At 41.9% G+C, this 72,089-nt stretch overlaps 2 protein-coding genes across 3 annotated transcripts; one reads left to right on the forward strand and one right to left on the reverse strand.

Moving 5' to 3' along the window:
• The first annotated feature begins 693 nt into the window (after nt 1-693).
• papss2.L (bifunctional 3'-phosphoadenosine 5'-phosphosulfate synthase 2-like) lies at nt 694-40,420 on the forward strand. Of its 2 annotated transcripts, XM_041570177.1 has the most exons (13): nt 694-849; nt 16,712-16,829; nt 17,864-18,099; nt 18,471-18,609; nt 23,722-23,840; nt 24,007-24,120; nt 24,735-24,846; nt 25,772-25,804; nt 28,346-28,551; nt 28,880-29,015; nt 33,110-33,378; nt 37,098-37,327; nt 40,209-40,420. In XM_041570177.1, the coding sequence occupies exons 1-13, from the start codon at nt 838-840 to the stop codon at nt 40,348-40,350; spliced, it is 1,866 nt and encodes a 621-aa protein (XP_041426111.1). In that variant the 5' UTR covers nt 694-837; the 3' UTR covers nt 40,351-40,420. The 2 variants fall into 2 exon arrangements, with proteins under 2 accessions (XP_041426111.1, XP_041426112.1); XM_041570178.1 differs by lacking the exon at nt 25,772-25,804.
• An 18,367-nt stretch (nt 40,421-58,787) lies between these two features.
• On the reverse strand, nt 58,788-72,073 carry atad1.L (ATPase family, AAA domain containing 1 L homeolog). Its single transcript, NM_001095199.1, is given in 10 exon segments — nt 58,788-59,109; nt 61,375-61,508; nt 62,022-62,072; nt 63,395-63,484; nt 63,581-63,687; nt 64,886-65,086; nt 66,488-66,608; nt 68,569-68,667; nt 69,998-70,162; nt 72,022-72,073. Coding segments are annotated over 9 exon segments (1,083 nt in total). The 5' UTR covers nt 70,160-70,162; nt 72,022-72,073; the 3' UTR covers nt 58,788-58,991.
• Between the last annotated feature and the right edge of the window lie 16 nt (nt 72,074-72,089).

Consider the following 72,089-nt stretch of genomic DNA (forward strand, 5'->3'; position numbering starts at 1 on the left):
CTCTCTCTCTCTAGTCTCCCTGCACTCTGCACCCTCCCTGTACTCTCCCTGCACTCTCTCTCTAGTCTCCCTGTACTCTCTCTGCACTCTCCCCCTGTACTCTCTCTGCACTCTCTCTCTCTAGTCTCCCTGCACTCTCTCTGTACTCTCTCTATACTCTCTCTGCACTCTCCCCCTGTACTCTCTCTGCACTCTCTCTCTCTCGTCTCCCTGCACTCTGCACCCTCCCTGTACTCTCCCTGCACTCTCTCTCTAGTCTCCCTGCACTCTCTCTGTACTCTCTCTGCACTCTCCCCCTGTACTCTCTCTGCACTCTCTCTCTCTAGTCTCCCTGCACTCTGCACCCTCCCTGTACTCTCCCTGCACTCTCTCTGTAGTCGCTCTGCACTCTCCCTGTACTCTCTCTCTGTAGTCTCTATCTCTGTAGTCTCCCTGCGTCTGATCCGGACATAATAAGAATGTTAATGTAAGTGGATAGAATTATATATTTATATAAACATGAGACTTGGCCACTCCCCTGAGTGCTGAGTTCATTGATGGCTGAGTTGGGAGGGGGCACAGGAATGTGGAAGGAGGGGAGAGAGTGAGAGGAGGGGGGGGGGTTAATGAGTAAAAGAGAAGGAAGTATATTGGGGCACTCCCCCTGCACAATCCCAGCTGTGGGTCCCCCTGCCCCGAGCTCTGAAGGGTTAATGAGAGGAGGGACTTGGCCTGCGAAGGGGCGGGTCCGGGGACTTTGCTACGTGTCTCCAGCCTATAACAGCGCCTGCAGCCGCCGGGTCTGAACTCACTTAGCTCTGCTCTAGCGCTGCCTCCTGCCTCTCTCATCGTCCCAGCATGTCCCAAACGGTAGGAAAATTGCATTTGCTCACTGTTCTACAGATTGTCACACTGATCTACAGCCCGTCTCACTATTCTAGAGCCTTTCTTGCCGTTCTACAGCCTGTCTCACTATTCTACTGCCGGTCTCACTATTCTAGAGCCTTTCTCGCTGTTCTACAGCCTGTCTCACTATTCTAGAGCCTGTCTAATTATTCTAGAGCCTTTCTTGCTGTTCTACAGCCTGTCTCACTATTCTACTGCCTGTCTCGCTATTTTAGAGCCTGTCTCACTATTCTAGAGCCTTTCTCACTGTTCTACAGCTGGTCTCACTATTCTAGAGCCTGTCTCACCATTCTACAGCCTTTCTTGCTGTTCTACAGCCTGTCTCACTATTCTAGAGCATTTTCACTGTTCTATAGCCGGTCTCACTATTCTAGAGCCCGTCTAACTATTCTACAGCCTTTCTTGCTGTTCTACAGCCTGTCTCACTGTTCTACAGCTGGTCTCACTATTCTAGAGCCTTTCTCACTGTTCTACAGCCCGTCTCACTATTCTAGAGCCCGTCTAACTATTCTAAAGCCTTTCTTGCTGTTCTACAGCATGTCTCACTATTCTACAGCCGTTCTTACTATTCTAGAGCCTGTCTCACTATTCTAGAGCTTTTATTGCTGTTCTACAGCCTCTCTCACTATTCTAGAGCCTTTTGCACAGTTCTACAGCCTGTCTCACTATTCTAGAGCCTTTCTCAGAGTTCTGCAGCCTGCCTCACTGCTCTACAGTCTGTGTCCCTGCTCTACAGCCTGACTCCCTATTCTAGAGCCTGTCTCACTGTTCTAGAGCCTTTCTCACTGTTCTAGAGCTTTTCTCAATATTCTAGAGCCTATCTCACTATTCTACAGCCTGTCTCACTCACTGCTGCCTATTAACCGCTTGAATTGGTCCCAGGACTCCCCGTGGCGGTGCCATCCTCCTGGTATAGTGGCAGAGACTTACCAGGGCTGCGGGGCTGACTGGTGTCACTTTTGGGGGGAAGTCCAATTTCCATGAAAATTTAAATAGTGATCCTAGAACAAGGGACATCACCTTTAACTATAACCACATTTAGTTTGTGCTTTTAACATAAAGGGTTAATGTATATAACACTTGCACTATACCTGTCTCATTACAGGGTTAAAACCATTACAAAGTTCCCCATCAAAGGGGCGGTTAGAATGTATCATTGAGAAGCACTTTCCATACAGAATAGCTTCATCTTTTCATTCTGTTATCTGCTAATGTTTTAAAGAGATATTTCAAATCATTCTGTATTACACAGCAATGGTCAACTTTTTAACATTATTGAACTTAAACTCCCAGCAGCCCTGAGTGCCAATAGGGAGACGCAGCACCAGTAAGAGCTGTACGAATGAATGGGCATTATCTTATCAGTAGAATTATTTATTCCACGTGACTTGGTGTAATACTGTAGGGTGTACAGCAGATGTCCTAGCAGATGTATTAGAGCTCACTCAACTAATAGATTCCAGTACAAACAAAATCTAACAAAATAACTGCCTTTTGCACAAATCCTGCATGTAGAGAGACATGATGTCTGGTGAGTTTAATAGAGTGAGCTCTAATACATCTTCTAGGCAAAAGGAGCCCCCCTATAAGATATATTGGATCTAACTGTCAGTGAATATCTAACACCCAACTGCCGCATGAAGAGAGAATGAAGAGAAACAGATGCTGAGAGAGGAATAGTGAAGATAAACTTGATTATTTCAAAAACGATGCAGAATTTTGAATTAATTGTATTTAGAAAGTTACTTATTTCAGTAAGCTAATATTAAATTTTCGTTTTCGTGATAGTTCCCCTTTGAGTAGAGATGGGCCCCCTTGACTAGACGTCTCCATTGTCATGTTCTTATGCTTTATTGTTAAAGGGGTTGTTTATCTTTAAATTAACTGTTAGTATGATGAAGAGCGTGAGATTCTGAGACAATTTGCAATTGGTTTTCATTTTTTTATTATTTGTGGTTTTTGAGTTGGTTATTTCGCTTTTTAGCTCTCCAGTTTGATCTGATTGCTAGGGACCAAATTCCCCTAGCAACCATGCATTGATTTGAATAAGAGACTGGAATATGAATAGCAGAGGCCTGAATAGAAAGAGGAGTAATAAAAAGTAGCGATAACAACACATTTGTAGCCTTACAGAGTATTTGATTTTTAGACAGGGTCAGTGACCCTCCCGTTTAAAAGCTGGAAGAAAAGGCCAAAAAAATTAAAAACAAAACAAAATAAATAATGAAGACCAATTGAAAAGTGCCTTATAAGTAGCCATTGTATAACATTCTAAAAGGTAAATCACTCCTTTTAAGGCAGTGGCACACGGAAAGATTTGCCACCTGCAATTTTTTATATGCGGCTGCGGGCGACAAACCTCTCGAAAATGCCCCCCCCATTACTAGTAAATGAAATCGCTGGCGGTATGTCCAACTTAATCGTCCGGAGGCAACTTTAGCGAAAAGTTGGGCATATCGCCAGCGATTTCATTTACTAGTAATGGAGGGGCATTTTCGGGAGGTTTGTCGCATATAAAAAAATGCAGCTGCCTTAAAAGGAGTGATTCACCTTTTAGTATGTTATAAAATGGCTAATTATAAGCAACTTTTCAATTGGCCTTCATTATTTATTTTGTATTTTTTTTTTTTAATTATTTGCCCTTTTCTTCCAGCTTTCCCTATGAGGGAACCAAACTGATCTCCCATTTATCAGATAAGCAAAGAAATATGTAACAGTCCCTGTAAGTGGCTCTCCAGCTGTAGCCGAACTGTTCATAGGGGGTGCAGCAAATTGTAGTTGAACTACAACTAATAAAGCTACAGCTTGGACTTTACTTTTTTATGTCTGGGGCATTGCTGCGTCCATCCCTGACTATAATCCCTACTACTTGACTTGCTTTACGTCTAAGCTCAATGATTATCCCACAGTATAAATATATATATAAATGTGTGTGTATGAAGAGCATCAAGTTTCCTAAATCATTTCCTGGTCTAACTGAACAATAAATACAGATTAGAAGTCAGTGATGGGGACAAACCCTTCCGCGCTGCTGAATGTTTAGTCCCTAATTTCCAGTTCCTCCTGCCAATGTTTAAAGGGAATGTCAACCCAAAAATGTAATAGAAAACATAATTTTCAGCAACTTTGCAATATACATTCATTACAAAATGTCTATGGATTTTAAGTTATTTGTATATATATATATATATATATATATATATATATATATATATATATATATATATATATATATATATATATATATATATATTGAATACAGTGTTTGTCCCTTTCTATTCTCTGCACTGATGGTTCTGACTGTTGATACAATGTAATACAAGGCGGCTGATTAACAGAGCTGGCTTTGCTGCTGGGGGACTAAGACTTTTGCAACATGGTTTAAAAAGTAACAACCAGGAGTTAAGTGAATGTTGCTTTCTGTAGCAATTGTTTTTATAAATTACTTTAAAAGAGCTGAAAGTTTTTAATGCGTGTATATTGGAAAGTTGCTTAGAATGATGCTTTCTTTTATTAGGCAAATTTTTATTTTGGGGTTGACTTGCCCTTACGGGAAGCAAATAATTAAATATTTGTACAATCCAATCAGTTTATTTGCTTTCCAATTGCCGGGATCCCAAACAGTGATGATTAAATGGTAATATGACCTCCAGCTTCTCATGACATTAGGGAAGGCAGTGCCTTTAATGAAATATTTGCTCATTGGAGTCTGTGCAGTTCTGGGTCTGTGTGATACATACAGGGTAATGTAGTCTGCCCAGGTCTTATAATTCATACAAATTAATTACGGTATATGTTTTAATTTAAACAGCAATTACTGCCTGCTGATTGGTTGCTATGGGTTACTAGACCAGTAGCGTTCAGCTTGGGTGCAGTTAGATGTCCCGCTGGTGCGATCAAGGATCAAAGAGTCGGCGCTGCTTGGAATTCAGTGGTTGCCACTTTAATAAAGATACGACTCAGCAGTTGTTGTATCGGCAGAGTGCTACCCACTAGAGGCAAATGCCAATTGCTGGAATGTAAAAAAAAAAAAAAGATTTCTGGGAGTTCCTGCCTCCAACAATGCTTTGTGGTGTCACGGAGACCCTGCTGCACTGTAAGCTGCAAATTTATCATGTACTGTCTCTTTAAAACTTCGACTTCGACCATTCGCCATCTAAAACCTGCCGAATTGCTGTTTTAACCTATGGGGGACCCAATAGAACCTACTTGGAGTCAATTGGTGGACTTTGAAAAATTGACGTTTTTTGGGGCAAATCCTTTGATTCGAATAGAATGCGCCAAAACTTTGATCCAGACAATCCGAACACAGCTTAATCATCCAAAGTTAAAAACTGCGATTTTTTTAAAGAAATTTCGATTGGTCTTTTTTTATTCACATTTCGAGCTTTAAAAAAAAACTCCCATCACCTCGAAATTCAACCCTTGATAAATCTGCCCCTAAAAATACCTTTACATAAATAACACCTGGTAACCTAAAGAGCCAAAATTTAAATCAGAATTTTGTCTCTTCTCTTGCACTAGTAATGCAACTCCCCCCTCCCCCCTTGAATCACTCCATTGCCTTTATTCACTCCATAATATATATATATATATATATATATATATAATATATATATATATATATATATATATATATATATATATAATATATATATATATATATATATATATATATATATATATATATATATATATATATATAATATATATATATATATATATATATATAATATATATATATATATATATATGTATAATATATATATATATGTATGTATGTATGTATGTATGTATGTATGTATGTATGTGTATATATATATATATATATATAATTTCCACTGAAAAAAGGTGCACACCAGGATTTTTCAGTTTAAAACTCCATATTTATTAAATAGATTTAAAACAGGAACCGGCCAACGTTTCGGTCTTTTTCTAAGACCTTTATCAAGATCCTGATAAAGGTCTTAGAAAAAGACCGAAGGTCTTAAAAATCAAATATGGTTTATTAAAAAAAAGGACTAACATTTCGGCCTTTCTCAAAGTACAGATAGGTACACAATGAAAGCTATAAATACCCAAGATGGCGGGAAAGGTTAATTGGCTGACATCATCATCATCAGTGGCGTAACTAGATGTTACTGGGCCCCACAGCAAATTAATTTTAGGGCCCCAAACATATCCAGAGGTTGTCCCGTTTTACCAAAATGTATTGAAATTGTATATGAATTAGAGCCTCATGGGGCCCCCTATACCTCCTGGGCCCCCTGCAGCCGCAGGGTCTGCTTCCTCTGTAGTTACTCCCCTGATCATCATCATCATCACTATGCGTCAAGTACTGAAGTTTTTAAGATCCACATATAAAACACATTAAAATTCACCCAAAAGGGTTAACTGCAAAAAATACAAATGCAATGAATCCTGTGGCCGTATTTCTTCCCAGTCTGCAATGAAGCTAGGGCGGGACCTCTTTATTCTCTCCAGAATTCATTTTGCTGGAATTATGTGAAATAATGTTGCATTGTGGATAAAAAAAATACATGGTGCGTATGAGTTGGACAAAATTACATTTATGAGTTTAGATTCAGAGGCCTAGGTGCTTTGCCTGAGCTTTCAGGTGGCGGATTCAGTATTCCGGAATTATAAAGGGCAGGGTTGTGTTGGGAAAGCATCAAATGCGTCAGGCTGCTTATAATGCACTTAATTAATTGCTAACATTTGCTCTTACTGTTCTGGTCTCAGGGCACCATCTTATAAATCAAATAGAAAGTCAATATGTACAGCAGCCTGCAATTGTTTGAGCTCAGTGTAACCGTCCCGCTCTATAAAGTCTACTGATACAGGTGATTTACAAGTCCTGATAAAGAGCTGCTCAGTTTTACAGCCATGGGTGGGGGTCAGACTGGTACACCCCTCCTCTGCTCCAGAAGATTCCCCCTCTAGGAACTAAAGACTTGTGCAGAAGTATCGAGTGGCATTATGAGGGTACCGGTTGGGTGCAGGTCTTTCAATGGTCAGGAGCAGGTTAAGGTTTTGCGGGTTAGGGTTGGGTGCAGTTGAGTTTTTCCTGGCCTGTCTTACCCAACTGCTGCCCAAGTTCTTCTGTCTATTTCTAATCATTTCAACCCAAGGCCCATTTGTATGGCTCTGCTGTAGAACTGACTGTACAATTCTGTAATAAGAATAGCGGTAGAACTTGAGGTGGTCCCAGTGGTAGTCTGGGAAAAGAGCCAATATTTCAATATTTCAAGGAGTCTGGCAATAATGTATCTTGTGATTCCAAGAAAAAAAAGTAATCCTGTCCAGCTGCGGCATCTCACGATCCAAGTTCCATGCCGTGTGCCTCCTACATCCAGAATGACTGCAACATAATTCTAATGACTACCTTGCACTTTCAGCTCATCTTCATAATGAAGTGGGGATATGGTTTATTGGCTCAGTTGGGAGATGCCAATGGTGATTTCATGCTGTGGCTCAATGTGGTGGGAGATAATTTGCTGTTGCCCCATAGGAGGCTGGAAGGTTGATGCCCCCCATTTTGACCAGGTGATTGGACTAGATGGGTTGACATCACTTGGTCAGTTGTGATGTAACAAGAAGTTGCTGGATAAACTGTAACTGTATTCAGAGAAGGAAATCTTGGTCCTCAGTCAACTCCATCGACGGTAGAAATCTCGTTATTTTCTCACATTGAGGTGTAGGCGATATCGGGCTAATCCAATCGTGGGTCCTAGGTCCCAACGATTGGATCACAATGGAGGCAATACGGGCGGTCGGATCGCAGGACCACATCAACAAACAGATGCTGCTATGATCTAACTGGTTTTTTTACCCTGTCCGATCGACATATGGTCGACTTTCGGCCAGATATTGATCGTGGAAGTCCATCAGAGGGCCTCACACATGGGCCAGTAAACTGCCGACTTGGTCTGTCGGCAGCTTTTATCAGCCCATGTATGAGCGCCTTAAGATTCTGATCTGCAAAGATCTGTGTGACACCCGTAACATTATATTGGATTGGTGATTGGGAGAAGTATTTCCCTCAGGACCACAGAACACTTAATGCTGTTTAAAATGACAATGAAAACATAGAAAATCCCCAAGGGGCACTTTCATTTGATGGAAATTGAACCACAGCACCTCTCTCATTCACACGAGCAGGGACAAATTTCCCTTGTTGGGTCCCTAGCACTGGGGATTGGCACACGGGAAACGTAAAAAGATCTTCTGCTCTTGCCCAGTGCTTCAAACCTTTACAGATGTGGCTGGGTGGCATGTCATCCCAATATACTGTCCCCCTAAGCCTTTGTGGCTCTCACAACTCCAGGCCTGGCCACTGGCCCCTTAGCTCATAACAAGGTTACAGATATATAGAAACATTGGGGTAACAGTCACCCTGCTATAGTTCCAGGGGTACCCAGGGTACAAATAAGCACTCACCCCAAATCTCCCCTAACTGGCCTTCAGACTGGGCCCCCTTAGCTCATAACAAGGTTACAGATATATAGAAACATTGGGGTAACAGTCACCCTGCTATAGTTCCAGGGGTACCCAGGGTACAAATAATCACTCACCTCAAATCTCCCCCTAACTGACCTTCAGACTGGGCCCCCTTAGCTCATAACAAGGTTACAGATATATAGAAACATTGGGGTAACAGTCACCCTGCTATAGTTCCAGGGGTACCCAGGGTACAAATAAGCACTCACCCCAAATCTCCCCTAACTGGCCTTCAGACTGGGCCCCCTTATCTCATAACAAGGTTACAGATATATAGAAACATTGGGGTAACAGTCACCCTGCTATAGTTCCAGGGGTACCCAGGGTACAAATAATCACTCACCTCAAATCTCCCCCTAACTGACCTTCAGACTGGGCCCCCTTAGCTCATAACAAGGTTACAGATATATAGAAACATTGGGGTGTCACCCTGCTATAGTTCCAGGGGTACCCAGGGTACAAATAAGCACTCACCCCAAATCTCCCCCTAACTGACCTTCAGACTGGGCCCCCTTAGCTCATAACAAGGTTACAGATATATAGAAACATTGGGGTGTCACCCTGCTATAGTTCCAGGGGTACCCAGGGTACAAATAAGCACTCACCCCAAATCTCCCCCTAACTGACCTTCAGACTGGGCCCCCTTAGCTCATAACAAGGTTACAGATATATAGAAACATTGGGGTGTCACCCTGCTATAGTTCCAGGGGTACCCAGGGTACAAATAAGCACTCACCCCAAATCTCCCCCTAACTGGCCTTCAGACTGGGCCCCCTTAGCTCATAACAAGGTTACAGATATATAGAAACATTGGGGTAACAGTCACCCTGCTATAGTTCCAGGGGTACCCAGGGTACAAATAATCACTCACCCCAAATCTTCCCCTAACTGAGCTTCAGACTGGGCCCCCTTAGCTCATAACAAGGTTACAGATATATAGAAACATTGGGGTGTCACCCTGCTATAGTTCCAGGGGTACCCAGGGTACAAATAAGCACTCACCCCAAATCTCCCCCTAACTGACCTTCAGACTGGGCCCCCTTAGCTCATAACAAGGTTACAGATATATAGAAACATTGGGGTGTCACCCTGCTATAGTTCCAGGGGTACCCAGGGTACAAATAAGCACTATTTACATTTCAATAGGAATCCTGATTGAGTGAATACTTATAACCTGGTGAGTTGAATGAACGTCTCTTTAGACAGAGGGCACATTGTATTCACATTATAAAACGTTACCTTAAGTCACATGAACCTTTCCCCGGTGCTGCAGGAGTCAGTGAATGTCTCAGTGTGAATAGTGACTTTGTGGTCTGAGATACAGAAGCCAATGGAAACTTATGGAGACACTGTTACTCTGTATTGTGAAGAAGTGTTGATACTACTGTATATACATTTAGAATCATTCATATTCCCCTGTGTTCATTTGTAACCGGCTCCTGCAGAAGAGAAATTATGATTTATGAGCCAACGTGAGTAATGAAAGATATGAAATATCACTTTGTAACTGACACTCACATGAGCCGGAATTACCCACAGATCTGGGGAGATTGGAAATGTTACATTTTATACAAAGGAGATAAGAGTAGCACAGTCATACAGCAATCAGCCAATGGGAGTCAGCTAAAAGGGGTTGTTCACCTTTAAATTAACTGTTACTATGATGTAGAGAGGGATATTCTGAGACAATTTGCAATTGGTTTTCATTTTCTATTATTTGTGGTTTTTGACTTATTTAGCAGTTTGAAATTTCAGCCATCTGGTTGCTATGGTTTTATCCTAGCAACAATGCATTGATTTGAATAAGAGACTGGAATAGGAATAGGAGATGCCTGAATAGAAAGATGAGTAATAAAAAGTAGCAATAACAATACATGTGTAGCCTTACAGAGCATTTGTTTTTTAAGATGGAGTCAGTGACCCCCCCCATTTAAAAGCTGGAAAGAGTCAGATAAAAAAAGGCAAATAATTAAAAAAAAACTGTAAAAAAAGAGAAAATTAAAGTTAATTGAAAAGTGGCTTAGAATGAACCATTCTATAACATACTAAAAGTTAATTTAAAGGTGAAGTACCCCCTTTAATACAGGGCCAGCTGTAAATTGGGGAGGGGGCAAAATACTAGTAATTGCCCCGTGTGCCACTGCCCGTCAAAAGTCTTATGTTTATACCTGAAAATAACTGTAAAAGAGCAGCATTTTGGGGCCAGTGTCTCGTTTCTATTACACTTCTTGCCTAAAAATCTCTTTTTCTTTAAAAAAAAATAAATCTCTGAGTTGTTCAATAGACAGGAGACTCCATTGACTTCATTAAGGCAGAGAAATGAAGCCGTGGCAGGAAAAGCAACAAGCAAGGGGCCCATTGATAACGGCTGGCGGGGGGCCAAGGGAGGAGCAGCTGAAAGGGCCCTTTTGTATGGGGGGCTGCAGCGTTAACCTGAGACTGATCCCCATGCAGCAAAATTCCCCCCATCAAGCGGCTCAAATTCAATGAGTCAGTGTCCATGGAAACAGCAATGGCTGTGTGTCTGTCGGTCTGTGTGTGTCTGTTTGTCTGTTTGTGTGTCTGTGTGTCTGTGTCTGTCTGTGTGTCTGTTTTTCTGTGTCTGTCTGTGTGTGTCTGTGTCTGTTTGTGTGTCTGTTTGTCTGTGTGTCTGTTTGTCTGTGTGTCTGTGTGTCTGTTTGTCTGTGTGTCTGTGTGTCTGTTTGTGTGTCTGTCTGTGTGTCTGTTTGTGTGTCTGTTTGTGTGTCTGTTTTTCTGTGTCTGTCTGTGTGTCTGTGTGTCTGTCTGTGTGTCTGTTTGTGTGTCTGTTTGTGTGTCTGTTTGTCTGTGTGTGTCTGTCTGTTTGTGTGCCTGTGTGTCTGTGTGTCTGTGTGTCTGTGTGTCTTTTTGTCTGTGTGTCTGTTTGTCTGTGTGTCTGTGTGTCTGTGTGTCTGGGGGGGGGGGCAGGCATAGATTGGACTCATATGTTCCATTCACAAATGCAAAAGCTTAAAGGAGAACTTAACCAACCTCTTAAAGAGAGACCCTAATAGCTCCCATACTCCCCAAATAGCCCACTACTGGAAAAAGTGCTGCAGAAAATCGCACAAACCTCTCCATGCAGAGTAGCGCAACGGCGCTCACGGCGCCATCTTCAGTATCTTCAGATATGTTCGTTAAAGTAGAACTAAATCCTAACTAAAGAAGTAGCTAGAAATGTTGTACATGATGTTTTGTGCTTCTGTACCAGCCCAAGGCAACCACAGCCCTTTAGCAGTAAAGATCTGTGTCTCCAAAGATGCCCCAGTAGCTCCCCATCTTCTTTTCTGCTGATTCACTGATTCACATGCTCTGTGCTGCTGTCACTTACTGAGCTTAGGGAGCCACTCACAATATACAGTACACATAGAATAGAAATGTCACAATATAAGGCTGATTAGTAATTAATACACATAATTACTACATGGCAGCACAGAAACCAGTGCAATTAGCATCAGAATTTAATAATCAGCAAACCTGTAGCATCAGCTTATATTACAGCCAGGGAAGCTCATTTTCTGCTGGATAATTAGTGACGAGCCCTAAGCTTAGCTTCTCAACAGCCAATCAGAGCCCACTGAGCATGTGAGTGTCACAGACACTTTCCAAGATGGTGACCCCCTGTGACAAGTTTGAAGTCCTGGATCATTGCTGCTATTGACAAGCTCAAACTTTAGCCTCGTGCAATAAGTTCACTATATAAAATAGGACATTTTTAGCCACATTCATTTTTAGGGTTTAGTTCTCATCTAAAGCACAACCGGCTGTTTTACCCATGTGCAGTTGGAGCCAGTCTGATGCGCTGGAAATCTCTGTAGACGGCGGAAGGGAAGAAGAGCATCCGAAGATGACGCCTGTGAGCTCCACTGCGCTACTGTGTATGGAGATGTTTGTGCAACTTTCTGCAACTTTCTGGGCTATGCGGGGAGGAAGCTGGGATGGGGACTAGTAGATGAGGACTGTCTCTTAGGGGCTGGTTTAGTTCTCCAGTAACACCAAAAAATAAAAGCATTTTAAAGTAATTAAAATATCACATAGGGTTGCCCTGCACTGGTTTTTGCTTCAGACAGACTACTATAGTTTATATAAAGAAGCTGTTGTGTAGCCATGGTCGCAGCCATTCAAGCACAGGATACACAGTAGATAACAGATAAGTACTACTATAGTTTATATAAACAAGCTGCTGTGTAGCCATGGGGGCAGCCATTCAAGCACAGGATACACAGTAGATAACAGATAAGTACTACTATAGTTTATATAAACAAGCTGCTGTGTAGCCATGGGGGCAGCCATTCAAGCACAGGATACACAGTAGATAACAGATAAGTACTACTATAGTTTATATAAAGAAGCTGCTGTGTAGCCATGGGGGCAGCCATTCAAGCACAGGATACACAGTAGATAACAGATAAGTACTACTATAGTTTATATAAACAAGCTGCTGTGTGGCCATGGGGGCAGCCATTCAAGCACAGGATACACAGTAGATAACAGATAAGTACTACTATAGTTTATATAAACAAGCTGCTGTGTAGCCATGGGGGCAGCCATTCAAGCACAGGATACACAGTAGATAACAGATAAGTACTACTATAGTTTATATAAACAAGCTGCTGTGTAGCCATGGGGGCAGCCATTCAAGCACAGGATACACAGTAGATAACAGATAAGTACTACTATAGTTTATATAAAGAAGCTGCTGTGTAGCCATGGGGGCAGCCATTCAAGCACAGGATACACAGTAGATAACAGATAAGTACTACTATAGTTTATAGTTGGTGTAAAGTTGGGTAATAGGGTAATAAATAGGGAAATAAAGCAGCTGAGCTATTAAATGTATAGCTCACTAATTCCCTTGCTTGTAAATAAGGATGGTGTAATACTTGACAGGACAGACGTAAGCAGAGTAAGAAAGAATAACAATATGATTCTGGCACAGGGCAGGGCCCGACTGGTTCTAATTAACCCAATGTTCCTGGCTGGGGGACAGCACTGTGCATGGAAACTGGGAACCAGTAATAGGACACAGTATTATGTTATAATGGGAATAACCACCCAGGGAGTCACTACCTTCTCCTCAACTATAACCCCCTGACATCTGCAGTTAAAGGGGTTGTTCACCGTATATTCTGAGACAATTTGTAATTGGTTTTCATTTTTTATTATTTGTGGTTTTTGACTTATTTAGCTTTTTATTCAACAACTCTCCAGGTTGCAATTTCAGCCATCTGGTTGCTATTGTCCAAATTGTCCAGGAGACTGGAATATGAATAGGAGAGGGTCTGAATCAAAAGACGAGCAATAAAAAGTCACAGTAACAATAAATGTATAGCCTTACAGAGCGTGTGTTTTTTTTAAATGGGGTTAGTGACCCCCATTTGAAGAGGAAGAAGAAGACAAGTAATTAAAAAACTATAAAAAAAAAAATAATGAAGACCAATTAGAATTGGGCATTCTATAACTTACGAAAAGTTTACTTAAAGGTGAAGCACCCCAATAATATTTAGTATGTTGTAGACACGACGTCTCCTGGGGGACCCAGGATCTACTGGGCCCACACCACCCCCCAGCCGCAACCTCCTTCCAGCCCCTTGCGCTTACCTATTGCTTCAAGGGGCAGCGACCGGGACCAGGGAGGGAGGGAAAGTGTCAGTGTTTCAAGTAGGGATCGAGTCTGAGCGGGTGGGGTCCACAAAGCCGGGTTTTTTCCTAGCCCAGTCGGACCCTGCGTAGACATCAGTATTCTCTGACAATTTGCAGTTAGTCAGTATCTTCTGACTTTTGTGCTTTTTTAGAAATTTCTACTTTTTTTGTTCATTGACTCTAAAAGTCTTTCAGAGGCCGCCTGACACTAACCCAGGGGCCACACAGTCTTGACTGGGGTAAAGCATTTGGATAATAAATTTCCTCGGGGGAAGGGAGGAAAATCTTTTACTGAATGGGGGGACCAATCAGAAGGAACCAAAACTGTTCTGGACCAATGAGAATTTAAAGCTTTTCTGTTTGCTAATTGTTCTGCTCAGATAACTGACAGCTCGTGCCTCCAAGTGCCAGCTTGTTTTTTTTTCGTTTTCTCAGTTTATACTAACGAGTATTTGGCAATGGTTAAAGCGCGACCCTTTCCTGGACTGATTTATACGGCTCATTGCAATAACTGATGGATCCTCAAACCCCCTCCCCATCAGCAACGTTGGCTTAATTGTACACTCAGGATGCAGCCTGGATGGAAAAATAAACATTTGGTGCCTTTGCTTCCTACAGCCAAAAAGGCTCAATGATTTAGCTCCGAACACAAGGGACCCCCCATCCCATTTCCCAGTAACAAAGGGTCTCGGGGAGTTCATGCAGTTCTGCAGTTAATTTAGCAGGGATATAGGGAGTTATTGCAACACGCCTGGACTCACTGGCTCACTGGCTAACAACGACCAAATGATGAAGCGGCTGAGCCAAACTGTTCCAGTTGGCCCTGGTTTGGGGTCTTAAAGGAACAGTTCAGTGTAAAAATAAAAACTGGGTAAATAGATAGACTGTGCAAAATTAAAAAAAAATTTATCTAATATAGTTAGTTAGCCAAAAATGTAATGTATAAAGGCTGGAGTGAGTGGATGTGTAACATAATAGCCAGAACACTACTTACTGCTTTTCAGCTCTCTAACTCTGAGTTAGTCAGTGACTATAAGGGAACCCACATGGGACATAACTGTTCAGTGAGTTTGTAATTGATCCTCAGCATTCAGCTCAGATTCAAAAGCAACAGTTATGTCCCATGTGCCCCCCCCCTCAAGTCACTGATTGGTTACTGCCTGGTAACCAATCAGTGGAAACCAAGTGAGCTGCAAAGCAGGAAGTAGTGTTCTGGCTATTATGTTACACATCCAGTCACTCCAGCCTTTATACATTACATTTTTGGCTAACTAACTATATTAGAAACATTTTTTATTTTGCACAGCCTATCTATTTACCCAGTTTTTATTTTTATACTGAACAATTCCTTTAAGACAATGGGGCTCATATATGATCAGAATCAGCAGTACACTTACTGGCAGGTCAATATGGGACCCAGTGACTAGTTACACCACTGCTCTCATTACTGCAGGTTGGGCCCAGGCTGGGCCTCTTGCCTTCAGCTGCCCTTGTACTTTTCTTTTTATGACATCAGGTCGGTGAACATGGTGCCATTGACTTTATGGTCAGTGCTTCAGAGATGCCCTGATAAGTCCATCATTTATTCCAGGTACCAACGCTGCTCCTCCCCTACCAAGGTTAAAGGGAACAATAAAGGTTTCTGTAAGGCAATGGCCATTAGATGGTCCCCTGGGGAGATGTTTTAGAAGCACATTATTGATATAATAAAGTAGAACACTGGGACTGATGCTGTTGAACCACCCTGAATTCTGACATCCCATAAAGAAATGCAGCTAATAATTCAAAGAACGCCATATGCACATACTTTCCCTTTAAACAGGTTCTGCTACTGAAATCCTTCCACTGATCTCGCTAGTTATAGTGGAAACTCCGGCTCTATGGAATTCACAAGTTAAGAGTATCAAGGAAAGGTTGCACAACTCACAAATTCCCCCACGGTCCTCTCCAACTGTGTCACACATCTCACCTTCCTTGTGCCCTTAGGACGTATTACATTCCTCCTACTCACAGGAGGAACTACTACTCTTAACCTCTCACACACGACCCTTTGTGTTAATATCAGTGCATAGCAGAGATGCCATGTAGTTTGCCTGCCCTCATTCTCCATAGACATGTAGGGTTCGGTCAGTTTGCTGTTCCTTCACTAGGGTTTAACTGACCCTCATAATGAAAATGTGAAGTTTAAGAACAAAGAAAGAGATGCCGGGTACTATCTGCCATTATAGTAATTCCCATCCACGTGTATAACTATGCACCAAAGGAGTGATCTGAATTCCACAATAACTTCTAAACATTCCATATACATTTCCTATACAGTTGCTTCACATGTTTAGTGACTCATGAGATCAATGAACTCTTAAAAGTGACGATTCAAAGATCAACTTCAACTTTGCCGTATACATATATTTAAATATTCACTGGCACTTCCCACCTTGACATGTGGATTCCTGTACCTGTAACTTGCCGTGCCTGGAAGGCTTCTCTCACAGCAGAACTATTCACAGGTTTACGACCTTCTTTGAATAAGAATAAATCAGTCTACTTTCTTTAAATGTTTGCAGTGTGTAGCAGTACATAGGACAGGTCTACTCCCGGTGATATCTCAGTATAGTTTATTGTAAGTGTTGTGTCACTAACACAACGATTCCTTCTCTTTCCCTAGGGCCACATATTGCGATCCACGAATGTGGTTTACCAGTCGCACCATGTCACCAGGAGTAAAAGAGGGCAAGTCGTGGGCACCAGAGGGGGCTTTCGTGGCTGCACCGTGTGGCTGACAGGTAGGACATTTCTACCATTCAATCAAAGTTGAATTCTTGGGTTGTCCATCAGCCGTCTCAGCCTTTCAAATTGTTTACTGACAGGGAATTCTGGGACTCTAACTTCAGGGTTTTTATATTGAAGTTATACTGACAACCCTTAACTCAGTGATCCCCAACCAGTGGCTCATGAGTAACATGTTGCACACCAACCCCTTGGATGTTTCTCTCAGTGGCCTCAAAGCAGGCACTTAATTTTGAATTCCAGGCTTGGAGGCAAGTTTTGGTTGTATAAAAACCAGGTTCGCTGCCAAACAGAGTCTCCTGTAGGCTTCCAGTCCACGTAGAGTCTACCAGTAGTCAATCACAAACCTTAATTAGCATTCTATTAACTTTTTTCATGCTTGTGTTGCTCCCCAACTCTTTTTTTCCATTTTAATGTTGCTTATGTGGAGAAAAAGTTGGGGATCCCTGCCTTAACTAGTCCCAATACTAAATTTCTGGCAGAAAATGGACCCCTCTGATGGCTTCCTCAATCAATATTGTCAGGGTTGGTCAGATATTGATAGTAAAGTAAAAAAAAACAAAAGGGACCTTTATGTGGTCAGATGTTTTGCCAGAGGGATGAAGTTGACTTGGTCCACCACTTGATTTTGATATCAAAGTTATACTGAGAACCCTTAACTAGTCCCAATACTAAATTTCTGGCAGAAAATTGACCCCCTGATGGCTTCCTCAATCAATATTGTCAGGGCTGGCCAGATATTGATACTAAAGTCCAAAAAAAACCCAAAAAAGACTGGACAGATGTTTTGCCAGAGGGATGACGTTGACTTGGTCTACTACTCCGTACAGCAATGGTGCAAGTATATTGCTGGGTATTCTCGGATTTCAACCAGTAGGATCTTCCCTACTGGGATACCCAAGGTTATAAGCTTCCTATTTGAGCCCTAAATGATGTGATCCGTTAAAATTTGTGAGCCATTGTCTTTTTGTAGTTGTGGGCCCAAGTAACTTTTTATTTATTTTAATGATTCTCTTTTCCACCATCACAGGTCTCTCTGGTGCAGGTAAGACGACCCTAGGCTTTGCTTTGGAAGAGTACCTCGTCACTCATGCCATCCCCTGCTACTCTCTCGATGGAGACAACATTCGTCATGGGCTGAACAAAAACCTGGGCTTCTCCTCAGCTGACCGAGAAGAAAATATCCGCCGTATTGCTGAGGTTGCCAAGCTATTTGCAGACGCTGGTCTGGTCTGTATCACCAGCTTCATCTCACCCTACACCAAGGTAATTTACTGGGTCAGGAACTGCAAGGAAAGATCCTAAGTTTCCCTTGGAAGACCAACCTACGATCAGGGCTCCCCTATATACAGTGTATATATATATATATATATATATATATATATATATATATATATATATATATATATATCTATCTATATATATATATATATATATATATATTGGCGGCACACTTCATTTTAGGAAAGAATAGCAATTTATACAAAAAATGATTTCCCTGCTTCCACTTCAGGGTACTGCAGTGCATTGAAGTTATCCTAAATTTAGATTGAGGTTTACTACAAATGAATTTGAAGGTTAACTTATAAACATGTATGTAAGGGTAACATTACGTTATTTTATTCTGATTATAACAGGATCGTGAGGAAGCGAGGAAAGTTCACCAATCTGCCGGCCTCCCATTTTTTGAGATCTTTGTTGATGCCCCACTGGATATCTGTGAAAGTCGAGATGTTAAGGGTTTGTACAAGAAGGCCAGAGCAGGAGAAATTAAGGGTGCGTATATGGGTGTCCAAATAATTTCTTATTTAGATGTTATTCTGGATAATTTATTTATTTATATGAAGACACGTGTGCATGGCAGAATAAATACAGTGCCAATTCCATGTAAAATACCCCAGAACATATGCAAGAATAAATACAGTGCCAATTCCTATGTGTGCCCAGCAAGATAAATACAGAGCCAATTCCATGTAAAATAACCCAGAATACATGACAGAATGAATACAGTGCCAGTTATATGTATAATACCCCAGAACATACAACAGGATAAATACAGTGCCAATTCCATGTATAATACCCCAGAACACACAGCAGGATAAATACAGAGCCAATTCCATGTATAATACCCCAGAACACACAGCAGGATAAATACAGTGCCAATTCCATGTATAATACCCCAGAACACACAGCAGGATAAATACAGTGCCAATCCCATGTATAATACCCCAGAACACACAGCAGATAAATACAGGACCAATTCCATGTATAATACCCCAGAACACACAGCAGATAAATACAGTGCCAATTCCATGTATAATACCCCAGAACACACAGCAGGATAAATACAGGGCCAATTCCATGTATAATACCCCAGAACACACAGCAGATAAATACAGAGCCAATTCCATGTATAATACCCCAGAACACACAGCAGATAAATACAGTGCCAATTCCATGTATAATACCCCAGAACACACAGCAGATAAATACAGGACCAATTCCATGTATAATACCCCAGAACACACAGCAGATAAATACAGAGCCAATTCCATGTATAATACCCCAGAACACACAGCAGATAAATACAGTGCCAATTCCATGTATAATACCCCAGAACACACAGCAGGATAAATACAGGGCCAATTCCATGTATAATACCCCAGAACACACAGCAGATAAATACAGAGCCAATTCCATGTATAATACCCCAGAACACACAGCAGATAAATACAGTGCCAATTCCATGTATAATACCCCAGAACACACAGCAGATAAATACAGGACCAATTCCATGTATAATACCCCAGAACACACAGCAGATAAATACAGAGCCAATTCCATGTATAATACCCCAGAACACACAGCAGATAAATACAGTGCCAATTCCATGTATAATACCCCAGAACACACAGCAGGATAAATACAGTGCCAATTCCATGTATAATACCCCAGAACACACAACAGGATAAATACAGTGCCAATTCCATGTATAATACCCCAGAACACACAGCAGGATAAATACAGAGCCAATTCCATGTATAATACCCCAGAACACACAGCAGGATAAATACAGTGCCAATTCCATGTATAATACCCCAGAACACACAGCAGGATAAATACAGTGCCAATCCCATGTATAATACCCCAGAACACACAGCAGATAAATACAGGACCAATTCCATGTATAATACCCCAGAACACACAGCAGATAAATACAGTGCCAATTCCATGTATAATACCCCAGAACACACAGCAGGATAAATACAGGGCCAATTCCATGTATAATACCCCAGAACACACAGCAGATAAATACAGAGCCAATTCCATGTATAATACCCCAGAACACACAGCAGATAAATACAGTGCCAATTCCATGTATAATACCCCAGAACACACAGCAGATAAATACAGGACCAATTCCATGTATAATACCCCAGAACACACAGCAGATAAATACAGAGCCAATTCCATGTATAATACCCCAGAACACACAGCAGATAAATACAGTGCCAATTCCATGTATAATACCCCAGAACACACAGCAGGATAAATACAGGGCCAATTCCATGTATAATACCCCAGAACACACAGCAGATAAATACAGAGCCAATTCCATGTATAATACCCCAGAACACACAGCAGATAAATACAGTGCCAATTCCATGTATAATACCCCAGAACACACAGCAGATAAATACAGGACCAATTCCATGTATAATACCCCAGAACACACAGCAGATAAATACAGAGCCAATTCCATGTATAATACCCCAGAACACACAGCAGGATAAATACAGTGCCAATTCCATGTATAATACCCCAGAACACACAGCAGGATAAATACAGTGCCAATTCCATGTATAATACCCCAGAACACACAGCAGGATAAATACAGTGCCAATTCCATGTATAATACCCAAGAACACACAGCAGGATAAATACAGTGCCAATTCCATGTATAATACCCCAGAACACACAGCAGGATAAATACAGTGCCAAATCCATGTATAATACCCCATAACACACAGCAGGATAAATACAGAGCCAATTCCATGTATAATACCCCAGAACACACAGCAGGATAAATACAGAGCCAATTCCATGTATAATACCCCAGAACACACAACAGGATAAATACAGTGCTAATTCCATGTATAATACCCCAGAACACACAACAGGATAATTACAGTGCCAATTCCATGTATAATACCCCAGAACACACAGCAGGATAAATACAGAGCCAATTCCATGTATAATACCCCAGAACACACAACAGGATAAATACAGTGCTAATTCCATGTATAATACCCCAGAACACACAACAGGATAAATACAGTGCCAATCCCATGTATAATACCCCAGAACACACAGCAGGATAAATACAGAGCCAATTCCATGTATAATACCCCAGAACACACAGCAGGATAAATACAGTGTCAATTCCATGTATAATACCTCAGAACACACAGCAGGATAAATACAGTGTCAATTCCATGTATAATACCCCAGAACACACAGCAGGATAAATACAGTGTCAATTCCATGTATAATACCCCAGAACACACAGCAGGATAAATACAGTGTCAATTCCATGTATAATACCCCAGAACACATGGCAGATAAATACAGTGCCAATTCCATGTATAATACCCCAGAACACACAGCAGGATAAATACAGTGCCAATTCCATGTATAATACCCCAGAACACACAGCAGGATAAATACAGTGCCAATTCCATGTATAATACCCCAGAACACACAGCAGGATAAATACAGTGTCAATTCCATGTATAATACCCCAGAACACACAGCAGGATAAATACAGTGCCAATTCCATGTATAATACCCCAGAACACACAGCAGGATAAATACAGTGTCAATTCCATGTATAATACCCCAGAACACACAGCAGGATAAATACAGTGCCAATTCCATGTATAATACCCCAGAACACACAGCAGGATAAATACAGGGCCAATTCCATGTATAATACCCCAGAACACACAGCAGGATAAATACAGTGCCAATTCCATGTATAATACCCCAGAACACACAGCAGATAAATACAGGGCCCAATTCCATGTATAATACCCCAGAACACACAGCAGGATAAATACAGTGCCAATTCCATGTATAATACCCCAGAACACACAGCAGGATAAATACAGTGCCAATTCCATGTATAATACCCCAGAACACACAGCAGGATAAATACAGTGCCAATTCCATGTATAATACCCCAGAACACACAGCAGATAAATACAGTGTCAATTCCATGTATAATACCCCAGAACACACAGCAGGATAAATACAGTGCCAATTCCATGTATAATACCCCAGAACACACAGCAGGATAAATACAGTGCCAATTCCATGTATAATACCCCAGAACACACAGCAGATAAATACAGTGCCAATTCCATGTATAATACCCCAGAACACACAGCAGGATAAATACAGTGCCAATTCCATGTATAATACCCCAGAACACACAGTAGGATAAATACAGTGCCAATTCCATGTATAATACCCCAGAACACACAGCAGGATAAATACAGTGCCAATTCCATGTATAATACCCCAGAACACACAGTAGGATAAATACAGAGCCAATTCCATGTATAATATCCCAGAACACACAGCAGATAAATACAGTGTCAATTCCATGTATAATACCCCAGAACACACAGCAGATAAATACAGTGCCAATTCCATGTATAATACCCCAAACACACAGGCAGGATAAATACAGTGCCAATTCCATGTATAATACCCCAGAACACACAGCAGATAAATACAGTGCCAATTCCATGTATAATACCCCAGAACACACAGCAGGATAAATACAGTGCCAATTCCATGTATAATACCCAGAACACACAGCAGGATAAATACAGTGCCAATTCCATTATAATACCCCAGAACACACAGCAGGATAAATACAGTGCCAATTCCATGTATAATACCCCAGAACACACAGCAGGATAAATACAGTGCCAATTCCATGTATAATACCCCAGAACACACAGCAGATAAATACAGTGCCAATTCCATGTATAATACCCCAGAACACACAGCAGGATAAATACAGTGCCAATTCCATGTATAATACCCCAGAACACACAGCAGGATAAATACAGTGCTAATTCCATGTATAATACCCCAGAACACACAGCAGATAAATACAGTGCCAATTCCATGTATAATACCCCAGAACACACAGCAGATAAATACAGTGCCAATTCCATGTATAATACCCCAGAACACACAGCAGATAAATACAGTGCCAATTCCATGTATAATACCCCAGAACACACAGTAGGATAAATACAGTGCCAACTCCATGTATAATGCCCCAGAACACACAGCAGATAAATACAGTGCCAATTCCATGTATAATACTCCAGAACACACAGCAGATAAATACAGTGCTAATTCCATGTATAATACCCCAGAACACACAGCAGATAAATACAGAGCCAATTCCATGTATAATATCCCAGAACACACAGCAGATAAATACAGTGTCAATTCCATGTATAATACCCCAGAACACACAGCAGATAAATACAGTGCCAATTCCATGTATAATACCCCAGAACACACAGCAGGATAAATACAGTGCCAATTCCATGGATAATATCCCAGAACACACAGTAGGATAAATACAGTGCCAATTTCATATATAATAATCCAGAAAGCATGTCAGAATGAATGCAGTGCCTTTTCTATACTGTATATAATACCTCTCTCTTGCTCCCAATCCCCTAAACCCTGCCCCACACCTTGAGCACAATGGTCACTCCTGTATAGGAACAATTAGGTTGAGCACCTTGCCTAGACCCTCCATCACTGACTCTCCCTTTGTAACTTGTTTCCATGCAGGATTCACAGGAATTGACTCTGGATATGAGAAGCCCGAGGCTCCTGAACTTGTGTTGAAAACTAACGTCCACTCTGTGAATGATTGTATCCAGCAGATTGTGGAGCTGTTGCAGGAACAGGTAAGGAAAGGCATCTGCTGGTTATCCATTAAAACTTGATTTCAGAATTCCAATGAATCATGTCGCCTAACTTATTTTATTTTTCTGTTGTTTTTTCTTCTTTATTTTGCAAATAATTACATTTGATTTTCAACATGTACTGACTTATCACTGCATTACTTCCCAGGCGATTGTCCCGTCGGGAGCTACAAACGAAGTCCATGAACTGTTTGTTCCAGAAAACAAGTTGGATGAGGTGAAGCGGGAAGCTGAGACTTTGCCGTCAATAGGGATCAATAAGGTACCGGCCATTGTGTATTTATTGTTCTATTGTTAGAGGGTAGTGTTGCAATACAATTATTTATTCAAATTCTGGGGAAAATACCGGAAAGTGAACTTTTGTGCTTCCGTGATGGGGCAGTGTGCTTTATGGTTCCTGGAGTGGCTGCTGGATTCCTGGTGTCTCTTGTGCCCAACATTCAGAGAACAGAGTCACAAGGGTCATGGATTCAGAAGATTCAAGGGTTCTACTGCTTAAGGCAATGTCACAAAGATTTTTTTTAGCAGCACAGGAGTGGCAAGTATCCATCAAAGCTTTATATCCATCACTGTTCCTCAATTCCTACCTGGCTTTCAACAGGCACAAGGGATGGTGAAGAACCCCATATGGAATTGTTTCCAGTTTTCTTCTCAAAGACTTGCCCCATTGTGGTCTATAAATTGAGCTACAATTCTCACTTTTTGGTTTAAACGAGAAGGCCTATAAGGGAGATCAGAAGTGGTGTGGGGTGGAGCCAGTTGCACCAAAGTCAACCCACCATGTTGGTTCAGGCTAACAGCAGAAACTGAGTGTAACTTCTCAATGAGTTGGCCCTTTTGTGTTCTTGCTAAATCATCTCACCCTCTTCTTGCCAGGTTGACCTCGAGTGGGTGCAAGTTCTTAGCGAAGGCTGGGCCACTCCTCTCAAGGGCTTCATGCGCGAGAGGGAATATCTACAGGTTCTTCACTTCGACATTCTCTTAGATGGTAATGATATTTCCTTTCTTCTATCGTATATGGGTGTGATGATCTCTAGACCAGTGATCCCCAACCAGTAGCTCGCGAGCAACATGTTGCTCCCAGTGGCCTCAAAGCAGGTGTTTATTTTTGAATTCCAGGCTTGGAGGCAAGTTTTGGATGTATAAAAACCAGGAACACAGCCAAACAGAGCATCAATGTAGGTTGACAATCCACGTAAGGGCTTCTAAAGGGCCAATCACAGCACTTATTTGGCAGCCCAAGAACATTTTTCATGCTGGTGTTGCTCCCCAACTCCTTTTACTTCTGAATGTTGCTCAAAGGTTCAAATTGTTAGGGATCCCTGGTCTAGACCATAGTTTATTGTCACAAAAATTGGGGTTTATCCAAGACACAACAATGAGGATCAAGTTTGCCTACATCACTATAATAAAACCCCAGCCTTTACAGCTGCTAGATGGATCTATACAGTTACGGAGAAGAGTAACTGCCACCACTTGTCATGTCCCTCAAAATATTGTGCCAACATAATTGATTGCTTTAGCGTTATTGTAAGAACAGAGCTACTTGGGGTCCAGAACTAGAAGGAAATAACTGGCCTCCTATGCCTTGTAGAACAATATTAAATATTGATTCTAAAGGTTTCAAATGGGGCTTCATGGCTTGATGGCTCTTCTCCTGATAAGCCCTATAGTCAACGATTACCATAACTTGTATTATTTCTCCCTAAAGTCAAAAAGTCCCACCACCATCCTGGGTGCTTGGGCCCAGCCAAAGCTGGATCAGACTTACAGGTCCTATTTCTAAACCAGTAGTGATATAATGTGGTTAGAACATTGATTTTTGTTATATTGACCACCTACCTATATATATAATATCACCTATAAAATGTAAGTGTTCACCTTGTGATGTATCAAACTGCCCTTCTCTTTAGACCGGAACCATAACTCATACGGCAAGTTCAATGGTGAGTTCACTCTGCCTATGGGGCAGTTTTACTAAATCACATTCAGGTGAACGGACCCGGTTCTTTACGGGGTCGGTATCTCCTGAATGCAGCGAGTGTCTTGCACTTGTGGAGGAACAATTCAACTGTGAACGATTCATTTTGCACTAGAAATGTGATAAAAAAATGCTTTATAACTCCCACAAGTGTAACACACTCATTTGTGCGTCTGAAACGATAATAAAAATAACAAAAATAAAATCTATTGTTATTGAAGAATAGCAAAAAACAGTGAATTTGTAATTATAAATTCCTCGATCAGACGAAGGAGGGTTCAGGGGTGGTGTCAATCCGCATGCTAATGAATAAGACCCAAAAATTATTCATATTTTTGAAACTTTTAAAGATTTTAATACATTAGAATTTTTTTTATTAAGCTGATTATAAGAAACTCACCACCCCTGAACCTTCATCGTAAAGGGAACATATTCCCTGTTTATAAATAGAGATAATCTTGTGTTTGTTTTAACTTGGACAAATAGAAGAGAAGGAGGGCAGGGATTATTATTATATACACGTTCATCCCTTCTCTGTAATAAACAACTGCACCTCCGCATTGGACAGACAGTGTAACTGGTACTGAGAGGAAGCAATATGGCAGCTTCAGCTGTATGAAAGCAAATAATCAGAGAAAGAATGAGCCGTAATATCCTCCAACTTTCCTGTTTGTTTAAGAAAATAAGATGCAAGGTATCCCCTATCTATAAATGAATTAATTAAGATAAGGCTATTTGCCTGTGTGTGTTAAAGGAGGCCATTAATTAAAGATCATCATCATCTCCCTTTGTATAATGGAAAAATAAATTAATCACTTGATATTATCTTTACAAATATTAGTGGCGTGCTAACTTATGTACCCATTGTCACTACTCTAACTATAGCTACTGCTCTTCTATTATACCCACTGTTACTATAGGTACTACTCTGCTATTATACCCACTGTTACTATAGGTACTGCTCTGCCACTATACCCACTGTTACTATAGGTACTACTCTGCTATTATACCCACTGTTACTATAGGTACTACTCTGCTATTATACCCACTGTTACTATAGGTACTGCTCTGCCACTATACCCACTGTTACTATAGGTACTACTCTGCTATTATACCCACTGTTACTATAGGTACTACTCTGCTTTTATATCCACTGTTAGTGTAGGTAATGCTCTGCCACTATGCCCACTGTTACTATAGGTACTACTCTGCTATTATACCCACTGTTACTAAAGGTACTACTCTGCTAATATACCTACTGTTACTATGGGTACTACTCTGATAGTATACCTACTGTTACTATGGGTACTGCTCTACTACTACTATACCCACTGTTACTATAGGTACTACTCTGGTATTATACCCACTGTTACTATAGGTACTGCTCTGCTATTATCCCCACTTTTACTATAGGTACAACTCTGCTGTTATACCCACTGTTACTGTTGGTACTGCTCTGTTGTTATTCCCACTCTTACAACACATGCTGCTCTACTATTATCCCCACTTTTACTCAAGGTACTACTGCGATTATACCCACACTTACTATAGGCACTGCTCTTCTGTTATCCCCGCCATCTACTTTACTATATGTCTCCTATGCTGTTATCCTATGTTATTATGCCCACTGTTATTATAGCTGCTGCTCTGCTATTATCACTATTGTTGGTATAGGTTCTGCTCTGTTGTTATCCATCTATCCACTGTTACTATAGGTGCTACTTTGCTGATATCCCAAATCTTACTATAGGTGTTGCTATTTTATTATCCCTATTGCTACTATAGGTGTTCATCTGCTGTTATCCCTACTCTTACTATAGGTGTAGCTATGTTATTATCCCCACTACTACTATAGCTACTGCTTTGCTCTTATCCCCACTGCTACTATAGGTGCAGCTGATAATTTCAAGTGATCAATTTCAAGTGGCAACATCTGAATAATACAAGGCCCAGTAATTAATGATTTATTATGAAATCTTTCCATGTATTTATTACCTTGATGTTTGATATCTGCGCAGGTATAAGAATCACGAGGATGTGACGACCCCGGGTCGCTATCCAAGTTCCCAGTGTCAATAGAAAGTCCTTTGATAGTTGCCCAAGGCACAGAATGACCGATGGGTTCAGCTAAGCACAAGTCAGGGTCATAATGAGCCGTCCCTAGAGTATGGCTGCTGCTACTCATTATACACGTTAGCTTTAAAGGGGAAATCAACCTAGTATTTGTAGAAAATAACAATGTGATAATGATAACACCTTTTTTCCTTTTATTTTTTCTCTGTACCTATGCATTCTGCCTCTCTGTATATTGTGTATATATAAAGAACTTGAGCCTATCGTATTAACTCTTAGCGCCCCCTCCCAGTAAGGCCCCCCAAGTCTGCAGCTCCATTGTTGGCACAACCAAAAACCTTATATCTCTATATGCAGAGTTGCTCTACATTTCCTTATCCCTCTATGTACCCACTGGTGCCCTTTGAGGGTAACGACTGGTTTGCGTTGGCAGGAGGAACCATCAATATGAGTATCCCCATTGTGTTACCCGTCTCCACCGAGGACAAGGAGCGACTGGCCGATGCTGAATCGATTGCGCTCAAATATCAGGGCAAGAATGTGGCGATTCTGCGCAACCCAGAATTCTTTGAACACAGAAAGGAGGAGAGGTGCGCCCGAGTTTGGGGTACCACTTGTGCAAAGCACCCCCATATAAAGGTAATTTACTGATCCCTATCAACCCTTAAAGGGCCAGTAACACCAAAATCTGATTATAGATCATATCTGGCAGATGGAATGTTAACTTACTGCATAACTTACACTCATAACCTTTGTGCAAGTATATGCCTTTAATTCTTCCTGGTGCCCTTCTACCTTATATGCACCCCCAGCTGAGCTAAAACAGCTCCTAGGCTCCTAGTGCTTTGGGGTTTCCTATCTTCTTCTCACACCACCTTTTCAGGCCTCCCATGTCCCCCACACCCTCAGTAGCCTAATTAAATGACATTACACCACTGGCTGTAACCAACATATATATCTGTTTCAGATGATACTGGAGAGTGGTGATTGGCTTGTTGGTGGAGAACTAGAAGTCCTGGAGAGAATCAGATGGGGAGATGGTTTGGATCAGTACCGACTCACTCCTCTGGAATTAAAGCAGAGAGCAAAGGACATGAATGCAGGTAAACCAGAATAAATTAGTACTGCACAGCCCATAGCTCTTTAGGCACCATCTCTCCCTACTATACCTGCGATCCCACAGTCACACTCCCTTCCCAGAGACTATTATCCACTGTTACTATAGGCACCATCTCTCCCTACTATACCTGCTATCCCACAGTCACACTCCCTTCCCAGAGACTATTATCCCACTGTTACTATAGACACCATCTCTCCCTACTATACCTGCTATCCCACAGTCACACTCCCTTCCCAGAGACTATTATCCACTGTTACTATAGACACCATCTCTCCCTACTATACCTGCTATCCCACAGTCACACTCCCTTCCCAGAGACTATTATCCACTGTTACTATAGGCACCATCTCTCCCTACTATACCTGCTATCTCACAGTCACACTCCCTTCCCAGAGACTATTATCCACTGTTACTATAGACACCATCTCTCCCTACTATACCTGCTATCCCACAGTCACACTCCCTTCCCAGAGACTATTATCCCACTGTTACTATAGGCACCATCTCTCCCTACTTTACCTGCTATCCCACAGTCACACTCCCTTCCCAGAGACTATTATCCACTGTTACTATAGGCACCATCTCTCCCTACTATACCTGCTATCCCACAGTCACACTCCCTTCCAGAGACTATTATCCCACTGTTACTATAGGCACCATCTCTCCCTACTATACCTGCTATCCCACAGTCACACTCCCTTCCCAGAGACTATTATCCCACTGTTACTATAGGCACCATCTCTCACTACTATACCTGCTATCCCACAGTCACACTCCCTTCCCAGAGACTATTATCCACTGTTACTATAGGCACCATCTCTCCCTACTATACCTGCTATCCCTCAGTCACACTCCCTTCCCAGAGACTATTATCCACTGTTACTATAGGCACCATCTCTCCCTACTATACCTGCTATCCCACAGTCACACTCCCTTCCCAGAGGACTATATCCACTGTTACTATAGGCACCATCTCTCCCTACTATACCTGCTATCCCACAGTCACACTCCCTTCCCAGAGACTATTATCCACTGTTACTATAGACACCATCTCTCCCTACTATACCTGCTATCCCACAGTCACACTCCCTTCCCAGAGACTATTATCCACTGTTACTATAGGCACCATCTCTCCCTACTATACCTGCTATCCCACAGTCACACTCCCTTCCCAGAGACTATTATCCACTGTTACTATAGACACCATCTCTCCCTACTATACCTGCTATCCCACAGTCACACTCCCTTCCCAGAGACTATTATCCCACTGTTACTATAGGCACCATCTCTCCCTACTTTACCTGCTATCCCACAGTCACACTCCCTTCCCAGAGACTATTATCCACTGTTACTATAGGCACCATCTCTCCCTACTATACCTGCTATCCCACAGTCACACTCCCTTCCCAGAGACTATTATCCCACTGTTACTATAGGCACCATCTCTCCCTACTATACCTGCTATCCCACAGTCACACTCCCTTCCCAGAGACTATTATCCCACTGTTACTATAGGCACCATCTCTCACTACTATACCTGCTATCCCACAGTCACACTCCCTTCCCAGAGACTATTATCCACTGTTACTATAGGCACCATCTCTCCCTACTATACCTGCTATCCCTCAGTCACACTCCCTTCCCAGAGACTATTATCCACTGTTACTATAGGCACCATCTCTCCCTACTATACCTGCTATCCCACAGTCACACTCCCTTCCCAGAGACTATTATCCACTGTTACTATAGGCACCATCTCTCCCTACTATACCTGCTATCCCACAGTCACACTCCCTTCCCAGAGACTATTATCCACTGTTACTATAGGCACCATCTCTCCCTACTATACCTGCTATCCCACAGTCACAAGCACTATAGATCAACCCCCTTCTGACCTACATGTGCTGCTATGTTGGCCTTTATACGTGGTAGCCTGACCTGCTTGGAACAAAAGACAGCTCCACACCTAGTAAAATGAGTTTTAGGTGATACTCTGTGATACTCTATGGTGCAGATACTGCTCTGCCTCGGAGGTACAAGGATCACTACTGGAACACGATGTTTAGTAAAGTGGACGGATTAGTTAAACACTTATCAGGTTACTGACGTCTGAGTGGTGACCTGGAGCCTCACACTCCCTTGTTTACAATGACGAGTAGATGTAGAAGTGGGACGTGTCCAAACATCTTTGCACTCACTTAACCTCGGGGAGGGAAGGAAAAGTCTAACCTGTTCCTGTGAAACACTGACATTTTCTTTCATTCTCTCCCATAACTGCACCAGGTGTAAGTCAAGGCACAGTAAAGACTACAAATAAACGGCTTATACAGTGGTGTGAAAAACTATTTGCCCCCTTCCTGATTTCTTATTCTTTTGCATGTTTGTCACACAAAATGTTTCTGATCATCAAACACATTTAACTATTAGTCAAAGATAACACAAGTAAACACAAAATGCAGTTTTTAAATGAGGGTTTTTATTATTTAGGGAGAAAAGAAATCCAAACCTGTGTGAAAAAGTAATTGCCCCCTGAACTAATAACTGGTTGGGCCACCCTTAGCAGCAATAACTGCAATCAAGCGTTTGCGATAACTTGCAACGAGTCTTTTACAGCGCTCTGGAGGAATTTTGGCCCACTCATCTTTGCAGAATTGTTGTAATTCAGCTTTATTTGAGGGTTTTCTAGCATGAACCGCCTTTTTAAGGTCATGCCACAACATCTCAATAGGATTCAGGTCAGGACTTTGACTAGGCCACTCCAAAGTCTTCATTTTGTTTTTCTTCAGCCATTCAGAGGTGGATTTGCTGGTGTGTTTTGGGTCATTGTCCTGCTGCAGCACCCAAGATCGCTTCAGCTTGAGTTGACGAACAGATGGCCGGACATTCTCCTTCAGGATTTTTTGGTAGACAGTAGAATTCATGGTTCCATCTATCACAGCAAGTCTTCCAGGTCCTGAAGCAGCAAAACAACCCCAGACCATCACACTACCACCACCATATTTTACTGTTGGTATGATGTTCTTTTTCTGAAATGCTGTGTTACTTTTACGCCAGATGTAACGGGACGCGCACCTTCCAAAAAGTTCAACTTTTGTCTCGTCGGTCCACAAGGTATTTTCCCAAAAGTCTTGGCAATCATTGAGATGTTTTTTAGCAAAATTGAGACGAGCCTTAATGTTCTTTTTGCTTAAAAGTGGTTTGCGCCTTGGAAATGTGCCATGCAGGCCGTTTTTGCCCAGTCTCTTTCTTATGGTGGAGTCGTGAACACTGACCTTAATTGAGGCAAGTGAGGCCTGCAGTTCTTTAGATGTTGTCCTGGGGTCTTTTGTGGCCTCTCGGATGAGTTGTCTCTGCGCTCTTGGGGTCATTTTGGTCGGCCGGCCACTCCTGGGAAGGTTCCCCACTGTTCCATGTTTTTGCCATTTTTGGATAATGGCTCTCACTGTGGTTCGCTGGAGTCCCAAAGCTTTAGAAATGGCTTTATAACCTTTGAAACTGAACTCAGGTGTGATAAACCACATTTAAGTTATTTTTTAACAAGGGGGGCAATCACTTTTTCACACAGGCCCATGTAGATTTGGAGTTTTTTTTCTCCCTTAATAACGTAAACCTTCATTTAAAAACTGCATTTTGTGTTCAATTATGTTATCTTTGACTAATAGTTAATGGTTTTTGATGAGCAGAAACATTTAAGTGTGACAAACATGCAAAAGAATAAGAAATCAGGAAGGGGGCAAATAGTTTTTCACACCACTGTATATATGTATGTCTATCATTAATTGTTCTGTTTTTAACTATTAATTGTCAGTATGGCAAAAACTATTATTTCCTTTAGTTTTGTTGAAGGTGTTTATGACTCAGTTTGCACTTTCAGCCTTGTATTAGTTTCTATTGTTCCCTAATATGGTCACAGCCTCGGATTCCCATGACCTGTATTAAAGCCCCAGACCTTTCATGCCTTTATATGGTCATGCAACTCCACGGTGACTTGTAATATCCTTATATTTGACCATAGGGGGTACATTATTCCCTATATAATTTGGAGATATAGTCGAGTAATACATCCTTCCTTTCCAGATGTCGTATTCTGTTTCCAGCTGCGCAATCCGGTGCATAATGGCCATGCGTTGCTGATGCAGGACACACGGCGCCGCCTGCTGGCCAGAGGATACAAGTGCCCCGTTCTCCTGCTTCATCCCCTCGGGGGTTGGACTAAAGATGACGATGTGCCTTTAGACTGGCGCATGAAGCAACACGATGCTGTGCTGGAGGAGGGGGTCCTGGATCCAAAGACCACCATTGTGGCCATCTTCCCATCCCCAATGCTCTATGCCGGACCCACCGAGGTAACTTGTACTGCAACTCCCAGCATCCCCCTGACAAGCAGTGTATACTCTATAGCAGAGATCCCCAACCTTTAGAACCCGTGAGCAACATTCAGAAGTAAAAGGAGTTGGGGAGCAACACTAGCATGAAAAATGTTCTTGGGGTGCCAAATAAGGGCTGTGATTGGCCATTTAGTAGCCCCTATGTGGATTGTCAACCTACATTGAGACTCTGTTAGGCAGTGCACCTGGTTTTTATACTACCAAAACTTGCCTCCAGGCCTGGAATTTAAAAATAATCACCTGCTTTGAGGCCACTGGGAGCAACATCCAAGGGGTTGTAGAGCAACATGTTACTCACGAGATATTGGTTGGGGATCACTGGTCTATAGAGTGCAAAAGATCAGTGCCATTTGTAAATGCCCCTACGTGTTGATCAAGTTCTGCAGGTTATGGGGAGGACAAGCAGTACTGATCAGTTCAGGTGGTTGCTGCCGGCTACATTGGCTTTTGTGAAGCTATTCATGCATTTAGGTATTTGTCACTGGCTCCACTGATTTCTATGCACTGTGCACCTGTGAACTGATTGGCTTGTGGAGTTTGTAGCTGTTATACAAATTAAACCACCGGACTTGACTTGGTACCAGGGTTGCCAGGTTGGTGGTTTTCCAGCCAAATTGGGCTACTAATTTAAAGCCCATGCGGGTTTCGAAAGTACAAACCAGCCAAGATACGGATTTGGGCTACTTTTTTGGGCCTTTCGCTGGTTTGTACTTTGGAAACCAGCAAAAGTTTTTTTCTTGCCCTAATGTGCCAAAGCCTGTAGTTTTTGCTACAATACCCAGCATGCAATGTGACTGACTTGTGTAGACGTCAGGGGTTACCAGATTTTGGGCTGTGTACCCCAGTCTCCTGTCCCTCTTAAAGGGGAAGGAAACCTAGTTGGCGCAAAAACCCTCCCCCCCTCCCGTGTGTTGCCCACCCTCCCTCCTCCCCCCTGGCCTACCCGTCCCGCTGGGCAAATGCCCCTAACTTGTTACTTACCTTCTGCGCAGGTCCAGTCCAGGGAGTTCACAGACGACATCTTCTTCCACGCGATCTTCTTCCTGCTTTGAACAGCGTTTTGGCGCATGCGCAGTAGGAGCATTCGCCGGTACGGATCTACTGCGCATGCGCCAAAAGTCACGAAGTACTTTTGGCGCATGCGCAGTAGATCGTACCGCCGAAATGATCCTACTGCGCATGCGCCGGTCAAAGCAGGAAGAAGATCGTGTGGAAGAAGATGTCGTCTGTGAACTCCCTGGACTGGACCTGCGCAGAAGGGTAAGTAACAAGTTAGGGGCATTTACCCAGCGGGAGGGGTAGGCCAGGGGGGCGGAGGGAGGGTGGGCAACACACGGGAGGGGGGGAGGGTTTTTGCGCCAACTAGGTTTCCTTCCCCTTTAAGCATTCTTGCATTGTCGCCCCTATACCTCCTGGCCCCACTCTGTAGTTACTCTCCTGGTGACGGGCGACTCTGTTCCATTTTGCTTCGTGGAAAAATATGCGAAACAGTGAAAATGTTAAAAAGGCGTATTTTCACATATATTCATTTATTTTTTAGTCTTTTTTTAACTGCACATATTGTGCTATTTTGGGGCTACTTGGCTAGTTTTGGGCTGGTTTTGAAAATTAGACCTGACAACCCTGTTTGGTACAGCCAAGCTACAGGCAGCGTCGGACGGGCCCGCAGGACATCGGGGAAAAAACCTGGTGGGGCCTTGTCGGGCCCCTCTGACCCAGACCCGCTCCCCTTCTGAAATCATATGCACTGCCCCTGACTTCCCGCTCAGCCCAGAGAAAAGGAATTAAAGGACCAGTAACATCAAAAAAATTAAAAAAAAATATTTGTTTGTATACATTGAAAAAAAACACCAAGACAAATTAAACTTTAAAATCGCAAAGTCTTTATTAAAGGACCAGTAACGTCAATTTTTTTTTAAAAAAAAAAATTTGTTTGTATAGAACGAAAAAAAAGCCGTATATAACTTTAAAATCGCAAAGTCTGTATTAAAGAATAACTTACTGATACTCTGCTTGTGCTCCTCTTAAGAAAAGCCGTCAGATCCATCGTGTGGTGCTCAATTTCTCCTCTCTGGCTATCTCCTATAAGGAAGGCAGGGAGGAGAAATCAAGCGCCGCACGATGGATTGCCGATCGCCTTTTCTGAAGAGGAGCGCAAGCGGAGTTTCGGTAAGTTCTTTTTAATAAAGACTGTGAGATTTTAAAGTTACATATGGCTTGGTGTTTTTTTTTTTTTTTTTTTCGTTCTTTACAATAATTTTTTAAAAAAGAAAATAAATTTGACGTTACTGGTCCTTTAAGAAATAACTTACCGAAACTCCGCTTGTGCTCCTCTTCAGATAGCGATTGGGCGATCCATCATGCGGCGCTTGAGTTCTCCTCCCTGCCTTTCTTATAGGAGATAGCAAGGGAGGAGAAATTGAGCGCCGCACAATGGATCGCCATCGTGTCGCTAGGGTTGCCACCTGCCCGGTATTTTACTGGCCTGGCCGCTAAAAATGATGGTTGATCCCAATGTTATTAATAGGGAATAAAGATAAATATATAGGAAGGTCAGTGATCCCAATGTTATTAATAGGGAATAAAGATAAATATATAGGAAGGTCAGTGATCCCAATGTTATTAATAGGGAATAAAGATAAATATATAGGAAGGTCAGTGATCCTAATGTTATTAATAGGGAATAAAGATAAATATATAGGAAGGTCAGTGATCCCAATGTTATTAATAGGGAATAAAGATAAATATATAGGAAGGTCAGTGATCCCAATGTTATTAATAGGGAATAAAGAGAAATATATAGGAAGGTCAGTGATCCCAATGTTATTAATAGGGAATAAAGATAAATATATAGGAAGGTCAGTGATCCCAATTTTATTAATAGGGAATAAAGAGAAATATATAGGAAGGCCAGTGATCCCAATGTTATTAATAGGGAATAAAGATAAATATATAGGAAGGCCAGTGATCCCAATGTTATTAATAGGGAATAAAGAGAAATATATGGAAGGTCAGTGATCCCAATGTTATTAATAGGGAATAAAGATAAATATATAGGAAGGCCAGTGATCCCAATGTTATTAATAGGGAATAAAGATAAATATATGGAAGGTCAGTGATCCCAATGTTATTAATAGGGAATAAAGATAAATATATAGGAAGGTCAGTGATCCCAATGTTATTAATAGGGAATAAAGATAAATATATAGGAAGGCCGGTATTTTTTTTTCCAGAAAAGGTGGCAACCCTACGTGTCACCTTTTCTGAAGAGGAGCGCAAGAGGAATTTCGGTAAGTTATTTCTTAATAAAGACTTTTCGATTATAAAGTTTAATTTGTCTTGGTGTTTGTTTTTGCTTGTATACTAATGAAATTATAAGGTTCACGTAGGTAGGGGGTGGAGGGGGGTTGCAGTTGTGCCAGGGGGCCAGTTGGCTTGTGGCTGGGGCCAGGGGGGGTTGCAGCTGGGGAGGGGCGTCAGTCCCAGTGGGCCCCCCAGTCACTGGCTACAGGAAAGCTGCACTGGAGCAGTTGAATAGCAGCAGGTGGAGCACTGGATAGACGTCTCTATATAACATACACCCCCCACCATTTTCTAGAGTCTCTAGACTTTCTGCCGTAGGCAGGACCCCCAATATCTCCGCTTTGTAGACACAATATTGTCTGTATTTATTGCAGGTTCAGTGGCACTGCAGGGCCCGGATGATCGCGGGGTCCAACTTCTACATTGTGGGGCGTGACCCGGCGGGGATGCCCCACCCAGAAACCAAACAGGACCTCTATGAAGTGACACACGGCGGAAAAGTGTTGGCCATGGCCCCCGGCCTGACATCTGTCGAGATTATTCCATTCAGAGTCGCCGCGTACAATAAAAAGAATAAAGCCATGGAGTTTTATGACAAAGAAAGGTACCGTGTGAAAGGACAACTACTTATCTCCCCTCGCTGGGCAAACACACCTATTTACTTACACTGTTGTGCAATAAAAACACAGAACGTGAGTTAACTCTGCAAGCGCCAGCCACAAGTGACCCCAGGAAGCAATAGAATTAGATTAACGGTGATTGTCAGGGGCCCCACTATGGCCCCCAGGGTGATGATTCCAGGCAACACTATCAAGCATCAGTGCTTTAAAGGAAACCCCCAAAATGAATACTTGAGCAACATTTATATCAAATTATTATCAATATTAAAGAATCGTATTAAACTAGAATATATTTAAGTAAATATTGCCCTTTTATATCTCTTCAGTAAACCTTAAAAATAAGTGAATGTAAAATTGATGAGGGGGCTATTCTTAGCACATTTGCAATTTACATTCATTATTTATTTTCTATTCCAAGATATTAAGAGATACATGTGCTGTTAATATGAATGAATTTTGTTACAACAGCGCCACCTGCTGGTCAGTTTCCCACCAGTCTGACCAGCAAGTAGTCAAGGAAGTTGTCAGGAGAAAGAAAGAGGCTGCTCTGATGTTCTTCTGCTTAGGAATAAAATCGGAAACCTTTCTCACATCTTTCCTAAGCAGAAGAACATCAGCCTCTTTCTTTCTCCTGACAACTTCCTTGACTACTTGCTGGTCAGACTGGTGGGAAAATGACCAACAGGTGGCGCTGTTGTAACAAAATTAATTCACATTAATATCTTGGAATTAAAAATAAATAAATAATGATTGTACATTGCAGAAGTGCTAAGAATAGCCCCCTCATCAATTTAACATTCACTTATTTTTGAGGTTTACTTATCCTTTAACCACCATTTCGTGATGGTCTGTGTGCTGCCTCAGAGATCACCTGATCAGAAATACTGCAGCTCTAACTGGAAGAAGTGTGGAAGCAAAAGACAGAACTCTGTGTGTTAATTGGCTCATGTGACCTAACATATATGGTATGTTTGTCTGCACCGTGAATCTTATGATTCCAGGGGGTGGCCCATTTTTTAAAATAGCAATTTTCTATTTATGATTACCCAATGGCACATACTACTAGAAAAGGATATTATTATGAAAATATTATTATGAAAATGGTTTATTTACATGAAGCAGGGTTTTACATATGAGCTGTTTTATGCAATATCTTTTTATAGAGACCTACATTGTTTGGGGGGTATAGTTTTCCTTTAAGCAATTCTCATAGGGGGCAATGGAAAGCAATTTCAGGTGCTTAGGACCGGTGTTTTTGGGCTGTTACAAAGCCAATTCGGCAAAATGCCCAAAACATCTCCATGTGCCATTGCCCTTATATAACCGGGTCACCTGACTTGTTACATAACAGAGTCCAGAGGGGAAGGTCATGGATTTGTGACCTGGGATCCAGTTATGTTAACAGAGCGATTAAGGAGAAGTGTGTGATTACAAAAAAGTTAGTTCCATTGGTCTAGATGGGTTTTGCCTTCACTGGTTGAGTTATTTCCAGTGTTACATTGACTGATGGGTAATTGGGCAGTGCCAGTTATCGGGTTATCTGAGGTGCTCCTAATATCTTGGGGTGTTGAATACGATATACCAAGTGGTACATTTAGTTCCTATTATGTATATGGGATGGTTATATGTTTGTTGGGCCCTTGTCAAACTACCCTAATTAGACATTACATTTGTATTATTAGTAGTAGTAATAGTAGTAGTGACATATAATAGTAGTAGTAGTGACATCTCTGTTTCAGGGCCTTTCCTATGTATATTTTAGTCTGGTGTCCAGACAAATCCTTGGTTGCAATGTAATAATATGTGCTTCAGTTATAGTAGGTACAAATTTTGTCAGGTGTTTGTCGTCTTACTACAGTTCTAGTAGCTGCATGTTTTGCTCAGTTCTAGTAGCTGCATGTTTTGCTCCATTTCTAGTAGTTGCTTGTCTTTCTCCAGTTCTAGTAGCTGCATGTTTTGCTCCAGTTCTAGTAGTTGCTTGTATTGCTCTAGTTCTAGTAGTTAGTTGTCTTGCTCCAGTTCTAGTAGCTGCATGTTTTGCTCAGTTCTAGTAGCTGCATGTTTTGCTCCAGTTCTAGTAGTTGCTTGTATTGCTCTAGTTCTAGTAGTTAGTTGTCTTGCTCCAGTTCTAGTAGCTGCTTGTCTTGCTCCAGTTCTAATAGTTGCTTGTATTGCTCTAGTTCTAGTAGTTAATTGTCTTGCTCCAGTTCTAGTAGCTGCTTGTCTTGCTCCAGTTCTAGTAGTTGCTTGTCTTGCTCCAGTTCTAGTAGTTGCTTGTCTTGCTCAAGTTCTCATAGCTATTTGTCTTGCTCCAGTTCTAGTAGTTTTTTTTATTGCTCTAGTTCTAGTAGTTGATTTTCTTGCTCCAGTTCTAGTAGCTGCTTGTCTTGATCCATTTCTAGTAGCTGATTGTCTTGCTCTAGTTCTAGCAGTTGCTTGCCTTGCTCCAGTTCTAGTAGTTGATTCTTGCTCCAGTTCTTGTAGCTGCTTGTCTTGCTCAAGTTCTCATAGCTATTTGTCTTGCTCCAGTTCTAGTAGTTGATTTTCTTGCTCCAGTTCTAGTAGCTGTTTGTCTTGATCCAGTTTTGGCAGGTGCTTGTATTGTTCCATTTCTAGTAGTTGCTCATTTTGTTCCAGTTCTAGTAGTTGTTTGTCTTACTCCAGTTTAGGTAACCCAAAGTAACCATCAGGCGTTTACTTTAAAATAACTTTTAAACACACTGTTTGTTTGAAAAGCAAACACCTGATGGTTACTATGGGTTACTGGAACTGGAGCAAGACCAGCTCTAGGTCAGATCAATGCCTATATCACAATACAATGAATTTTGAATCCAGCCCAATCTCAGTATTTCTGTATTTCCACAGACACAACGAATTTGACTTCATCTCGGGCACTCGCATGAGGAAACTGGCGCGGGAAGGACAAAACCCACCCGACGGTTTCATGGCCCTCAAAGCCTGGAAAGTCCTGACAGATTATTACTGCTCCTTGGAGAAGAACTGTTGACTCTGGAGCCGCGGCCGGAGAGAGATTGTAGCCTAGTTATTTTATAATTAACCATTATTTTATATGCCAATAGTACACAAATTAATTTTTATCCTTTTAATGGCTCTTTTTGTACTTTATAACTGAAATACGCCTGACTGGTGCCATGAATCTCAATGGAATCTAAGTCCTACAGTTCACATTCAGTTAGCGATACCTTAGCCATGTCTTGCCCCAGAGCTGACACTCATCTATTAATTGTGCTCTGGAACCTGTAATGGCTTAAGTATCTTTTTATATGTGAATTCATGGCATGATGGAGTATGAAGCAGCTCCAAGTTTCCAGGCCCTACTATTACACTTTAGAATATGGATACAGGTATGGGACCTGTTATACAGAATGCTCGGGACCTGGAGTTTTCTGGAGTTTTCTGGATCTTTCTGTAATTTCTATCTTCATACCTTCAAGTCTACTAGAAAATCATGTAATAACCCCAATAGGCTGGTTTTGATTCCAATAAGGATTAATTATATCTTAGTTGGGATCAAGTACAAGCGACTGTTTTATTATTATAGAGAAAAAGGAAATCATTTTTAAAAAATGTCGGTTATTTGGATAAAATGGAGTCTATGGGAGACGGCCTTTCTGGATGACGGGTTTCCGGATAACAGATCCCATGCCTTTAGTATAATTCCTGGAACATATAACAACATACAAAATATTCTCTTTTTTTAAATGCTATAAATTAGTTCATTAAAACAGGGTAATAGGAGAAATCATGGAGATTGTTTTACGTTTTTACTTTACTTTTTGCTTTAATCAGAGATTTTGTTATTATCTTTTATATCTTTTTTGTAAATTATTCAAACCTCCTCGTGTGTAACAATGGACCAAATTTGGACCCTGGTGCTTGTCCTTAAAGGATAAGTAAACCTTAAAAATAAGTGAAAATAAAATTGACGAGGGGGCTATTCTAAGCACTTTTGCAACGTACATTTATTATTTATTTATTTTTAATTCCAAGATATTAAGGGATACATGTGCTGTTAATATGAATGAATTTTGTTACAACATCGCCACCTGCTGGTCAGTTTCCCACCAGTCTGACCAGCAAGTAGTCAAGGAAGTTGTCGGGAGAAAGAAAGAGGCTGCTCTGATGTTCTTCTGCTTAGGAAAATAATTAGAAACCTTTCTCAAATCTTTCCTAAGCAGAAGAACATCAGCCTCTTTCTTTCTCCTGACAACTTCCTTGACTACTTGGTGGTCAGACTGGTGGGAAACTGACCAGCAGGTGGCGCTGTTGTAACAAAATTAATTCATATTAACAGCACATGTATCTCTTAAAGGGATACTGTCATGGGGAAAAAAAAATTTTTTCAAAACACATCAGTTAATAGTGCTGCTCCAGCAGAATTCTGCACTGAATTCCATTTCTCAAAAGAGCAAACAGATTTTTTTATATTCAATTTTGAAATCTGACATGGGGCTAGACATTTTGTCAATTTCCCAGCTGCCCCTGGTCATGTGACTTGTGCCTGCACTTAAGAAGAGAAATGCTTTCTGGCAGGCTGCTGTTTTTCCTACTCAATGTAACTGAATGTGTCTCAGTGGGACCTGGATTTTACTATTGAGTGTTGTTCTTAGATCTACCAGGCAGCTGTTATCTTGTGTTAGGAAGCTGCTATCTGGTTACCTTCCCATTGTTCTGTTGTTTGGCTGCTGGGGGGGGGGATGATATCACTCCAACTTGCAGTACAGCAGTAAAAGAGTGATTGAAGTTTATCAGAGCACAAGTCACATGACTTGGGACAGCTGGGAAATTGACAATATGTCTAGCCCCATGTCAGATTTCAAAATTGAATATAAAAAAATCTGTTTGCTCTTTTGAGAAATGGATTTCAGTGCAGAATTCTGCTGGAGCAGCACTATGAACTGATTCATTTTTTTTTCCCATGACAGTATCCCTTTAATATCTTGGAATTAAAAATAAATAAATAATGAATGTACATTGAAAAGTGCATAGAATAGAACCCTTGTCAGTTTTACATTCCTTTATTTTTATGGTTAACTTATCTGTTAATTGTTCTGTCTGTGCCTTTAAATTGTGGAATTGTCTTAATTAAATGTGAGTGTTAATTAAAAGAATTTTAGCCAATAAGGAAGGATCTAGGCAGTCATTATGGGTGCTACCAATCACTTAAATAGGGGTCGTCAGCCTATACCACAGGGGCAGGACTGAAGAATATTGGGTCATTATGACTGAGCCAATTACTGGAAAGTTGCCTGATCCTAGGGATTCCTATACAACTCTCCGGGTGACCGTGAAGGACAGTGTATGTGATGAGTAGATACACATAATACACAACTGCTTGCTATGTACAGTCGTTTGATTACCTACAATAATTGGAATAAATTTTGTAGCTGATTTTTTTTTTGTTTTGTAAAGAAATCTATTTATTACGGACGAGACGGGACTCTTGTATCTTTTTAAACTATTGATATCTTTATGCTTCATAATGTGCCCATAGATGTGATACGAATGCTCACATTTCATGTAGAATAAATATTTCTGTATTTAATGGGGTTCTATGAGAGTTTATTTTCTGGAGGGGGGGTGGAGGTTTAAGGCGGTTTTCTGAATGTTTTTTTTATCGTCAAATATATGAGCTGGGCCCCCTTAGCTCATAACAAGGTTACAGATATATAGAAACATTGGGGTAACAGTCACCCTGCTATAGTTCCAGGGGTACCCAGGGTACAAATAATCACTCACCCCAAATCTCCCCCTAACTGACCTTCAGATTGGGCCCCCTTAGCTCATAACAAGGTTACAGATATATAGAAACATTGGGGTTTCCCACTGCTATAGTTCCAGGGGTACCCAGGGTACAAATAAACACTCACCCCAAATCTCCCCCTAACTGACCTTCAGACTGGGCCCCCTTAGCTCATAACAAAGTTACAGATATATAGAAACATTGGGGTAACAGTCATCCTGCTATAGTTCCAGGGGTACCCAGGGTACAAATAAACACTCACCCCAAATCTCCCCCTAACTGGCCTTCAGACTGGGCCCCCTTAGCTCATAACAAGGTTACAGATATATAGAAACATTGGGGTAACAGTCATCCTGCTATAGTTCCAGGGGTACCCAGGGTACAAATAATCACTCACCCCAAATCTCCCCCTAACTGACCTTCAGACTGGGCCCCCTTAGCTCATAACAAAGTTACAGATATATAGAAACATTGGGGTAACAGTCATCCTGCTATAGTTCCAGGGGTACCCAGGGTACAAATAAACACTCACCCCAAATCTCCCCCTAACTGACCTTCAGACTGGGCCCCCTTAGCTCATAACAAAGTTACAGATATATAGAAACATTGGGGTAACAGTCATCCTGCTATAGTTCCAGGGGTACCCAGGGTACAAATAAACACTGCACCCCAAATCTCCCCCTAACTGACCTTCAGACTGGGCCCCCTTAGCTCATAACAAGGTTACAGATATATAGAAACATTGGGGTGTCACCCTGCTATAGTTCCAGGGGTACCCAGGGTACAAATAAGCACTCACCCCAAATCTCCCCCTAACTGACCTTCAGACTGGGCCCCCTTAGCTCATAACAAGGTCACAGATTTATAGAAACTTTGGGATAACAGTCACCCTGCTATAGTTCCAGGGGTACCCAGGGGTACAAATAGGCACTCACCCCAAATCTCCCCCTAACTGACCTTCAGATTGGGCCCCCTTAGCTCATAACAAGGTTACAGATATATAGAAACATTGGGGTAACAGTCATCCTGCTATAGTTCCAGGGGTACCAGGGTACAAATAATCACTCATCCCAAATCTCCCCCTAACTGACCTTCAGACTGGACCCCTTAGCTCATAACAAAGTTACAGATATATAGAAACATTGGGGTAACAGTCATCCTGCTATAGTTCCAGGGGTACCCAGGTACAAATAATCACTCACCCCAAATCTCCCCCTAACTGACCTTCAGACTGGGCCCCCTTAGCTCATAACAAGGTTACAGATATATAGAAACATTGGGGTACAGTCATCCTGCTATAGTTCCAGGGGTACCCAGGGTACAAATAAACACTCACCCCAAATCTCCCCTAACTTGACCTTCAGACTGGGCCCCCTTAGCTCATAACAAAGTTACAGATATATAGAAACATTGGGGTAACAGTCATCCTGCTATAGTTCCAGGGGTACCCAGGGTACAAATAATCACTCACCCCAAATCTCCCCTAACTGACCTTCAGACTGGGCCCCCTTAGCTCATAACAAGTTACAGATATATAGAAACATTGGGGTAACAGTCACCCTGCTATAGTTCCAGGGGTACCCAGGGTACAAATAAACACTCACCCCAAATCTCCCCCTAACTGACCTTCAGACTGGGCCCCCTTAGCTCATAACAAGGTTACAGATTATATAGAAACATTGTGGGTAACAGTCATCCTGCTATAGTTCCAGGGGTACCCAGGGGTACAAATAAACACTCACCCCAAATTCTCCCCCTAACTGACCTTCAGACTTGGGCCCCCTTAGCTCATAACAAGGTTACAGATATATAGAAACATGGGGTAACAGTCATCCTGCTATAGTCCAGGGGGTACCAGGGTACAATAACACTCACCCCAAATCTCCCCCTAACTGACCTTCAGACTGGGCCCTTAGCACAAACAGATTTAGAAACTTTGGGCCAGTCATCTGCTACTGACCCTTACAATATAGGACTTGGACCCTTAGCTCATAACAAAGGTTACAGATATATAGAAACATTGGGGTAACAGTCATCTGCTATAGTCCAGGGGTACCCAGGGTACAAATAATCACTCACCCCAAATCTCCCCTAACTGACCTTCAGACTGGGCCCCTTAGCTCATAACAAAGTTACAGATATATAGAAACATTGGTGGTAACAGTCATCCTGCTATAGTTCCAGGGGTACCCAGGGTACAAATAAACACTCACCCCAAATCTCCCCCTAACTGACCTTCAGACTGGGCCCCCTTAGCTTCATAACAAAGTTACAGATATATAGAAACATTGGGGGTAACAGTCATCCTGCTATAGTTCCAGGGGTACCCAGGGTACAAATAATCACTCACCCCCAAATCTCCCCCTAACTGACCTTCAGACTGGGCCCCCTTAGCTCATAACAAAGTTACAGATATATAGAAACATTGGGGTAACAGTCACCCTGCTATAGTTCCAGGGGTACCCAGGGTACAAATAAACACTCACCCCAAATCTCCCCCTAACTGACCTTCAGACTGGGCCCCCTTAGCTCATAACAAAGTTACAGATATATAGAAACATTGGGGTAACAGTCATCCTGCTATAGTTCCAGGGGTACCCAGGGTAACAAATAAAGCACTCACCCCAAATCTCCCCCTAACTGACCTTCAGACTGGGCCCCCTTAGCTCATAACAAGGTCACAGATTTATAGAAACTTTGGATAACAGTCACCCTGCTATAGTTCCAGGGGTACCCAGGGTACAAATAGGCACTCACCCCAAATCTCCCCCCTAACTGACCTTCAGATTGGGCCCCCTTAGCTCATAACAAGGTTACAGATATATAGAAACATTGGGGTAACAGTCATCCTGCTATAGTTCCAGGGGTACCCAGGGTACAAATAATCACTCACCCCAAATCTCCCCCTAACTGACCTTCAGACTGGACCCCCTTAGCTCATAACAAAGTTACAGATATATAGAAACATTGGGGTAACAGTCATCCTGCTATAGTTCCAGGGGTACCCAGGGTACAAATAAACACTCACCCCAAATCTCCCCCTAACTGACCTTCAGACTGGGCCCCCTTAGCTCATAACAAGGTTACAGATATATAGAAACATTGGGGTGTCACCCTGCTATAGTTCCAGGGGTACCCAGGGTACAAATAAGCACTCACCCCAAATCTCCCCCTAACTGACCTTCAGACTGGGCCCCCTTAGCTCATAACAAGGTTACAGATATATAGAAACATTGGGGTTTCCCACTGCTATAGTTCCAGGGGTACCCAGGGTACAAATAAACACTCACCCCAAATCTCCCCCTAACTGACCTTCAGACTGGGCCCCCTTAGCTCATAACAAAGTTACAGATATATAGAAACATTGGGGTAACAGTCATCCTGCTATAGTTCCAGGGGTACCCAGGGTACAAATAAACACTCACCCCCAAATCTCCCCCTAACTGGCCTTCAGACTGGGCCCCCTTAGCTCATAACAAGGTTACAGATATATAGAAACATTGGGGTAACAGTCATCCTGCTATAGTTCCAGGGGTACCCAGGGTACAAATAATCACTCACCCCAAATCTCCCCCTAACTGACCTTCAGACTGGACCCCCTTAGCTCATAACAAAGTTACAGATATATAGAAACATTGGGGTAACAGTCATCCTGCTATAGTTCCAGGGGTACCCAGGGTACAAATAATCACTCACCCCAAATCTCCCCCTAACTGACCTTCAGACTGGGCCCCCTTAGCTCATAACAAAGTTACAGATATATAGAAACATTGGGGTAACAGTCATCCTGCTATAGTTCCAGGGGTACCCAGGGTACAAATAAACATCCACCCCAAATCTCCCCCTAACTGACCTTCAGACTGGGCCCCCTTAGCTCATAACAAAGTTACAGATATATAGAAACATTGGGGTAACAGTCATCCTGCTATAGTTCCAGGGGTACCCAGGGTACAAATAATCACTCACCCCAAATCTCCCCCTAACTGACCTTCAGACTGGGCCCCCTTAGCTCATAACAAGTTACAGATATATAGAAACATTGGGGTAACAGTCACCCTGCTATAGTTCCAGGGGTACCCAGGGTACAAATAAACACTCACCCCAAATCTCCCCCTAACTGACCTTCAGACTGGGCCCCCTTAGCTCATAACAAAGTTACAGATATATAGAAACATTGGGGTAACAGTCATCCTGCTATAGTTCCAGGGGTACCCAGGGTACAAATAAACACTCACCCCAAATCTCCCCCTAACTGACCTTCAGACTGGCCCCCTTAGCTCATAACAAGGTTACAGATATATAGAAACATTGGGGTGTCACCCTGCTATAGTTCCAGGGGTACCCAGGGTACAAATAAGCACTCACCCCAAATCTCCCCCTAACTGACCTTCAGACTGGGCCCCCTTAGCTCATAACAAGGTCACAGATTTATAGAAACTTGGGATAACAGTCACCCTGCTATAGTTCCAGGGGTACCCAGGGTACAAATAGGCACTCACCCCAAATCTCCCCCTAACTGACCTTCAGATTGGGCCCCCCTTAGCTCATAACAAGGTTACAGATATATAGAAACATTGGGGTAACAGTCATCCTGCTATAGTTCCAGGGGTACCCAGGGTACAAATAATCACTCACCCCAAATCTCCCCCTAACTGACCTTCAGACTGGGCCCCCTTAGCTCATAACAAAGTTACAGATATATAGAAACATTGGGGTAACAGTCATCCTGCTATAGTTCCAGGGGTACCCAGGGTACAAATAAACACTCACCCCAAATCTCCCCCTAACTGACCTTCAGACTGGGCCCCTTAGCTCATAACAAAGTTACAGATATATAGAAACATTGGGGTAACAGTCATCCTGCTATAGTTCCAGGGGTACCCAGGGTACAAATAAATCACTCACCCCAAATCTCCCCCTAACTGACCTTCAGACTGGGCCCCCTTAGCTCATAACAAAGTTACAGATATATAGAAACATTGGGGTAACAGTCACCCTGCTATAGTTCCAGGGGTACCCAGGGTACAAATAAACACTCACCCCAAATCTCCCCTAACTGACCTTCAGACTGGGCCCCCTTAGCTCATAACAAAGTTACAGATATATAGAAACATTGGGGTAACAGTCATCCTGCTATAGTTCCAGGGGTACCCAGGGTACAAATAAACACTCACCCCAAATCTCCCCCTAACTGACCTTCAGACTGGGCCCCCTTAGCTCATAACAAGGTTACAGATATATAGAAACATTGGGGTGTCACCCTGCTATAGTTCCAGGGGTACCCAGGGTACAAATAAGCACTCACCCCAAATCTCCCCCTAACTGACCTTCAGACTGGGCCCCCTTAGCTCATAACAAGGTCACAGATTTATAGAAACTTTGGGATAACAGTCACCCTGCTATAGTTCCAGGGGTACCCAGGGTACAAATAGGCACTCACCCCAAATCTCCCCCTAACTGACCTTCAGATTGGGCCCCCTTAGCTCATAACAAGGTTACAGATATATAGAAACATTGGGGTAACAGTCATCCTGCTATAGTTCCAGGGGTACCCAGGGTACAAATAATCACTCACCCCAAATCTCCCCCTAACTGACCTTCAGACTGGACCCCCTTAGCTCATAACAAAGTTACAGATATATAGAAACATTGGGGTAACAGTCATCCTGCTATAGTTCCAGGGGTACCCAGGGTACAAATAAACACTCACCCCAAATCTCCCCCTAACTGACCTTCAGACTGGGCCCCCTTAGCTCATAACAAGGTTACAGATATATAGAAACATTGGGGTGTCACCCTGCTATAGTTCCAGGGGTACCCAGGGTACAAATAAGCACTCACCCCAAATCTCCCCCTAACTGACCTTCAGACTGGGCCCCCTTAGCTCATAACAAGGTTACAGATATATAGAAACATTGGGGTTTCCCACTGCTATAGTTCCAGGGTACCCAGGGTACAAATAAACACTCACCCCAAATCTCCCCCTAACTGACCTTCAGACTGGGCCCCCTTAGCTCATAACAAAGTTACAGATATATAGAAACATTGGGGTAACAGTCATCCTGCTATAGTTCCAGGGGTACCCAGGGTACAAATAAACACTCACCCCAAATCTCCCCCTAACTGGCCTTCAGACTGGGCCCCCTTAGCTCATAACAAGGTTACAGATATATAGAAACATTGGGGTAACAGTCATCCTGCTATAGTTCCAGGGGTACCCAGGGTACAAATAATCACTCACCCCAAATCTCCCCCTAACTGACCTTCAGACTGGGCCCCCTTAGCTCATAACAAAGTTACAGATATATAGAAACATTGGGGTAACAGTCATCCTGCTATAGTTCCAGGGGTACCCAGGGTACAAATAAACACTCACCCCAAATCTCCCCCTAACTGACCTTCAGACTGGGCCCCCTTAGCTCATAACAAAGTTACAGATATATAGAAACATTGGGGGTAACAGTCATCCTGCTATAGTTCCAGGGGTACCCAGGGTACAAATAAACACTCACCCCAAATCTCCCCCTAACTGACCTTCAGACTGGGCCCCCTTAGCTCATAACAAGGTTACAGATATATAGAAACATTGGGGTGTCACCCTGCTATAGTTCCAGGGGTACCCAGGGCACAAATAATCACTCACCCCAAATCTCCCCCTAACTGACCTTCAGACTGGGCCCCCTTAGCTCATAACAAGGTCACAGATTTATAGAAACTTTGGGATAACAGTCACCCTGCTATAGTTCCAGGGGTACCCAGGGTACAAATAGGCACTCACCCCAAATCTCCCCCTAACTGACCTTCAGATTGGGCCCCCTTAGCTCATAACAAGGTTACAGATATATAGAAACATTGGGGTAACAGTCATCCTGCTATAGTTCCAGGGGTACCCAGGGTACAAATAATCACTCATCCCAAATCTCCCCCTAACTGACCTTCAGACTGGACCCCCTTAGCTCATAACAAAGTTACAGATATATAGAAACATTGGGGGTAACAGTCATCCTGCTATAGTTCCAGGGGTACCCAGGGTACAAATAATCACTCACCCCAAATCTCCCCCTAACTGACCTTCAGACTGGGCCCCCTTAGCTCATAACAAAGTTACAGATATATAGAAACATTGGGGTAACAGTCATCCTGCTATAGTTCCAGGGGTACCCAGGGTACAAATAAACACTCACCCCAAATCTCCCCCTAACTGACCTTCAGACTGGGCCCCCTTAGCTCATAACAAGTTACAGATATATAGAAACATTGGGGTAACAGTCATCCTGCTATAGTTCCAGGGGTACCCAGGGTACAAATAATCACTCACCCCAAATCTCCCCCTAACTGACCTTCAGACTGGGCCCCCTTAGCTCATAACAAAGTTACAGATATATAGAAACATTGGGGTAACAGTCACCCTGCTATAGTTCCAGGGGTACCCAGGGTACAAATAAACACTCACCCCAAATCTCCCCCTAACTGACCTTCAGACTGGGCCCCCTTAGCTCATAACAAAGTTACAGATATATAGAAACATTGGGGTAACAGTCATCCTGCTATAGTTCCAGGGGTACCCAGGGTACAAATAAACACTCACCCCAAATCTCCCCCTAACTGACCTTCAGACTGGGCCCCCTTAGCTCATAACAAGGTTACAGATATATAGAAACATTGGGGTGTCACCCTGCTATAGTTCCAGGGGTACCCAGGGTACAAATAAGCACTCACCCCAAATCTCCCCCTAACTGACCTTCAGACTGGGCCCCCTTAGCTCATAACAAGGTCACAGATTTATAGAAACTTTGGGATAACAGTCACCCTGCTATAGTTCCAGGGGTACCCAGGGTACAAATAGGCACTCACCCCAAATCTCCCCCTAACTGACCTTCAGATTGGGCCCCCTTAGCTCATAACAAGGTTACAGATATATAGAAACATTGGGGTAACAGTCATCCTGCTATAGTTCCAGGGGTACCCAGGGTACAAATAATCACTCACCCCAAATCTCCCCCTAACTGACCTTCAGACTGGACCCCCTTAGCTCATAACAAAGTTACAGATATATAGAAACATTGGGGTAACAGTCATCCTGCTATAGTTCCAGGGGTACCCAGGGTACAAATAATCACTCACCCCAAATCTCCCCCTAACTGACCTTCAGACTGGGCCCCCTTAGCTCATAACAAAGTTACAGATATATAGAAACATTGGGGTAACAGTCATCCTGCTATAGTTCCAGGGGTACCCAGGGTACAAATAAACACTCACCCCAAATCTCCCCCTAACTGACCTTCAGACTGGGCCCCCTTAGCTCATAACAAGGTTACAGATATATAGAAACATTGGGGTGTCACCCTGCTATAGTTCCAGGGGTACCCAGGGTACAAATAAGCACTCACCCCAAATCTCCCCCTAACTGACCTTCAGACTGGGCCCCCTTAAGCTCATAACAAGGTCACAGATTATAGAAACATTGGGATAACAGTCACCCTGCTATAGTTCCAGGGGTACCCAGGGTACAAATAGGCACTCACCCCAAATCTCCCCCTAACTGACCTTCAGATTGGGCCCCCTTAGCTCATAACAAGGTTACAGATATATAGAAACATTGGGGTAACAGTCATCCTGCTATAGTTCCAGGGGTACCCAGGGTACAAATAATCACTCACCCCAAATCTCCCCCTAACTGACCTTCAGACTGGACCCCCTTAGCTCATAACAAAGTTACAGATATATAGAAACATTGGGGTAACAGTCATCCTGCTATAGTTCCAGGGGTACCCAGGGTACAAATAAGCACTCACCCCAAATCTCCCCCTAACTGACCTTCAGACTGGGCCCCCTTAGCTCATAACAAAGTTACAGATATATATAAACATTGGGGTAACAGTCATCCTGCTATAGTCCCAGGGGTACCCAGGGTACAAATAAACACTCACCCCAAATCTCCCCCTAACTGACCTTCAGACTGGGCCCCCTTAGCTCATAACAAGGTTACAGATATATAGAAACATTGGGGTGTCACCCTGCTATAGTTCCAGGGGTACCCAGGGCACAAATAATCACTCACCCCAAATCTCCCCCTAACTGACCTTCAGACTGGGCCCCCTTAGCTCATAACAAGGTTACAGATATATAGAAACATTGGGGTGTCACCCTGCTATAGTTCCAGGGGTACCCAGGGCACAAATAAACACTCACCCCAAATCTCCCCCTAACTGGCCTTCAGACTGGGCCCCCTTAGCTCATAACAAGGTTACAGATATATAGAAACATTGGGGTGTCACCCTGCTATAGTTCCAGGGGTACCCAGGGTACAAATAAGCACTCACCCCAAATCTCCCCCTAACTGACCTTCAGACTGGGCCCCCTTAGCTCATAACAAGGTTACAGATATATAGAAACATTGGGGTAACAGTCACCCTGCTATAGTTCCAGGGGTACCCAGGGTACAAATAAAACACTCACCCCAAATCTCCCCCTAACTGACCTTCAGACTGGGCCCCCTTAGCTCATAACAAGGTTACAGATATATAGAAACATTGGGGTAACAGTCCCCCTGCTATAGTTCCAGGGGTATTTAAGGCACCAAATAAGTTTTTCATCCCAAATCTGAGGTCCATTAATCTTCCCAACTATCCTTCTCCTGCCTCTGCCTGATTGGGCCTCTGACCAGTGCTGTGCACCAATCACAGGGGCACCTCCAGCAGCAGGTTACAACACTAGAGCTGCCATTACAGGGGAACAAGTGGAGGGGCCTGGTGCTGGGAGGATTATGGGTATTTAGAGTGCAATGGGACATTTCTTGGACTGATATGGGGTGTAGTTGGATGACAGATGGGGCCCTATATTACCTACTAGTTGGCAGGGAACAATGGCCAACAAGTTTATATCCCAAGCTTCCTGGGGGGCTGAGTATGGGACCCCGTGATTTCTAACATTGGCCTTATTTGGCCCCAGCCAGAAGCTGTGTTTGAGGTTTTCCATGATGTACAACAGTGACCAATAAATCATCTTTTCCTTATCCCCAAATTTTAGTTTGATCATTAAATGGTACAAGGTTTATTGTTGAGTATCGAGTTGCTCCTCTTGCTCGGCCCCGAACTTGAGAACATTTTTTCCTCTTTAGACTATGGCCAAATCTTGTCTCTGGTTATTCTGCACAATATGTTCTATTCGGTTCATTCAGGAACAGGAAATCAAAAGCAGACACAACGGGGCTCATTTACAAATGCACCTGGGCAGTAACCCATAGCAACCAATCAGCGATTAGCTTTTTTAAACCAGAGCACTGAAAGCAATCATCTGATTGGTTGCTATGTGTTACTGCCCACTGTTTATAAATGAGCCCCAACATCTCTTTGGATAAATAGACAAATTACTGTGACTTTATTCATTTGAGTGGGAGCCGCTCTCTCCATATGCGGAACGGGACCTTGGGTTTTCCGGATAACAGATCTTTCCGTAATGCAAGTCAACCCCAAAATAAAAGATTACCTAGTTAAAGAAAACATAATTCTAAGCAATATAAATGTATTACAGATATTCTATGGTGTTTAAGTTATTTGTGTATGTGTTGCTATTGAAAGCAATGTTTGTCCCTGTCTATTCTCTGCACTGGTGGTTCATACTGTTGATACAATGTTTAAGAAGTAATATTTGCAACATTGTTGAAGAAGTAACAAGCAGGAGTTAGACAAAGTCTACTTTCAATAGCAATTGTTTTTACAAATAACTTTAAAAGTTACAAATAACTTTAAAGAAGGAAAGCTACGAAGGCATTTTATTGCCAACAGATTCGCTGCAATAGTGAAAGCTAGAATGCTATATTTACTCTGCAGAATGGTTTACCATTCGAGTAAACAGCTCTAGACACTGTCTGTGTTTGTTTAGTATAGCAGCTGCCATATTAGCTTGGTGTGACATCACTTCCTGCCTGAGTCTCTTCCTGCTCACTCATAGCTCTGGGCTCAGATTAAAGCAGAGAGAGGGAAAGAGGATCAAACTGAGCATGCTCAAGCCCTAGCCCTGGAGGTTTAAGCTGAAAACAGGAAGTCTGATACAGAAGCCCATGAGTACACAATAGAAGGAAAGAAATGTGCTGTTTCTTTTGACAGAGGACTCAGAGAAGCATTACTTTGGGGGTTTACTGGTTTATTTAGGTGGACCTTTTTGATAAGGCTTACTTAATTTTAACCTTTCCTTTTACTTTAAAAGCACTGAACATTTTTAATAAATGTATATTGGAAAGTTACTTAGAATTATGTTTTTTTTTAATTAGGCAAATTTTTATTTCGGGGTTGACTTGCCCTTTAAGTCTATTAGAAAATCATGTAAACATTAAATAAACCCAAAAAGGCTGGTTTTGCTTCCAATAAGGATTAATTATATCTTGGATAAAATGGAGTATATGGGAGACAGCCTTTCCGTAACTCAGAGCTTTCCGAATATCGGGTTTCCAGATAACGGATCCCATTCCTGAACTAAGGGATATTTTGTTTAAAATACCCCTGGCCCCCAGGTACACAAAATCGCTGATTTCATTTGGGGACACAGCAGCCTACAATAAGAAAAATGGCATATTCCTTAAATAAAACCCCACTACTGCGTTCTGTGCTATTTCTTATGCTTTTATATGTCTAACAGCTTTATGATCAGGACTACTAACTGCTATTAACCATATATGTGTGGTTAAAAGGCATGTAAAGGTAAAAAAATAAAATCCCATTTTACTTTCTTTAATGAAAAAGAAACCTATCTCCAATATACTTCAATTAAAAATGTGTACTGTTTTTATAAGAAACCTGACTGTATGTAGTGAAATTCTCCCTTCATTTACTGCTGTGGATAGGAATTGTCAGATGGTCCCTAACTGCTCTGCAGGGAAACAATCATACTTATGAACAGTAGGGGGAGCCCCTGCCTTACTTCCCAGCCATGCAGAACTCAAGCAACTTTGTTTGTTTCCCTGTAGAGCAGTCGGCGACTGTGTAGAGATTTGTATTGGATTTTATTTTTGCCTTTACATCCCCTTTACTGTTTCCAACTCCAGCTGCAGGGACAAAGATCACGGAGCCAGATTTAAACAGATAAACTGGGATTCTATTTGGAGGATTATTTTGCTGCAGCCACTGGTTCTGCAAAGTTGGAGAAAGTTTGTATTAAAAAATACAAAAACTATAAAATCCACATTAGATTACATGACAACACAGGACCCAGTGCAGTCTGTATATTCTGATTATTAATCAGTCTTGTTGTATCGGCTTCTGGCAGATATTATTTGACTTGTGCTGGTTTGATCATTTATGACGATCCCTAAACAGCCCAGATCACACTGAGCATGTGCACAGTCTTGGTCTTGCAAAGATGTATAACAAAGTTACAAGATGGTGACCCCCTGTGGCCAACTTTGAAAGCAGAAATCATTTGTTTGATTAGGCTTGTGGTGCAGTAAGTTCATGTTTATGTTTAGTATACAAAATACAGCATTTCTAGCCTTATTCTTTTTTAGACTTTACTTCCCCTTTAACAATATATATCTATCTATCTATCTATCCATCTATCTATATCTATCTCTATCTATCCCCTGGGAACTCCCCTGAAGGCATGGAAATACTTGCTCTTTGGCCTGAGAGGAAGGAGATTGCAGAGATAATCAAATAGTAACACTAACCCATAGATCATGTGGTGTAAACGGTGAGTAATTCAGTCCTTATACATATGCACAAAGGACAAAATTTCTGAGCCTTTTATTGAGCCTCATTAGACCATTTACCATTACATTGTTACTTGGTGAATAAGTTGTATCAGTGTTGTATACTATGTATACAACCGTCTCATGGCCGGAACCCACAGTTGTTCTTCAGTCGCTTACTATGAAGATACAGTACAGGCAAATAGTGAAAGGAGAGGAAGGTCAGATGAAGGGGCAGATTTATCAAGGGTCGAATTTCGAGTTCATGGGACTTATTTAAGACTCCCATGAACTCGAAATTTGACCAATTGCAATTTAATTAAAAAATCCGAATTTTTAGAACTCGGGTGAATAGTGTCGACCCACAAACTCGAATCATATTAGATTTGAGGTTTTTTTCCGAAAAAAACACGAATGTCAGGAAGGCTGCAAAAAACTACAGGACGTCCTCCAACTCCAACGTCCTCCAGGCTAAAACAACAATTCGGCAGGTTTAGGAGGCGAATTCTTAAAGGGTACGTAAATAGAATTAATCCAGCACACGAAATCTGGTCAAGGGTTATTACCCGTGTTCCATGCACCGTGAACGTTGAAAGAGGGACCAGGTGTGCATCTGCATTTCGTTTGGCTGGAATTCTTAAAGGGCCAGTGTATGATAAATTTCAAAAAACTGAATTCAAATTTTAACAATTCCCTAGTCGAATTTGACAGTTTTGGCCATAAAAAACTATTTTCAATTTGATCCTTGATAAATTTGCCCTGAAGTGTTATCAGAGCAGGAGGATAGTAACGAATATGATAAATGGCATGTTAAGTCCTCACTATAGATTCAGAGGAATCTGCTGTACAAGCACACAGGAACAGCAATTCTGGGGCTCATTTGCTTGTTTTCAGTTGCCTCCAAGCGCTTCCACAATGCTGCAAAATCCTATGCAGGAAGCAAGAGCAACGAAAAGATAAACACCGACGTAGCCTGCCGTTTGGCCACATCCCTTCCATCCCTAGTCTTGTCCGGCCAATTATTAGTATTGGCCCGGTGTAAATGCTGATTCCAAAAATAGAGACCAGGAATGGGAAGAGAAGTGACGCGGCCAAAAGATGGAGTCTGCCAACCCCACCCAGAAACAGGAGAACACTGGGAAGCGAAGAGTAACACATGAAGGGCTAAAGGCAAATATTTCTGGACAGTTTACTTCCCCTTTAGAATAAGAAAGTGAAATATATAAATATATATAAACTATCAATGGAAACAGCAGTTTCAAAGGAAACGGGAAACTTTATTTCCGTCTTTGTCCACCAATCAGAAAGCTTCCCATGGTTTGAGTCAACACATCATCCTTTGAAGCCAATGTCCATACAGAGAACATTGTGACACACACACACCCATTTATTTCTATTTTTCTTGAAAAAAAAAAAACCTAAATCTTATTTCTCTTATTTACATGTTCCAAATAAAATTATTTATTCTAAGATTTAAAAAAAAAAAAAAAAATACATTATAAAATAATAGTTTCCAGCCAATGAGAAATGTGGAAGATGCGATTCACAACTGGTGATGTAGAGAATACGTAAGGGCAGATACACAGTGAGGCTCATTGATAAACACTGGGCAGTACCCATGGCGTGTGCAATGTGAGGTTTAAATGAAGAGCTAAATAATTAGGCAGCCATGTTTCTGTCTCTGGGGTAGGTACTGCCCACGACTTATTCTAATTATACAAAGGCAAGTGCAACCCTCGAGCTGTTGTTGAGCTACAAACCACCTGTGCCCCCTGTAGTAGGAGTTGGAAGTTTAACACCTTATGAGTCTGCTTTACAGTTGCATTTTTCATTACAGTTTTCATTTTCTTAAAGGATAAATAAACCTTTAAAATAAGTGAATGTAAAATTGAGGAGGGGGCTATTCTAAGGACTTTGGTTATTTACATTCATTATTTATTTATTTTTAATTCCAAGATATTAAGGGATACATGTGCAGTTAATATGAATGAATTTTGTTACAACAGCGCCACCTGCTGGTCATTTTCCCACCAGTCTGACCAACAAGTAGTCAAGGAAGTTGTCAGGAGAAAGAAAGAGGCTGATGTTCTTCTGCTTAGGAAAGATGTGAGAAAGGTTTCTAAGGGTCAGGGCACACAGGCAGATTCTGGGAGATTGGTCGCCCGGCGACAACTCTCCTCTTCTTCGGGCGACTAATCTCCCTGAACTGCATTTCTGTGGGGTAGAATGTAAATCACTGGCGGGATGGCACTCCTCTGCCTCGCACTGTCTCTGCCCTAAGTTAAACCTCTCCTGCCGAGTGCCATCCTGCGGGCAATTTACATTTTAGCCGGTGGGAAGGCAGTTCGGGGAGATTAGTCGCCCTGAAGAGGAGATTTGTCACCGGGCGACTAATCTCCCCGAATCTGCCTGTGTGCCCTGACCCTAATTTTAATCCTAAACAGAACAACATCAGAGCAGCCTCTTTCTTTCTCCTGACAACTTCCTTGACTACTTGCTGGTCAGACTGGTGGGAAACTGACCAGCAGGTGGCGCTGTTGTAACAAAATTCATTCATATTAACAGTACCTGTATCCCTTAATATCTCTGAATTATAAATAAATAAATAATGAATGTACATTGCAAAAGTGCTTAGAATGCCACACTCATCAATTTTACACTTATTTTTAAGGTTTACTTTTTTCTTTAACTACAGATTGAAGGGAGATACTGGGATATGTAAACCTGCAACAAATGGATGCTGTCCCTGGCATGAACGGATCTAGATCTAGATAAACTAATAGGTTACCCTTTATTAGTACTGATCTCTCGCTCATTCGTCGACAGTAAGTTGATCTGGAGTTCTATGGGACAGTTTAATTCTATGTAATAAAGGAAGGAGCCGCCTAGAGGCCTATTGAGGAATTACATGTGGATGCCAATTCCCTATCAGACCCCACGTGCTACAGTAACACTCACAAACAAACAGTAATGGAAACACATGAACACAACTGCATACAGACCAGTTCCAATTTATCATTGGCTACACTTCACAGTTGGCTGTCAGGAGCTTGTTTTGCTGGAAATGTGGTTTGAGTTCATAAAAAAAAGAAAAAAAAAAAAAGGTGGGGGTGCAGGAGGTCAGACTCCATTTTGCAGAAGACGCCCCCTGTCCCCCAGCTGGCTAGTGCCACTTAGATGCATGTGAGGGAATGGGCCGCTAGTCCAAGGCGACGTGCATGAGAACACCCTGGTTTGTTGCATTCTTGGACTTTTTCATTTTATTGATGGCCTTCAGCAAATCCTGCTGCTTTATCGGCCGGATCGCCTCGCAAGGACTAAAGGGTAAGAAACAGAAGATTAAGATTATTATTTAATGGATTCAATTATTTTAAATGAATTCAATAAGCTAAAAGATAATTACATATGGCTATAACAGCTAGACACAGTTCCAGGGTTCATATATAGAAATGAATCCTGTGGCTCAGTTATCCGCACAGATGCCTAACCCAGGACAATATTCTTCCGTGTTTGCCGCAGTTCACACCACAACTTGCTAAAACAACACTTATCCAATCTCAGATAGATCAGTCAAGCGTTATTAATCTTTTCGAAGGGCCTCTATAATAAAGCCCTATAATAAATAAATTGATTATTTTAATATAATAAACCCCAAAGAACTGGGCCTGAGTATTATAGCGGAGCCGTGGGTGTTGGAGTGGGGAAAAGAGGACCATTTCTAGAATACAAGAAGAAGGAACCAGTAAGACTATAAAGTGAAAACATTGTGTTCATGTGCCTCCAAGCACTCCCACAATGTTGCACAATCCTGTGCAGGAAGCAAGCAAACCTAAAAGATAAACACTGACGTGGCCTGCCATTTGGCCACATCCCTTCCATCTAGGGTTGCCACCTTTTCTGGAAAAAAACACCGGCCTTCCTATATATTTATCTTTATTCCCTATTAATAACATTGGGATCACTGACCTTCCTATATATTTATCTTTATTCCCTATTAATAACATTGGGATCACTGACCTTCCTATATATTTATCTTTATTCCCTATTAATAACATTGGGATCACTGACCTTCCTATATATTTATCTTTATTCCCTATTAATAACATTGGGGATCACTGACCTTCCTATATATTTATCTTTATTCCCTATTAATAAACATTGGGATCACTGACCTTCCTATATATTTATCTTTATTCCCTATTAATAACATTGGGATCACTGACCTTCCTATATATTTATCTTTATTCCCTATTAATAACATTGGGATCACTGACCTTCCTATATATTTATCTTTTTTCCCCCTATTAATAACATTGGGATCAACCACCATTTTTACCGGCCAGGCCAGTAAAATACCGGCCACGTGGCAACCCTACTTCCATCCCCAGTCTGGTCCAGCCAATTATTTTTTTTAATTTAAAAGTTTGTACTTGTGCAACTAGCACCCCCACAAACGATTTATTGGCCAAAACTGTAGAGAACCATGAATGCCATTGGGCCCCCGTTTACCTCCCTGATTAAAGACTAAACCGATAATCTGTTATTCGTTATGCAAATGTCTGCCCTATACACTCTATTTCGTCATGAGTGGCTACACAGCACAGTGCTTTCATAAACTATATAAACTATAAACTGGGAAGCAAACCAGTTTGTACCAGTGTAAAGAGATACAGACTAAATAAACTGGTTAGAGCAGTGGCTCTCAGACAATGTGGCTGAACTTCCCTTCCCTGTGTATTAAAGGGAAACTATTGTGAAATGTATTTATAAAGATAATGAAGGTCTGAAGGGTGAGCCTACTGCTTATTATCTGAATACAACAAGCCCTTCCCTCTCTATACTTTTATACTTAATAATTATACTTAAAGGGGAACTTTCAAAAATGAAAATTAACATAAGCTTCATCATACTGAGATAAGAAACTTTCTAAATATAATCAATTAAACATTCTGTTCTGTTTCTGATAATAATCAAGTTTATCTTCACTATTCCTCTCTCAGCATCTGTTTCTCTTCATTCTCTCTTCATGCAGCAGTTGGGTGTCAGATATTCATTGACAGTTAGATCCAATATATCTTATAGGGGGCTCCTTTTGCCTAGAAGATGTATTAGAGCTCACTCTATTAAACTCACCAGGCATCATGTCTCTCTACATGCAGGATTTGCGCAAAAGGCATCAGTACTGGCATCAGTTATTTGAGTGAGCTCTGATACATCTGTTAGGAAAGGAGCCCCCCTATAAGATATATTGGATCATTCACCTGACACCCAACTGCTGCATGAAGACAGAATGAAGAGCAACAGATGCTGAGAGAGGGTAAGTGAATATAAACTTGATTATTTCAGAAACAATGCAGAATATTTAATTGATTGTATTTAGAAAGTTTCTTACTTCAGTTATGCTGAAGCTTATATTAATTTTCATTTTAGTTATCCTTTAAGTATAATTGCAAGTATAGAAAGAGAAGGGCTGTTGTATTCACACAATAAGCAGCAGGCTCACCCTTCAGACCTTCATTATCAGAGATAGGTAAGGCATAGGTGTATATTCGCTGTCACCATTCTTGTTCATCATTACAAACCTTTCCTCCGAGTATCCAGTCACACTATCCCGAACGCACAGCAGGGCTGCATCTCTGCACATTTCCTTTAGATCACTGCCAGAAAAACCATCACTGCTGCGTGCGACTTCCTGCAAATCCACGTGGCTGTCCACCTAATAGCGACAGAAAGGAGAGAGACAGTGAGAAAGGGAATTTCATAAATGTGAAACAAGAGCGCCACCTGTTGCTCTGTGCCGGTGGAGTCTTCCGACACTTCTCTGCAGAGTTCCAGGGATAGAACTGAGAAGAGAAGCATCAGGAGACGCTACCTGCACCATTGTCAAACCCAAATAGAACAGGCCAGGCCGCTCCTCTCTCCACATTCATCATATCAGCAGTGTAGCGACTGTAATATTCTCTGCCTTTATCTATTTATGGAAGCAATGTGATGGGAAAATGAGTGACGTTATTTTCTCTGCTGAACTGGACAGTTTGATAAGAAAACCTCTCCCAGAATATAAGCATTTCCAACCACTTTCGGAACAGAAATTGTGATGGAATGTTGGAACACATGGCGCACTTTAAAGACCTGAAAAAAGGTTTAGGAATGATGCCAGGCAAAAGTCAAATTAAAAATAAATTGTGGCGCTGAGAAATAATAATACAATATTTACATGTTTGCTTACCCTTTCATTCCTTAAAATGAGGTCAAGGATTGCCTCCCGCTGTTTCGTGGACTGAAAAAAAAAAATGTAAGGACACAATTTGAATTTGGGGCCACAATGCACATATTTTCTGAATTAGGAAGCACTGGTGTCACCCAGGGTTTAACCATCTTTGTGATCCCTTCAAATGTACCAATCAGAAAACTAAACCATTTGCCCTTACAGTTAGCAACAAGGCTGAATGTAAAGCAGCTCCATGCAGCAGATTCATTAGTGTTCTGATCAGCTTCAACCCCATGACCCCAGCCCATCACCCCTACACCAGGAAAATATTTAGCCTGGGCCAAGGCAAAAGTTATTGGATTTTATTTTTGCCTTTACATCCCCTTTACTGTTTCCAACTCCAGCTGCAGGGACAAAGATCATGGAGCCAGATTTAAACAGATAAACTGGGATTCTATTTGGAGGATTATTTTGCTGCAGCCACTGGTTCTGCAGAGTTGGAGAAAGTTTGTATTAAACAATACAAAAACTATAAAATCCACATTAGATTACATGACAACACAGGACCCAGTACAGTCTGTATATTCTGATTATTAATTAGTCTTGTTGTATCGGCTTCTGGCAGATATTATTTGACTTGTGCTGTTTTGATCATTTATGACGACCCCTAAGCAGCCTAGACCACACTGAGCATGTGCACAGTCTTGGTCTTGCAAAGATGTATAACAAAGTTACAAGATGGTGACCCCCTGTGGCCAACTTTGAAAGCATAAATCATTTGTTTGATTAGGCTTGTGGTGCAGTAAGTTCATGTTTATGTTTAGTATACAAAATACAGCATTTCTAGCCTTATTCTATTTTAGACATTACTTTAAAGAAACAGTTCAGTGTAAAAATAAAAACTGGGTAAATAAAGGCTGTGCAAAATTAAAAAAAAAAATGTAATGTATAAAGGCTGGAGTGACTGGATGTGTAACATAATAGCCAGAACACTACTTTCTGCTTTTTAGCTCTCTTGGTTTCCACTGATTGGTTACCAGGCAGTAACCAATCAGAAACTTGAGGGAGGGGCACATGGGTCATAACTGTTGCTTTTGAATCTGAGCTGTGAATGCGGAGGATTAATTGCAAACTCACTGAACAGTTATGTCCCATGTGGCCCCCCTTAGAGTCACTGACTAATCCTGTCACTCCAGCCTTTATACATTACATTTTTGGCTAATTAACTATATTAGAATTTTTTTTTATTTTGCACAGTCTATTTACCCAGTTTTTATTTTTACACATAACAATTCCTTTAATAAGTTCAGCCCATGTGCAAGTTGAAGTACATGGGTATTTGAGTCTATTACACGGTCCCACTGTTCTGTATAGCAGGCCGTATCACTTACTGGCAGGTTAATATGGAACCTGGTGGGCATTCTCCTCATTATTGCCGTGTCGAGATCTTGAGGCCGATTGGTTGCACCCATGACGATCACCTACACACACACAGAAGTGGAGATTTAGTGCACGGAAACCACACACAGTCTCTTCTTGCTTCCCAATTATACATAGGGACAACTTTAAAGGAGTACCTGGCAGTTGTAGTCGGTGTCAAGTCCATCCCAAAGACTCATGAACTGAGCTTTCATCATTGCTGTTGCCTCATGGTCAGAGCTTGAACGGTTTCGGAGAAAAGAATCTACACAGTAGGAAGAGAAATGGATCAAATATGACCCGTGTTTGGGGGTTTCCTCAACTTCTAAGCTTGAATTGCTCCTTCCACAGAACCTTGTACAATTTAGCAAAGACTTAGCAGAAGCACATGATTCAGTGTAAAGAAGCTCTTTAAAGGACCAGTAACATCAAATTTTTTTTTTTACAAAAATTCATTAGTAAACATCAAAAAATAAACACCAACACAAATTAAACTTTTAAATTGTAAAGCCTTTATTAAAAAATAACTTACAAACTCCACTTCCGTTCTTCTGGAGAAAAGGCGAAAGGGCGACCATCCATTCTGCAGCAGTTGATTTCTCCTCCCTGGCTATCTCTCCCGGCCGCTCTGCTCTGCAGGCAAGATGGGGCAGCACTTCTAAGCGATACACAGACATGTATCCTCCAGCCGACGTCGCCATTGCCTGCCAGTTGCTCCACACCACTTCACAGTATTGCTCCTCCGTCTCACCCTGACTTTTTTTTTTCCCCGCAGCTTGCAGCTTCTTGCCTTGCTTCTCAACAAGTTGCGCACACCTGTGTCAGTAGATGCTGTGCGCAATGCTGTGCGCGCTTGCACCATGACTAGTGCGTGTTCCAAGTTCTGACTCTTGCCAATCATACCTGGCATCTTTGCGTTTCGTTAGGGGTGGGGGATATTAATTCAGGGGCAAATTCGCAGAAGGTACAGAGGTAGAAATGTGTTTGTACTGAAAGCGCAGTTCCCTCAGCACAACATAGCGCTCAATACAGTGCAGTTACACTAATGCGCTTTCATTTTCTGCAGCGTGGGGAGAAGAAGGCAAAGCTGGCAATTAGAAACAAGGATTTTTCACTTCAGCGGCCTCTGCGGGCAGACGAGCAAATGTCAGGGCGACAGGTGCAGGGCATGACTGCAGCTCTCTCCTGGAGGCGGAGCCGGGCTGGTCGAGCAGCAAGGCAAGAAGCTGCAAGGTGCGGGGGAAAAAAAATGGATGGTCGCCCTTTCGCCTTTTCTCCAGAAGAACGGAAGTGGAGTTTCAGTAAGTTATTTTTTAATAAAGGCTTTACAATTTAAAAGTTTAATTTGTGTTTATTTTTTGATGTTTACTAATGAATTTTTGTAAAAAAAAATTGATGTTACTGGTCCTTTAACCTTGTCCCTCACTATTTTCTTGTTAGCATTAACAGTACCGCAGATTTACCTATTTCATCAATGAAAATGATGGAGGGCTGGAGTTTCACAGCGAGGGAGAAAACAGCAGCAGCGAGTTTCTGGGACTCTCCGTACCACTTGTCAGTCAGAGTGGACGGCTGCAAGTTAATGAAACGGCATCCGGCTTCCTTGGCTGTGGCTTTGGCAATCAAAGTCTTCCCGCATCCAGGAGGGCCATATAGAAGTACCCCTGGGGGAACAAAAAACAAACAGATAATGATGGAGAGGCCGTTATTTTGGCCACATACATACACCAGTAATAGTCATATCAGTTAAGAGCGGCCATGTCTAATAATATATCAAGCTTAACACTTAATGCACTGGCATTTATTATTAGTCTAGATGGATATACATCTTTTTTATTTAACAGAGGAAATTAAAGGGATACTGTCATGGGAAAACATGTTTTTTTTTAAAAAAAAAAACATCAGTTAATAGTGCTGCTCCAGCAGAATTTTGCACTGAAATCCGTTTTTGGAAAGAGCCAACAGATTTTTTTAGATTTCATTTTGAAATCTGACATGGGGCTCGACATATTGTCAGTTTCCCAGGAGACACCAGTCATGTGACTTGTTCTTCAGTCACACTTTACTGCTGTACTGCAGTGATATCACCCCCTCCCTTCCCTCCCCAGCAGCAGAACAATGGGAAGGTAACCAGAAAGCAGCTCCCTAACACAAGATAACAGCTGCCTGGTAGATATAAGAACAGCACTCAATAGTAAAAATCCAGGTCCCAGTGAGACACATTCAGTTACATTGAATATGAGAACCAACAGCCTGCCAGAAAGCAGTTCCATCCTAAAGTGCTGGCTCTTTCTGAAAGCACATGACCAGGCAAAATAACCTGAGATGCACCTACACACCAGTATTACAACTATAAAATACAGTCATGAAATTTTATATAGAGAGAATCATATGCAGTGTAAACAGTGTCATTTAGAAATAAAAACTACACCATAAAAATCATGACAGAATCCCTTTAAACATAGAGTGAGGCTAAGAAGTAAAATAAATAACCAGTACAAAAAACAGAAGTGATTGGTCCCCTAAATTTGTACCGACACATTAAATTGCTTTCCATGAATTACACTAGTAATAAATACATATACATCTCCCTTGGTTACTATCTCTGCAATATAAAATCACAGTCCTTTATCAGTCCAAAGGTAAACACATTTTCATGTAGGCAGAAACCTTTGGGTTGTGAAATGAGTAAATATAGTGTTTGTTCGTTAATGGCAATGCTAGTAATGTAATGTCAGCAAATCGACAGCCCTCTGGGTGTTATACAAACAGCTCCCTCCACCCACAATCAGATAAAAGGTGATGTTAACCCTCGGGATGGAACCTTCAATATCCAATCGTTCTTACTATGGGTCACTAACAGCAAATGATTAACCAATGGATACAATGCAAGCTCAACATTATGGAGCAGCATTTCACTCCAAGATCAAAGCCGTACCAGGAGCTTTCACTTTCTCAAGTTATTAGAGGGGACTTCATCCGGTGCTACAAACGGACGACAAAACGCTTCATATTGACTTATCTTATCAATATCACAGTCAATAAGAGAGAGGGGTGCATGGTACCTTTTGGGGGCTGCAGAAGCCTGGAGTTTTCAAACAGATATCTCTTCCTTATTGGCAGGATCACTGTGTCTTTAAGGTCAGTGATGACATCATCCAAACCAGCGATGTCACTCCACGTTACCTGCGGAGAAGAAAGACCAATGTGTCTATCTCATAAATACAATTTAAAGGGATACTGTCATTTTTTCAAAATGAATCTGCTGCTCCAGCAGAATTCTGCACTGAAATCCATTTCTCAAAAGAGCAAACAGATTTTTTTATATTCAATTTTGAAATCTGACATGGGGCTAGACATTTTGTCAATTTCCCAGCTGCCCTTGGTCATGTGACTTGTGCCTGCACTTTAGGAGAGAAATGCTTTCTGGCAGGCTGCTGTTTTTCCTTCTCAATGTAACTGAATGTGTCTCAGTGGGACATGGGTTTTTACTATTGAGTGTTGTTCTTAGATCTACCAGGCAGCTGTTATCTTGTGTTAGGGAGCTGTTATCTGGTTACCTTCCCATTGTTCTTTTGTTTGGCTGCTGGGGGGAAAAAGGGAGGGGGTGATATCACTCCAATTTGCAGTACAGCAGTAAAGAGTGATTGAAGTTTATCAGAGCACAGGTCACATGACTTGGGGCAGCTGGGAAATTGACAATATGTCTAGCCCCATGTCAGATTTCAAAATTGAATATAAAAAAATCTGTTTGCTCTTTTGAGAAATGGATTTCAGTGCAGAATTCTGCTGGAGCAGCACTATTAACTGATTCATTTTGGAAAAAATTTTTTTTCCCCATGACAGTATCCCTTTAAGGAGCATCATCGATGAATAAGTTTACTTGTTCATCCCCGCCCCCCCCCTACAAATAAAGCAATTTCCTTTTTCGGGGATCATTATTATGCAAAGTGAGGCTTGCGATGGCAAATCTGGGCTTTGTCGATGCCCCAATAATTAGAAGTCGTGTGGGAAGGTGACAACACTGTCTGCAGCATTTTCAAGCAGCAAATTTCCTGATGCAGAAGAGCACCAGCCACGGGTACAGTACAAGTGTTTTCCAAGTGTGTTGCATTCCTCACGGGTAATACGAGAGCTCAGTCTAATCAGTGACACAGGAATAAACCCACATGGGCCAATGTAAATAACAAAGACCCTGTACAGCCGTTAGCTCTCACACCAGCTCACACCGAATTGCCCAAATACTGATATTTAAGGGAGAGCTGGCCGAGCAGGCTGCTGGAATGCACATTGTTATTAGCACTCTAAACTCATTCAGTTATAAATGGATTCAAATTGTTACCCAGCTCATAACTATAACAGATGGGCAGCTACCAACAATGGCATCCCTGTTTGGTGACTGTGTTTTAAAGGAGAAGGAAAGACTAAAATTAATTAAGCTTTATCAAAAATGTCTATATAAGTATATAAATACACCTGTAAACCCTCAAAGTAATGCAGCTCTGAGTCCTCTGTCAAAAGTAACAGCACATTTCTTTCCTTCTATTGTGTACTCATGGGCTTCTGTATCAGACTAACTGTTTTCATCTTAAACCTCCAGGGCTAGGGCTTGAGCATGCTCAGTTTGTTCCTCTCTCCCGCCCCCCCCTTCTCTGCTGTAATCTGAGCCCAGAGCTATGAGTGAGCAGGGAGAGACTCAGGAAGGAAGTGATGTCACACCAAGCTAAAATGGCAGCTGCTATCCTAAACAAACAAAGAGAGCTTCTAGAGAGGTTTACTCGGGTATGGTAAAGCATTCTACAGAATAAATATTGTGTTATAGCTTGCACTATTGTGGCTAATCTATTGGCAATAAATTGCTCCGGTAGCTTTCCTTCTCCTTTAAGACAAATGTCACGATCCAGTTAAAATGTATTTTTGCCTACAGTCTACCATACATACACTGCCTGCATGTAGTATAATTTAGGGAAGCATGCCTTAAAAGAAACAATAGGGCACGTTGGTTCCTTTTTGATGGGGATAGGGGATTGAGGAAAAAGAAAACATGAGTTTACAGACCTGAACAGACCTTCAGTGAGTAGAGGCCCCAATTTCTACCTGATCCCTATACATCACAGGAGAGAGCAGCAGCAGAGCACCCCCTTACCAACATGCTGAGAGGATCCACCAAATGTGCAGCAATGCTCATCTCATACTCCGTAAGCTTCACATCCTTCACTCCAATCTGCCGCATCAGCTTCTCCGCCTGCCCAACAAAGGATCAAACTTTAATTAATGATAAATATATATATATATATATATATATATATATATATATATATATATATATATATATATAGACAAATACAAGATTCCTCTGCACTCAACCCATTATCAATATATTTAAGACAGCGACATTTTGTGCTACTGCTACTGAAAATGCCTTACCCTTTAAACAAAACAGGGATTGTTTGTCCATATATTGCAATATATTTAAGCTAAACAACTACGTCAAAGTCATCCCATATCTGGCCAGTCCTATGCTCAATTTTATCTGATTCATTAAGAATTCTATGGTTTAATTATACATTTTATAAAAGGGACGAATACGTTTTACCTGCAACTTACTAGCTGCTTTCAAAGTAAAACTCCCAAACTTGGCTGCCCTTTTATTAGACACCAGTGGGATCACCTGACTATAGTTGGAGGGGGTGGGAGCTACAACATGGAGCTGGTCACTGTTCTTGTAGAACTATAACAAACAAGGGAAAGTTGTGCTCACCACTAGTTTTTAAAATCATTAGGAGGGGGTGCAATGAGGGTGTGACCACAAAATACATATGACTTTGACGTAGTTGGCCAGCTTAAATATATTGCAATATATGGACAAACAATCCCTGTTTTGTTTAAAGGGTAAGGTAGCAGTATGCACAAAATGTCTCTGTCTTAAATATATTGATAATGGGTTGAGTGCAGAGGAATCTTGTATTTGTCTATAGGTATTTTGTGGTCACACCCTCATTGCACCCCCGCCTAATGATTTTAAAAACTAGTGGTGAGCACAACTTTCCCTTGTTTGTTGCAGCTGTTGAGCTTCCCCTGTAATATAAGCTGATGCTACAGGTTTGCTGATTATTCAATTCTGATGCTAATTGCACTGGTTTCCATGTAGTAATTATCTGTATTAATTACTAATCAGCCTTATATTGTGACATTTCTATTCTTTGTGTACTGTATATTGTGAGTGGGTCCCTAAGCTCAGTAAGTGACAGCAGCACAGAGCATGTGCAGTGAATCAGCAGAAAAGAAGATGGGGAGCTACTGGGGCATCTTTGTAGACACAGATCTTTACTGCTAAAGGGCTGTGGTTGCCTTGGGCTGGTACAGAAGCACAAAACATCATGTACAACATTTCTAGCTACTTCCTTAGTTAGGCTTTAGTTCTACTTTAAAAGCTTCTCTGCGCCACCCTGCAATCAGATGCTTTCCTTGTGTACACATGGATATCACAGCGAGAGGAAAGACAGCAGGTGACATTGCCGTTACTTCTCTCTCCAACGAACTGGCAATAAAAATGTCACAAAAAAGCTTTGTACCTGTTTCTGGGCTTCCACTTTCTGCTTCCTGGTGGGATCTATGGCATCCACCATCCATTTAATGGTGAAATAGGTGACGGCCCCAAATACGGTCAAGCGGAAGATCAGGCCGACAACTTCATTGCGACTCAGGGGGCGAGAAAAAGCTTCACCGTGGACCATTTTCTGCAGAAAGAAGCAACACTGAGTTACAGGGAGACTTAATTCCAACTGATATGTGGGGAATGTTATCCACACTGCTGAGATCTATAGTTCATCTGTTCTGAATGATCAAAACCGCCTAATTTCTGCAGCTTTTATGCTTGATTGAACCTACCGTGTCTTGTATCATAAACACAATTTTTTGCCCTGTGCAGCCTTTAAGGCACATAGATGAGTCCTCACCACGTGACCCTCTAAGACCATAGAGCTCATTTACATACACAGATGCTAATCTGCACAACTGCAGCTGCCCATAGCAACCAATTACTTTTGATCACTCTGCTTTAAGGATAATGTACCCCCCACTGTAAATGATAAGGATATTAGAAGTCACTGAGGGGTTGTTCTGTGACCATATAAAGGCACAAGGCTGCAGGCTGAGTTATACAGGGAACTCTGAGTATCACTCATGTATTATAAGGGATAATGTACCCCCTACTGTAAATGATAAGGATATTAGAAGTCACTGAGGGGTTGTTCTGTTACCATATAAAGGCACAAGGCTGCAGGCTGGGTTATACAGGGAACTCTGAGTATCACTCATGTATTATAAGGGATAATATACCCCCTACTGTAAATGATAAGGATATTAGAAGTCACTGAGGGGTTGTTCTGTTACCATATAAAGGCACAAGGCTGAGTTATACAGGGAACTCTGAGTATCACTCATGTATTATAAGGGATAATGTACCCCCTACTGTAAATGATAAGGATATTAGAAGTCACTGAGGGGTTGTTCTGTGACCATATAAAGGCACAAGGCTGCAGGCTGAGTTATACAGGGAACTCTGAGTATCACTCATGTATTATAAGGGATAATGTACCCCCTTCTGTAAATGATAAGGATATTAGAAGTCACTGAGGGGTTGTTCTGTGACCATATAAAGGCACAAGGCTGCAGGCTGAGTTACACAGGGAACTCTGAGTATCACTCATGTATTATAAGGGATAATGTACCCCCTACTGTAAATGATAAGGATATTAGAAGTCACTGAGGGGTTGTTCTGTGACCATATAAAGGCACAAGGCTGCAGGCTGAGTTATACAGGGAACTCTGAGTATCACTCATGTATTATAAGGGATACTGTACCCCCTACTGTAAATGATAAGGATATTAGAAGTCACTGAGGAGTTGTTCTGTGACCATATAAAGACACAAGACTGCAGGCTGAGTTATACAGGGAACTCTGAGTATCACTCATGTATTATAAGGGATAATGTACCCCCTACTGTAAATGATAAGGATATTAGAAGTCACTGAGGAGTTGTTCTGTGACCATATAAAGACACAAGGCTGCAGGCTGAGTTATCAGTCATTATAATGACACACACACATATATATATAATGGAGGCCTGTTTTTGAAGCTTGGGTTCCCAGATTCTGTTGATACTACAACTCCCAGTTTGCTTGAACCCTCACTAATAAGTTGAAGAATACTGAGTGTAGTCCAGAAACATTTGGAAAGGCAAGGGTTAAGGGGCAGGTGTGGGTGAGGAAAGTCCATATAACCCCATTATTATTGTTATTATTATTATTATTACACAGACAGGATTCAGTCCAACTGTAACAGGAATAAATATAACAAAACACCCCTCTGTGTTTCCCAGGAACTATACAGAATGTTTACTCCCGGCATGCTCAGCCAGGCCTCCCATGTGACAAGAGATAGAGATGAGTCTCCGGTCATTGTGACCTTCCCTGAACGTCCCCAAGAGCCGAATCCTTCCACCAACACCTGACAGCTTCCCCGGCTTCAGCCCCTGCCCTACACTTGCTACTGACCTGCCGACCCCCTCACTGAGCCCCGACACTGGCAACTTACCGGCTTCCTGGCACTTCCCTCTCCAGAAACGAAACTAAACGTTGCGCCGGCGTAGTGTCCAGCAATCC

The sequence above is a fragment of the Xenopus laevis genome, chromosome 7L (assembly GCF_017654675.1).
Source record: "Xenopus laevis strain J_2021 chromosome 7L, Xenopus_laevis_v10.1, whole genome shotgun sequence".
Lineage (NCBI taxonomy): Eukaryota > Metazoa > Chordata > Amphibia > Anura > Pipidae > Xenopus > Xenopus laevis.

Bases quoted from the DNA above. Each gene is read 5' to 3' on its own strand.
- papss2.L (XM_041570177.1), top strand. The intron at 25,805-28,345 runs GTGAGTTCACTC...TTGCGTTGGCAG, and splicing joins CTCATACGGCAAGTTCAATG to GAGGAACCATCAATATGAGT. The intron at 29,016-33,109 runs GTAAACCAGAAT...CTTCCTTTCCAG, and splicing joins AGCAAAGGACATGAATGCAG to ATGTCGTATTCTGTTTCCAG.